The 61709-nt window shown below is 42.2% G+C and overlaps 2 protein-coding genes across 2 annotated transcripts in view; both read right to left on the bottom strand.

Annotated features, from left to right (window-relative positions):
• The window catches only part of LOC148020057 (uncharacterized), an 18359-nt gene extending 6572 nt beyond the window's left edge, over nt 1–11787 (bottom strand). Inside the window, exons 1-2 of the mRNA XM_087700333.1 lie at nt 11440–11787; nt 1825–1883 (exon numbers count right to left, since the gene is read on the bottom strand). Of these exons, the coding sequence (XP_087556459.1) occupies nt 1825–1883; nt 11440–11704 (324 nt within the window). The 5' untranslated portion in view covers nt 11705–11787. The remainder of the gene's footprint in view (nt 1–1824; nt 1884–11439) is intronic.
• A 36271-nt stretch (nt 11788–48058) lies between these two features.
• Nucleotides 48059–52934, bottom strand: LOC148020058 (uncharacterized). The gene is made up of 10 exons (XM_087700891.1): nt 52205–52934; nt 51402–51470; nt 51238–51289; nt 50856–50956; nt 50571–50636; nt 50001–50096; nt 49757–49882; nt 49243–49386; nt 49029–49115; nt 48059–48810 (listed from the first exon to the last, which is right to left on the bottom strand). Exons 1-10 carry the CDS (start codon nt 52400–52402, stop codon nt 48697–48699), a joined length of 1053 nt encoding a protein of 350 aa, XP_087557017.1. The 5' UTR covers nt 52403–52934; the 3' UTR covers nt 48059–48696.
• Between the last annotated feature and the right edge of the window lie 8775 nt (nt 52935–61709).

The raw sequence follows: 61709 nt of genomic DNA on the forward strand, positions 1-61709 counted from the left end.
TCTCACCTATGCAAGCTAGGATCTCTAGCAACAATCTAGCAAAAAGTCTATATTATTGATGATGCATAAGGTTCGATTTGTTACAAAGTTGGAATGACCAAATATCTCAAAAAGCACATTTTGGGCCCTTCCCACCTTAGTGCCTTGTTTTGTGAGTCTCTACTATGTGAATCGTTTCCATACAAGTTTCTGTGATATCGGATGAGTCTAGTTGAATAACACTATCTACCATCCGGATCGTTGCTTCAAAAATCATCGACTTTACTGATTGTTGTGCCATTCGTCCTGTCCAGAGGTCTTTTGGCTTTTCTTTGCTGTTCTCTTTTGCTTCAAGGCGGCATTGAACGAGGAATTTTGGCTAATTTATACCACAGCGATTGATTTTATGCACCTGAGTCTTTGCCGTTGTCCCGCTGTCGTAGCAGGACAATCATTTTGCTAGACATCAATTCATGCTACTGCATGTTGAAGGAACCCGATCTAACACAGCAGGTCTGACCTTCTCTAGCAAGAGATTGGAACTTTTCACAAATGAATTAAAGAGCCTGCTAATTGCTTCGGCTCAAAGCTTGATTATCAGCTGGTAGCTCCTCTTCATTCATTCGTGGTTGAGAAAAATGGGGCAACCCCTGATCATCTTTGCTTGTTGCCCATGAGAGAACATGCACCATTTGCGTCCAAAGAAAAGAGCTTACAGTTAAAAGGAGCTTTTCCTTATATTGTGGCTTTGTGACCCTCTCTGAAGTGATATGTCCAGCTTGTTGTACTGAAACTTAGATTTTGCATTTTATGGGACATCCCACTCTTCCATTGAGGTTTAACTAAAACATGTGCAAATGAGATGCACTTCAAAGAGGCACCGAAAGCAAATTGCTCTAACATGGCAGCCCTAGCTGGTCTACTTCAGCAGGAGTTGTACCTGACAACATGTGAATGCATATGGCAACGTCAGCAGCAACAGCTGGAGGGGAACATGCAGTCTTCAAAGCTCGATGTCAGCAACTTTCGCACACCTGGATTTTTGTTCTCAGACTCAGCATTTGGAATGCCCAGTCCGCAGTACTAGAACCAAACCCAATCTCAGGAGCAGGTGGCCTTTTGCAGGCTCATTTTTCATCACCAAGGCGGCCTCCCCCGACATTAGATGGGAGACATCTGATCAGAGATTTAATAGCGAGCTTGCCATCACTGGAAGTGGAACAACTCTAGGGGATTCAGGGGACTCATGGGCTTGCCTTCACTGGCTGTTGAGCAAGTCTCAAATGCAGACATTCGGCAGATTTTTGAGGGGACTCTTCAGGATGACATAAATAAAGTTTCTAACATGCTACACACATGCAAGGAAGTTACAATCATAGACTTTGGTATCAAAACAAACACAGCCCTTTCCTGGCACACCGTAAGGCCTGAGCCAACACAGCTGTATGACCAAGATGACTGGGGCGTAATGCTGTCTGAAATGGGCATGTTGCACTTACAGTACTTGCTGGCTGTACTAATGCTCTGGACTGGTGGAATGTTACGGCATACTTGCTTGGAGACTGTCAACACAGTTAGCATACTTATGTTCACACTACTTCCATGTGAGAGTTCAGTGCTTTTCAACCTTACAGTGTGCATTGTTAAGCTTACAGACTGCCTATTTATTGAGCTTGCAACTCACTCAAGTTCACATACTTTGATGCCCTGTTAAATAAAGATATCTATTCCAGGTTGATTAGCTTCTTTTGAAATGTGGTGCAGAGACAAAAAAACTAATATTCCATGCACTCTCAATTAAGCCCTAAGTGATAAGGTTGAACTCAACTCAAAACAAATACTTACCATGGTAGTGCTTACATGCACTCCATATATAAGACCAGTTGTCTTAGCCCATTTCGTACCTGGAAAAGAATTAAGGCCACGACATGAGATTATGCATTTGCAACTCAACAAACAGTTAATGTATTTACAGCTTTCCTTACTTCACATTTGTTCAAAAGCAACATTCATTTGTGTAAGTCAGGCCAAAAAAAAACTCTGTTTCTTTCAGAACAACTACATGATAACTTGTCATGTTTATTGAGTGACACTAATTGTGATCCATCCCACACAAACACAAGGCAGTCAAATTTATGAACTTGTACATACTTGCAACAAAGGTAACTGGAATAGACGTGTAAGAAGGGACCAATTTATGGTTGTGATTCAAATCATGCACCAATTTGTGGCTCAGCAATAATCTGTTAGAAAAAATGCATGGTAACGGAGCAGACAGATACACACAGTTGCAGAGGACAGCAACTAAACACTGAAATAGCTGAAGCCAGGATAAAGAGTGCCTTCATATAGGCACAAATTGACCACACTTGAGGAGACCATAAAACTGTCAAGCACATGAATAAAAAACCACTCTCAGACATGGAACTCACACTATGCACCCACATGTCACAATGTAAAGGTGAGAAACTTGCTGTAGTATAAAATGCTGCCGCCCAAAAATAGGGTGGCCAGTCTCATCAATTCTCCCACAAAATAGTAAATAAGCACACAAACATCCACAAACTCACATGTGAGATATCTAATCTGCTCGCACCCTCTCTCAAATCATGGGTGATCTAGTACAATACAAGACAGTGATAATGACTCATCGTAGTACATATGGCAATGACCATTAGATAGGACCATGCATACCCAAGCAATGGGTATGCAAGCCACCACCAAGGTGCCTTCAAGAGAACCTAATGTCCAGTCCATGTCGAAAGTACCAATCCTTAAAAACACATAGTAGTCATAGCAACTCTTGATGCCTATCATGAAACTGCTCTGCATAAAGCACATCATGACCATGGATTCCCCACCTTTGACCAAACTGTGAAGTGTCCCCTCATGTGAGCTCTGCCTAGGAATCCTCTTCATCGTAGCAAAAAAGAGGGATTAGTATACTCCTCGTCTACCAGTTCCTTGACATAATGGAGGGGTGCTAGAATTCAATGCATGTAGGAAGCCTCACTCTAGGTCCACTACACCTGCATATGGATAAGGCTCAATTGCCCCATCTCCACCAACCTCTCACAATTCCTCTCTAGCACTGTAGAGTCATGAGGGATGACAATCACCACTAGGGCTAGAAGGCAGAAGGGGAGGTCGTCACGGCCTTCACCTTCTTCGCAGATGACGAGCCTTCAAAGCTTGGGCCCTTGCCCTAGCTAGAGGTTTTAAATCAAAAACTTGAGTCAAAAAAGGATGACGACTTGTCAAAGAAGTCCTTACCTTCTTTTTCTTCTTCTTCTTCTTCTCTGCTCCGCTCCTTTTGCAATGCCACTAGATTCTTGGATTCCTTTCAAAAATGCCCCTTCTTGCTACAATGATAACATTGTGCCTTCGTCTTCTTCTTCCTATCACCCCTCTCTAAAGCTGCATAAGCCTCTTGTTGGCCACCATATCAAGATGGAAGCTTCAAGCCCCCTTATAAACACAAAGATGTGTCATGTTGCAGCAACAAGGAGGACATATGCTCAAAACTAGTAGATGTTGCCGTGTCTGAGCCCATAAAGTGTTGGCCGTACCATCATACTGCAACAGAAGCTTGTAGAGAATAGTCCCCACACGATGTGCTTCTGGAAGGACACATTGCATATGGCGAAGTTGATCGTATATCTATGTCAACCAAAGAAGAAAGGACTGAATCATATCAAACAGCTCGATGCTATAGCATCTATAACTTCTTCCACACACCTGAAGCTGTCTTGCAGAAGGTAACTGCCAAGAGAACCTCTTCAGAGATGCATCTAAGAAGAACAGAACAGGCATGAGCAACATCAACCTTCGAAGTAAGAACTACCTCCTTGTAGTTGTCTCAATTTGCTTGAATAGGATCTAACATCTGGGGACGCATGATAGCTCCTAAGACCAGCAAGGAAAGGGCATATTGGAAGAAAGATATTATTGTGTGTTGTAGAGGAGAGTAGCAGTGGAGAAGACTAGAGATGAATAGACTGAAGGTTTTATGAAGTACTAGTGGACTAATCTGTGATCTCCTAGGATGTAGTGGACTATTCTAAACAGGGAAAATAGGTTGTCTATTGCTATTCAGGAAGAAAGTTCTCTGATCCACCTTAAATTTGTGGGAGATTTTGGCTCCTTGTTGTCCCGAATACAGGTTTTGTGTTGACTATTTTGGGGTATTCTTATTCTTTTTCTATAGTGGATTAAAATAGAGGTTTTTAACAAAGCCATCTCGTTAGGTTTGGGAGGGGGTAGGGAGTTGAAATTGTGGTAGGATCATTGGGTTTGAGAGGAGGTGGGGAGTTGGATTGGTGGAAGGATAAGGGAACAAATGAGGTGGCATGCAACTTTAATAGAATTGAGGTGCAATGGTGAGACAAAAAGACGAGATTATCTGCTGTCAGTCGTAGCCAATGAGTGGCTGTATTTCAAATAACCCCCCAATCACAATGCTCCAAATGCTGTGAAAAGTGTGACATTTTAGGGGGATTGTCTATCCTTCTTTTAGGGGCCATCATGTTACTCGCCCCCTTACCCTAGTTGGAGATCATCACATCACAATAGCCTTTCCTTGGCATTTGGCTCCAAGGGCTTGTCTTAACAATATGCTCAAGTGAAGTTTTGTGTGGACAAAATGTTCACCAAGCCATTATTTGGATTAAAGATTGAGCCAAAGGGATCTAGATTAAGCCAAAGGGAGATACTGTCTTGAGTATAGCTAGAGTTATGTAGCCCCATTTCTAAAATCGATAGATAAACAATGGTACATAGCAGTGATTGTAGCGATACCCATCTCTATCACATTTACACCATATTTTAGCTTTGTTTACACCCATCTAGAGCATATATGTGCTTTATATAATGTTTCATTTTATTAGAGCACATGGCAAGTGCTACATCATACACAAGGTAAACCATATCAAAGATCAACTATTGAGAAATGATTTGTTTAAGTTTCTTTGCCATCTACAAAGATCCACAATGTGATTCTTGAAGTCTAAGCAAGAGTGCTACTCCTTACATTACTATTCTTGGGAGTATAGTACCAACAATGTCTCATGCTATGTATGGTCTTGTGTTTTATGTTTTTGGGCCTAATTTTTTAACTTAGATTTTGGGCTTCATATCCATTTACTTGGATTATTTTGTTATTGTAGCTAGGTCACTTCTCCAAACTAGAAAATTTTGTAACATTATTATGTAAATGTATTATCTATGTAATCGTGCTATGTAGTGATGATGTACCTTAGAATTTATATTAGTAATGAGATCATACAACTAACGCATCTCACTATCTTAACTATTTAAATATTATTGATATTGTGATTATAATGATCTTGAAGGTTGCAACTATTAACAAGGTCATATCATTTTGTGTGTGTGTGCGTGTATCTGTGTGTGGTTTTTTTGGTTTGGTCGGGGGGGTGAAAAAACACTTTGGAGTGCTTGGATTCGGTGCCAAAAACTTTGTTGAGCTCCTCCCATGTTAACTTTGCATTTAGAATACCATCAATGTGATGTATGCATTCATGGCCTAACACTCCTGCTATGTACCCCAATGCTTTCCTGTTGCTTGCTTCATATTCTTCTCCTAAGCTTCTTGTTGTGTATCTCCCAATGATGATGCCCCATAATCTCTTCCACATAAGAAGATGCATTATTTTGGATTACCCAGTGTGGAATCCGAACCCCATGAATTTACTGATTACATCTTAAGTTGACATTCTACTTGATGGAGAGGTCTTACCAAGTTATTTCCCACGGCAGAGTCTAACTCCATACAACGAAAGGGATATTTTTTGGGATTTTACAAAGACATTTCAATAATAAGAGATCCCATACGTAGTGGCCTTTTACAAGGGTGTAAATCAATTTGGATAAGCAACAATATGAATAACATCCAAAGAACCGGTTTCAACTTCTTCATTGTGAACTAGGCGCTAAGATAACCAATTTGGTTACACCCATGTGAATGAGGGTTGGAATTAGAAATTGCTTGGTCTTGTGCCAAAACTTGGGGCTTTTCGTATTCAAGCTCCAATTTTACCAAATTTCACCCATTAAATTTGGAGCTTTTGCGAAATTTTTCCAAATTCGTCGACATTAAGACCAATCATACCTTCTACATTGACATTCACACACATTGGAGCCCTTTCAACTGCGATTTCTTCATTGATGCCATCAATTTTTCAAAAAATTGGAAGTTTTTGGTATTTCCTTTCCTTTCTTTTCGAGTTGCATCTACAACTGTACTTTGGACAATAACCAAAAATTTCAGCAAGCAATGGCCGGGCAAAACAATTTGCTCAACATGTTTCGGAACTCAAACAAATTAGATGACACTAATCATCCCTATGGGCATACATGATGAAGCATGTACTCATTTTGCCAAGAAGCTTTGGGACTATATATGTGGTTCAAAAGTTAAGCATGCAGGCCTTGCTACACAGAATGTCACAATTTCTTTTGGCTTCCCGAATCGCACGGCCTTAGCGCCGGCGATGCTTCATTCAAATTTCTGCCCTATCAACTTTCGATGGTAGGATAGAGGCCTACCATGGTGGTGACGGGTGACGGAGAATTAGGATTCGATTCCAGAGAGGGAGCTCGAGAAACGGCTACCACATCCAAGGAAGGCAACAGGCGCGCAAATTACCCAATCCCGACACGGGCAGGTAGTGACAATAAATAACAATACTAGGCTTTTACAAGTCTGGTAATTGGAATGAGTACAATCTAAATCCCTTAACGAGGATTCATTGGAGGGCAAGTCTGGTGCCAACAGCCGCAGTATTTCCAGCTCCAATAGCGTATATTTAAGTTGTTGTAGTTAAAAAGCTCGTAGTTGGATCTTGGGGCGGGGCGTGCGGCATCCACAATCACCAATGGATCTTCAGCTCTAGCTCCTCTTGCACCTCCCACAACAAATTAGTAGATGGGACAGGCATGATACCCAAGCTCATGCTTTGATTGCACTTTTGTGCAAGAGACAGTTATCCCATATTTTCAGTCGTGCACAACCACCACAAATGCTTGGGATAAGCTTGCCTCGTTGTATCCGATGCGCAATGTGGCTCATATAGCCTATGCGTGTAAGCAGCTTGAGATGGAGCACATGATAGAGAGTGATTCTATGGATGGCTATGTTACATATGTCAAGGACATTACTGAGCAACTTGCTAACATTGATGAAATCATTCCCAATGCATCTCTTATAACTATGGTCTTGGAAGGTCTACTTGATACTTATCAAAGTTTTGCCACTACACTTCGTTTACTTGCAAAAGGAGATGCTAATGCTTATACATTTAATACATTGGTATCACTATTGTTGCAAGAAGAGCAATCGAGGCTGAATCACTCTGATATAAGTATGGATAATCAATCATTTGCAGCCAACCATTGTAACAAAGGGAAGTCATGGCAACCCTCAAACTCCTAAGGAAAAGGCATAACGGGTTCTTCTATGAACTCCTCAATCACCAAGGATGATGGTGCTAAGAAAAAGAGGTGCAATTATTGCAAAAAGAAGGGACATGTAATTAAAGAATGCAGAAAGAGGATAGCAAGTGAAAAGAAGAAACAATTGGGCATGAGTATTGCTAAAAATTCAGCAAATGCAAAGGATGCAACTGCACATTTGGCAAGCTTAGACATTGGTCAGTCCTATGCCCTTGTTGTGTGTTGTTCATATGATCCTTCTTCACATGAGCATGGTCTTTCAATTGTGCTAAAAAATTGCAGCACTTGGTATTATGATAATGGCGCTTCTAAGCACACAACATCCTTTCGTGACTTATTTGTATCATATGCAAATGTGCAAAAGGGGAGATCAATTGTATGTGCAAACAATGCTTTGTATAGCATTCAAGGTATTGGTTAGATTCCCCTTATTGCAGTGGATGGGAAAACTATCGTGCTTAAAAAGATCTTGTATGTGCCAGGTATAAAGAAAAACTTACTTCTATTTACAGCCATAGATAAGTTGGTTTTGTGGTTAAAAAACACATGGATCGATGCAATGTCTATGACTATAGTGATGGGGACACCCTCATTGTCACTGGTACTTTGTACAATGGGCTTTATCAACTTGATTTATATGAGAGGAGAGCATTAGAGGATGCATTCCATATTGATGCCACCATTGTGGATAACACTAAGTAATGGAATGCTTGGTTTGGTTGTCTTAATTATGGTAGTTTGCTATGTCTAAGAAGCAAAAATACGGTGCTCGATCTCCTCCGTTGAAAGGACCTATTCACAATGTATGTAAAAGTTGTGTACTTGGTAAAATGCATCGTGCTTTGTTTCCCAACGATGGTACTATGCATGCTGATCAAAAATTACAGCTTGTGCATAGTGATGTTTGTGGGCCCATGCATGTCAAATCCATTGAAGGATACTTATACTTTGTTACCTTCATTGATGACATGACTCCTCATTGTTGGGCATATGCTTTGAAGCACTAATTAGAAGTGTTTGCATGCTTTAAAAACTTTCTTGGCCTTGGCTGAAAATGGCAGTGGATGTAAGTTGATTACACTACGTACCAATCAAGGGAGGAAATATATGTCATGGAAGTTCGAGTCCCTTTTGGCTAAAAGGGGCATTATTCATCAATGTACTACGCCTTACACACCTCAACAAAACAGTATGGCTGAAAGAAATAAGTGCACTTTAATGGAATGGCATGTTATATATTGTCACACAATAAGCTGCCCCCAAAGTTTTGGCTTGATGCTAGCATGTATGTAGTGTATGTGCTCAATTGCAGCCCAACTAAAGCCTTGGCTGATTGTATGCCTTATGAGGCTTGGAATGGGCGGAAACCAATGGTGTCACACATCCATGTCTTTGGTTGGTTGGCATATCCTTTAGTGCCACAACCACGAAGACATAAATTGGAAGACGGGCTGTCAAATGCATCTTTATTCATTATAGTGCAGAAAGCAAAGGGTACTGCTTATACCAACCATCCAACAACAAGATTTCTATTAGTAGAGATATGGTATTTGATGAACATGTGGGTCAGCCCTTCATGGACTGACAAAATCCACCCAATGTGGGGCCTATGGACATGTTTGCCTTTATTTTCAGCAAGGTGAACCTGATTTTGGTAAATTTCAACAACTTATTGAGGGTTTACAGCAGCAATATTATCAGCAAACACATGCAAATAGTAGCCTGACTTTCAACCCATTGATCAAGGCATTGCTGATTATGAAGTGGCCGATGAGAGAGCTGCTGTTCCGGAAGATGAAACCATCCCTGGATGGCTATTAGGTAAATTACAGGGCAACAAACAGCCCATTCCTCTTCCCGATAGAACTAGAGCAGCCATTGGCCATGCACATGGTAACTTGGTCGCACAAGCACTTGTAGCTACTGCATGCAACAAAAGAACATGTCTCTTTACATGATGCTTTACAAGACAAACATTGAATGGCAACTATGCAATTAGAGTTAAACTTTATTGATAAAAAAAACACATGGGAGCTATATGACTTGCCTGCTGGCAAGCATACTTTAGGCACTAAGTGGGTTTACAAATTAAAATGCAGATCTGATGGTGGCATTGATCACTGCAAGGCATGCCTTGTTGCCAAAGGGTATGCCTAACACCATGGGATTGATTATAATGAGACATTTGCACCCACTTCACGAATGACCACCATTTACAGTGTCATTGCTTCGGTTGCTCATTATGATTGGCATGTGCATCAACTGGATGTGAAGAATACTGTTTTGAATGGTGATCTTCATGAGGAGGTTTATGTCACTCAACCTCCTGGCTTTGTTCAAAAAGGGTCAAAAAGCAAAGTATGCCATTTGCATAAGGCCCTCTATGGCTTAAAGCAAGCACCTAGTGTTGAGCTAAAACATGCATTACTTGTTGATTAGCCTCTTAAACAGCCCCAAAACACACTAAAAAATGCTCTTTTAGAGTAAAAACCCTAAAACGGGGAGCAGTTCGACAGAGTTCAGTGGAAACCCTAAATCGGGGAGCGGTTCGAGAGAGTTCAATGAAAACCCTAATTTTTGGGGCACCCTTCCACATCTATAAATAGACAAGCTGCCCCCATTCAGCCTCATTCCATCCGTGTAGGTTTCTCACTCCACTTGCAGATTTCAGCCATCTGCCTCCTCCCACATGGCTATCTAGCCCTCGAGACTGTTGCCACTCCATCCGTGTTTGCTCCTGCTACTGGCGTCTTCATCCATGTTGACGTCAGCTGCTGGCGACATCATCATCTACTGCGATCTGATCATCTAGTCATCGCCAGCAGAAAGAAAAAGAAAAAGTAAGCATCCCAGTTACAAGTTGCAGTCTGACATAGAGACCGCAACGGATCTTAAATGGATCCTAGAAGAAAGGATTCTTGGAAGTAGAATTGAATTTACATTAGATGAAATTCTCGGTATTGCAAAACGAGGATTTCATGATGTAATAATTGATGTGATTAAACGAAAAAGATAATATGTTGGTGAGAAAACTGAAGAATATGTACATGCTTTTTTGCAAGTACTTCATGTGTATTTGCAGGATGAAGAGAAGCTGAAAACTCAAGGGATTCGATTGGAGGCAATTCTTTGATTGCAGCCATAGAAGCCAAAGATGAAGACATTTATAAAGCAGAAACTGAAGAAGCCATTATGGTGGGGACTTCTCAATCTAAGAGAAGAGAGAGTAGTTGTTGCTAATCCATGGTCAATCAATTGCATGTTATCGCACGTAAAAGACCTACCCTATTCACACCAATCAGAAAAACGGCGGCCTGTTCTTCCTTGTTATTCTATGCTCCCTCCTACCTCTTAGTATTGAGCATGGTTATCTCGTCCAATGGCATCCGATTAGTACCATCCAATACTAGTCAGATACTAATCAAACTACTACCTCTTAGTATTGAGCATGGTTATCTCGTCCAATGGCATCCGATTAGTACCATCCAATACTAGTCAGGTACTAATCAAACTAATAAATCTTGGACGTGTCTCTAATGTTTCGTCCAATGGAAAAATTTGTACATATAATTTTAACGCCTACACATAATGTTGGGACTTAAAGTAATAAACTTCAAACATTTAGATTCTTTACACTAGGAGTTTACATATGGAGAGGCTGAGGATAGAGAGGATGGAGAGCTTGAGAGCAGAGGTAGGGCAAAGGTAGGCTGTAGGAGAGCTTGAGGGAGTACAGAGAATTTGAGAGCAGAGAGCTTGAAATTGGAATTTGAAATCAGAGAGGGAAAGAGAGAGAGAATGTATTGCCAAAAGGGGGTGGGGAGAGAGAGAGAGAATCAGTTCTTCAGCTCTGGATTGAGCAGCAATTGTTTCACCTAGAGCTAGTTTTACACCAACAAAAAACATCTCCTGTTGTGATTAATTCAGTTCTTCAACTCATGCACGCACAGAGAGAGAGAAACAGGAGGGGGTGGGGGGAAGGGATGTTACCATAGAAAAATCCGTAAGCGTTGAGGAAGACAAGGGGAAGCTGGAAGAAGACCTCTGCATACACAAGCCCCAGAAAGTAATGTGGCTTGTCTCTTACCAGGTAGTCCCCCGAGAAATCCACGTACCACCGATTCAGGTCCTGCAGAGACTGCGGGTACCAGTGAGCAGGGAAGATCACCTGCGAATCAGCGAAAATGGTAATTACGACATGAAGCGCAAAGAAGGCGCTGAAGAAGAGATCCATGGAGCGCCGCACTGACGCCATAGCTTCCCAAAATACAAGAGCCCAAGGACTAGCTACGCTACGCAAAACCTGCTATATATTTATATTAGCCTTTGATAGGAAGGTTTTTGATTGAGACTTGAATCATCCTCGAATATTCACGATGTGGCTGATCGCTATTTGTTCATGGTGGTGTACGTTATTCTCAGGCTGGTTACACACTAAACAGCGATGCTCACCTTTGCTTAGAGTAGGCATGCAATTTTTGAAATTGGGCCTAGATATGGACATAAAGCTTTTACACATCAAAAGGACATATTTTACCAAAAAAATGATATTTTTAATTTTTTGATTGGTTATAAATGTAAAAAGTTCACCCATGTCCATCACTTTACAAACTCGGCACAGAAGATTCCCCGTCCATAAGTGGGTGGGGAGTTCACCTATTTAACAGGTAAACAAGTCATGTTCTCTCTTGTGTGTGAAGGACTGTGGACATCCAACTCCTAAAGAAGTATTTTGATTGGTTAATACTTGCAAAGTGGGGGTCCTCCATCTAGTGTATAACCAACCTTAGGCCTGTTACACACTAGGTGCAAGGCCTTACTTGGCCTCAAATCCTGTTCAACAATTTCTTTTGATAAAGAGCGCCAAGGAAATTGTCAAAAAGGAGCATTTGTCTTGATGATAAGTGGTGGGGATTGTGGACCAACTATTCAAGGGTTCAAGTTTTGACACTTGCGAACCACGTTTTTGAATGAACATGTTTGTCCTATTCCACTTGGGCAGGACTTTCCCCCTTGGACAAAGGACTTCCCTCGCCCAAATATATCCGTGTGTGATTCACAAAACAAATCAAAAGTCGCCACATCAACCAAACACCCCTTCCTTTTGCATGCCAAATCGACCGTCTGGGCCTCTGTGTAATCGGCCTTATTATTAAAGGGCTTCAACAAGTTTTCCTTTTCCCAGTTTCACACTATGGGTTTTGATTTTCCCAAAGGTGAATATGGCTTTCGTATGCTTGCCAAAGAGCCTCTTGTACATCTAAAAGATAGACCAAGATTGAACTCTAACAAGAAGCTTTCTTCATGATCAAGATCAAAGTACATATGCTTCCTAATTGAAAGAGAAGGTAACTAGTTTTATATGGGTTGGATTGAGATTTGAAGAGGTGTCAAGATTTGAAGAGACATGAGCATGATGAGATGGGAAGAATGGACTTTTGAGTGATTATATCCTAGACATTCACTAACAAAATGGAAATACATTCCAAGCTTTAATCCCCAAGACAAGGGTGAAGGAGGAGATCCCAAATCTTGCTGGTGATGAGAATATCCCAAGTGATGCTTGCACAAGCCACATGCATATTGGACATCTCCCTTGCAATCAGCTCCACATGGAACTTCATGTGCAAGTGAAGGAAGCAAGCTTATCCACCAACGTTTTGTGACAAATGATGTTGGTGCAATGTCTACTCTCCAAATGTCTCTAGAGCTCATGTGCACTCTCAAATTCTCTTTCCAAGGCTAGACTCAATGGGTTGTAGTTGAGCAAGAGCTTGGAGGATGCATATGATCCAACTTTAGCTTCTCACTGGTATTTGAAGGATGGTCTAAACATCACTAAAGATAGAGAGAAGCATTCTTCCCTCACTTGATTGATACATAGGTGCCATCTCTTGCAGGCAAAGTTGGTCTTACACCAACCTTAAGCTAACAAACTTAAGTATCAATTTCTTTCCAATAAGTGTAATGCTAGGCAAACACATCCTTCAGTTTCTTAAATAGATTAACTTGTTCTCTTTGAATTATGTTGGTAGGTTTTTGTTGATTTTGATATTTTTAAACTCCTATGATGTGCTTATTTCATCCTCCATGGATATTTTCTCATTTCAACTCCTTTCTTTGTCTCCTCACAACATGCCATTGGTTGGGCTTATTTTCCCCTATAAGAAGTAAGTGTGCGTATTGATCTTCCAGATTCAAGACAACAACTATTAGCTCAGATCTATTATGCCCCTTGAAACTATATTGAGAGAGCTCATTGGTTTTCAAGTTGTGCAAGGCTTTTGCCACCTTCAACTAAGGTCTCCCGAGCAATATATCATATGTCTTGCCTACTCTAACACCAAAAAGGACGCTAAGAATTTTGTTCCTCTTAGTCTAATGGTCATTTCCTCTACCATGCTTGTTGGTTCTAACACTTGATGACCTACCATTCTTAGCTCGCCCTACCCTCAATCTCCCACTAGTCTCATAATTATGCTCTCCCACTCCCATAATGATTAACCAATTTTACACAACCCCCTAGTAGGATCATCAAATGGTGACAATGCAATGGACTAGGAATGCAAAGTGTTGATCATCAACTACCAAGTAGTTTCATGCTATGAGCCCCAATCCAATAGTCACTAAGTTTCGAGTCTAGTTAGATTGGACTTTAGAAAAAAAAAACACAATGCATGCATATATATGGAGAAGCCATATTAACTCTATATATCTATACCAAATGATGCAAATGGGGAGAAAGCTCCACAAGTAAAAATGACTCCAAATGATAATGAAATCTAGTAATCAAAGGTAAGCAAGTACCTTGAGTAGGCCTACAAACCTACGAGTATATACAAGAAGAGAGCTTTTGGAGTGAGCTTTTTTTGGTAACCCCCCAATTTTTGTTCCACATAGTTCACTTGCTCCATCTTTTGTTGCAACCACCCCCTTTATGACCACCTCCACTTGCACCATCACTAACACCACCACCTCCTCTACCATCGCCACAATCTCCCCCTCCTCAATACCACCACCACCTATCCATCTCTTTCTCTCCCCCCCAACTTTCTCATTCACCAATTATCCTTTCTCCTTATTCTCTCTCTCTCTCTCTCTCTCTCTCTCTATATATATATATATATATATATATATATATATATATATATATATATATATATATATATATATATATATATATATATATATATATATATCCACACTCCATTCTATCGCTTTCTTTCCCCGCCTTCTCTCTACAATTCTTGCCACCCTTCATCTCTCTCTCTCTCTCTCTCTCTCTCTCTCTCTCTCTCTCTCTCTCTCTCTCTCTCTCTCTCTCTCTCTCTCTCTCTCTCTCTCTCTCTCTCTCTCTCTCTCTCTCTCTCTCTCTCTCTCTCTCTCTCTCTCTCTCTCTCTCTCTCATATGTCTTGGATTTAAACTCCCATTCTATCTCTTTCTCAAGTATGCCTAGTATCCAAGGTCATATTGATGCTATACATGGCAATACCTAGAGAGCTCACTTGGGGTAGATCACATTATACAAGTAGGTGATTGGTATAGTACATGTGTTTGAGGGTCTCTTACTCCTATTTCACTCCACCATTGGAGTGAACTAGGGATGCCCTCGCTCATGAACACTTTTTGACCATATATTGATGAGATTTATGACTATATTTGTAGAGGAGATACAAGAGCCCCATAGGCCAATTCTTGGATAACGCTCTTATTGTATGCACATGACATCATGCTTATGACTTTCCATGGGGTTGAAGAAACCTTTGGATACCCCATAATCATATGCATAGAACAATGGACTCTTGGTTAACCTTAGAATGACCAACCTTATGGTGTTTAACAAAACATCACGATGGGCTAGGATGTTATACAACGGTGTTTAATACTACACCATAGTGGGCTAAGATGTTATACAAGAACACGTATCCCTATGCATGTGATTCAAAACCCATGCTGTGTGTGTGTATGTGTGTGTGACAAGCACATACCTTACTTGTTGGTGATAGATTGAAATGTAGTGGAAGGTAGGTGGGAGGGGATTCTTTCATAGATAAAGGATATAGGGGTGGGGGGCAAGGAGAGAAAGGGGGGGGGGAGGAAGAGAACAATTGAAGGTTTTCTAAATTTTTTTCTTCAAATTGATGGAGGATTTGGAAAACTTTCTACCTAAGAAAGGGGGATTTTGTCAACCTTTTGTGCAAAAAAAATGTCAAAATCTCCCATTGATTAGTTTCTCTCTTCCTCCTCCTCCTCTCTCTCTCCTCTAAGGGTCATTTTAAAAAAAATTTGAAACCCAAATTGGTTTCTCCATCTCTAGATAGAGGGGGGCTTTGGTTTTTGCTACAAATGACAACCCCCTTGTCAATTTTTTTTTTCAAAACCTTCAATTGACCAATCTCTCTCTCTCTCCCTAGGGAGGGAGGGACTTTGAAAATCTTATTTGCCAAAAAGGGGTTTGGTAGCAACCCCCTTACTAGAGAACACTTTTCAAGACGTTCCATTGATCAATTCTCCTCCTCCTCCTCCTCCTCCTCCTCCTCCTCCTCCTCCTCTCTCTCTCTCTCTCTCTCTCTCTCTCTCTCTCTCTCTCTCTCTCTCTCTCTCTCTCTCTCTCTCTCTCTCTCTCTCTCTCTCTCTCTCTCTCTATGCCCAAAGGGAGGTTGTTTGCAAAAAGGGGGTATGCCAACAATCCCCTTTTTGATGAAGAATAGCTTATACATTAATAAGATGATTTAGCTAGAGTCTAATTAGACTATCGTGCAACTTGAGGTTGTCCATGCATTGCATTTGCACCAAAGACAAAGGCACAAAAATCAAAGTTATTTAGACCTTTTGCTATGGCTTGGAAAATTAGATCTAGCTTTGAATGGTGTGAATTGTTCACAAAGTTGAGAAATGCTTATCCAATTGGTAGTACTTCTTCATTTTTAAACTAAAAGTTACTCAAAAATTGGCACAAAGTTCAAGTTGAGATAACAATTTATTAACATTCATGTAAATGTGAATGTGCTCTATCATGTTCCTCCCTTTCTTTTTGTTATTTGAAAGCATTAATTTATAGAGTTCATGGGGTTAGAGGGAGCTTCCAACTAATGAGAGCACCTCACAACTTTTGGCTTATGTAGTGTAAGTATTACTTGTTTTTGGGGACACCTCAAAAGAATAACATGATGTAAGCTAATGATAGAACATCAAGACAATATCTGGCATACAACATAAGGAATATGGTGAAAACTCCCATCTAATTTCAGATGCTCGGTTTTGTTTATTGAGTTGATTGTTTCACCTAAAGGGCATCCAACAAGTAGAATACAATGGAATGAGGAACATGTTTATGGAACTATGGTGAGTAGTAGTGCCATGCCTTAGTTTTATTTTATAGATTCACAATGAAGAAGCCAAGAGAGCCTCACTAGGATGGAATGAGGACAATTTACTCTAGCATGATTCATGAGTACCAAAAGAATATAGGAGTGTTGAGATGTGTAAATGCAAATGGGCAAGTTTGTGCCCATGGTCTTTTTAGTACATTAGCAATGTGAGTTTTAGTTAATGTGTAGTTAACACATCATGATGAGAAATATAAATAAATGGGAATTAGATATCATTGAGAATTGTATATGTGAATTTAATCACATTTGAGAATTGTAATGAAGAGTCTACGTCTATAGAAAAGATTGTCTAATATATCCTAACCCCCCCACCCAACACACACACATATCACTATAACAATTCTTTTGTTACTTTTTTACCCTTATTTGGTACACATGCACACAGACTACATGACCTATTGTCATAATGTACATTTGTAGGTACACACATGCACGCGCATAGACACACATAGACACACACACATAAAACTAGTGTTGCGCTTAAACTAAAGAGGAGATTCATACCTACCATATTTTTCCCTTTTACTCAAAGTGCCCCACCCCCCCAATTGATGCATTGTTTCTCCTTCTCTCTCTTTTGACTTATCTTTCACTACTCTTGAATATTGATGGATATATGCAACTCCTCTTCTCCCCAAATGATGATATTCATTTTTGTCATATTTGTTTTTAATCTTATATCTTGACTCATATATGCAAATCCTTTCCTCCCAAAGGCAAAACAATACATAGTTTGATTTTTATTGATTATTATAATTTATTACTATATATACACATGTATGTTAAAACAACACTAGTTAAGGATGCCATTATTCTTGCATACAGTATAAGGCATTGAGAATATAGCCATGGATGGAAGTGACACTTTCCTTCAATGTCTCTATATCTATCACTATATGCAATGCTAAAAGCATTAATGTATGCCTTGTTATATAGTGATGTATATATTTATGAATATATGGACTCATATATTGGGGCAGATATTGATGATTTTAGCCAATCAGATAGAAATGCCATTAAGGATGTCTTTAGCAACACATTACGGTAGAGAAAAAAAGCACGAAACAAGAAAACATTTTTTGAGCGTGAAAGAGAGAGAGAGAGAGAGAGAGAGAGAGAGAGAGAGAGAGAGAGAGAGAGAGAGAGAGAGAGAGAGAGAGAGAGAGAGAGAGAATGCAATGTACGAATGGAGTGTAAGTGTGACTAAGTTGTTAAGTACTAGTACACTTGTTTTTTGATTGTATACAAAAGTATTCTAAAATTTTCAATGTTTTTGGGATTTTTTAGATTATGAAAATGTCACATATTGCCATTTGGAAACATGATATCCAAGTCTCATGATGATACAAAAACTTGTTGCAAAAGCTAGGTATGGATTACAATAGCCTACATGCGCATGTCAATGATTATATGCTCTTTCAAGAAGAATATGAGTCCATGGTTACATGTCTAAAGTGTGGTGCTTATAGGTATTGACAAGGGCTGTAGGGTGAAATAGTCCTCCAAAAGGTTCTCAAACACTTTCTACTCATACCACATATCCCTCACATGTTTTGCACATCAAGCATGGCAAGGTCTGACAACATGGCATGCATGAAATAGATCCATAGGTAGTATCCAATATACGCCAATAGACTCAAATCATAGCATCACATTGATTCCACCTTTTCAAGCTTTGCATGAGAAGCAAGGAATCTTTGGTTTGGTCTTGCTATGGATGGCACGAATCCATTCGGACTACGCTCAATCTCTTATAGTGTGTGGCTAGTAATCCTTGTTAACTACAATATTCCACCATGTCTTTCTACTAAGAAAGGACACCTAATCCTTAGCTTGCACATGTTTGGATACTATAAAGTCAAGAATATGGATGTCTATCTCTATCCATTGGTTAAGGAACCTAAGATGTTATGGAAGGAGGGGATTACTGTGGAAGACATGACCAAGCATTCTAGGAGGCAGTCCGCTAATATAAGGGTCATTCTTAGGTGGACCATGCATGACTTTCTAGGTTTTGGGGAGTACTTAGGTAAATGAGTCTCTATTCTCATGGCTTTCTCTAACATTACACTTTTATATTCATGTTGACTAGATACAAATGTTGTGGTAGGGCTACTCACCTCAAGTTACTATGCATGTTTTGTGTGTGGGACTCTCCAAGGTCACTAATGAAGAAGATAGTTTATTAAGGGTACACAACATTCTCATTGGAGAGCCAAGATTTGAGAGAAGGATTCTTTAGATGATCTCTTGCAAGGAGAAATACCTGAAGTTGGTATGGGATCCAATGGTTCTCAATTTTCTATGAGTTTCCATATTAGACTTATTTACATATTAATAATTTTTTGGATCCCATACACATTTTCAAGAATGTTGATAGCTTATTGTGGAACCATATCATAGGAAAGAGAGAGACTATGTGGGTAAGGATAGACTTGAAAGAGATAGGTAAGATGGAGGCATATTGGCCACTACAAATAAGCTTCAATGGTCATATGCAACGATCTTGTGCTCCTTGGGTCTTGTCCACTAAAGAGGATGCACAATAAAGTAAAATATATCTACATGCTGATGGGAGTAGTGCACTCTTTCAAGTCCACGTTTTCTAAAGATGATCAACTAATACAACTCAAATCCCACAATTGGGATAAGAGATACCAGGTTTGTACTGACCAAGATAGTCATTGACTTGATTAAGTGCTCATTATATTTTCTATTTTACATTGATTTGTAGAAAATATTATCGATCACGATTGTGGATTGTCTCACTCTAGAGATATGTTGTCCAATTCATAAGTTGTTAAACTTAGTGCAGTGGATCTTAAGAAGGAGATAAGGACATCCTAAGTTGAATTCAGAAGGCAAGGACAATGAAGGTAGTTTGTCTCTTTGAAAAGTATAACAAAGTGGAGATTGCATGACTGGTACATACCCTATGAATGTTCTTTTTAGAGTGCTTCATGAAAACCTTGAAAGGCTTTATCTAATAGTAGGCTTATCTAGAGGAGGGCAACATGGCTAAAGGTTATTGGCTAGTGTTGGATGCATTGGTACATATTTTTGAGTGGCTTGTGACTATGGATACAAACAATAGAATGCTATGGATGTTGAAGGGTGATGACATACTAACTAGAGGCATGGTAGTTGGAAATGGGATAGAGAAACAGATGGATGGAATCATGGAGGAGAAGGTGAGTCATTTATGTATGCTACATCATGCATTCATGTAGAAGTGGCTTCATAGATACGAGGTCATTAGAGAGCAATGAGAGGTAGCATGATTGGAATTTTGGTCTAGTATACATTAGTAACCTATTCGATACCCTAAGGGCCTAGGGTAGTTGCCATGGTTCATGTCAATGAGGTGGTTGCATGAGGCATTGACAACATCATATGAAGGGAAGGAAGTCACATGAGAGAAGTGGGAGTTCTCCAAGGGATAAGGCAATTGCATGAGGCATTGACAACATCATCATATGAAGGGAAGGAAGTCACACGAGAGAAGTGGGAGTTCTCCAAGGGATATAGTCAAAAGGTAAACATGTGCTTTCATCATCATTGTATCTACCAACTGTAAGCGACAACTCACTTAAAAGTTTTAATCCACAGTACAACATCTATAGTGTGGTGTGGTCGCATGGGTGATATTTTCGAGTAAAACACATTGATAAATTACACACGACAACTAATTGTGATGTCATTGCAAAGTTTGAGCAAGAAATTTGATGGCATGCCATAGATCCAAACATTGTAATGGACAAGATGGAGTACTTTGGCAACTTGTAAGGTGTGATTTTAGTAGATTATCATAGCTTTGCCATGACCATATTTGATGTGTAGTGGTTTAAAGTGGTATTAGAAGGAGTGGAAAATTTTGTTCGATGAGGGTTCTCTAGGTTCTTGGAGGTAAATTTCAAGAAAAAGTGGAATGATTTGTGAGACACATTTGTCTTGCTGAGTCACTACAAGCATATGCATGTCTTTTGTCCTTTTTTTTTCCTTTTAATTTAGCAAAATGAAGTCCATAAATACCTCTTATTTTGTAACAAGTTCTTAATTGATTCCATATAGGCGATCTTCTACTCTAACCCACACCAACCTTGTTGGTTTTATGTTGTGCCTATAACACCTCAGGCGACTCAAGTTTAGGATGAAAGCAATCTCCCTGGTGTGGACAATGAGAGTACGGAGGTAGGGGAGAATGACTTCAAGAAGTGGAGGATGAGAATGGCTTGCAACATGTGGAGGAAACAAACGTGGGTAATCTAGCAGAGGAGACATGCATACAAGAATTTTTCAAGAGTGAAATAGACTCTTTCTTGTTGTGGAGACCTTTACATAGACCTTCTAGCATATGTTGAGCTATGCCAATGTGAAGTTATGGAGCCATAGAAGTGTGCTAACCCCAATACGAAGAAAGCAAAAGGAAATAAAAAAGATGCAGGGCAAGGTGGAAAAAAGATAGCCCGACTGAAGAAAGAATAGGAGAAAAGGCCAAAAGCGCAAGGGCAACCTTAAAAGTCCAAGGCAAATCCAAAAGGGGAAAGGCGCATTTTAAAGTAAAAAGGCGCACCTTGAAATCTTGTAAAAGAGCGCGTGCAATTTGTAAATGTAGATGGGCGGTGGAAAGGAAGCTAGGAAGATAGAAGGACAATGGAAAAAAGGGCCTAGGCTACAGCCGGCCATGTAAAAAAGGGAAAAGGGGATGACCGCCCAAAAGGGATTTAGGGTTTTGTATATAAAGTTGAAAAGTGAATGAGAAGCTCATTCTTGTGTGTGGCCAAAAGTAGCTCTCCTCTTCTTCTTGCTTCCTTGAGCTTGTGCTTGAGAGAGGGAGTGTGAGAGTGTGAGGGAGTGAGTGTGTGAGGGTGAGGGACCGTGGGGTGGAGAAGCTCTCCATCTTCTCCTCTCTTCTTCTCTTCTCTTCTCTTCTCTTGTCTTGCTTGCGACAATGGAGCTTGGAGCTTGGAGTGGGAGGATCGAGCTTGCTTGAAGCTTGCACTTGGATCGTGGAGCTACCAGAGTGCACGGGAGAGGAGGTAACTCGAATGGCACGGAGGTAAGCTCACTACACCCGTAAATATGGATGGCGCGTCGGTTATGTGAGAGGTAGCCATTAGTGCTCGGCTTGGAACGCTTGAAACAATAAGCGGTCCGTGGGTCTTGGCGGTTGAGCGAAAGCTCCCACATTTTGGTCCCGTTTTGCCGGGACTAACGGATTCAAGCCTTGAGCGCTTGCGCGCTTCGAATCAAGCATTGGAGTAGGGTTTCCCCCGAACCGGTGCTTGAGATAGGTAGGAAGCAAGGGGGTGAAGATGGTATTCGATCTCCTTGGCAAGTAGGTTTGTTGTTTTTCTTGAGATTTATGTTGTGAGATGGAGTAGTGTAGGTATTTACTTTGTGATTTGGATGCATTAGAGTAGGAGAAAACAAAGAAAAACAAAGAAAATAAGCATTAGGGTTACTGTTGCAAAATAGGGCAGAAACACGGCAAGAATCGCGCAAAAGAGGCAAAAAACTTACTTGTGATGCCTAAGGTCGGTAAGTGAGTTATTGGGGGTGCCAATACCATACCCGGAAGAGGGTATAAGGGCCAGAAGTGGCAAGAAAGGCCACATTGTGCATTGCAGGGTTTCAGGAGAGCAGGAGAGAAGAGGAAAGCTTGGCGAGGAAATCCGCTTCGATCTTGGCATCAAGGAGATCATCGGCTAGCCCAGGTAATTCTATACCTTCCTCTATAGTAGTAGGACCAATCTGGACTTGCACAACAAGGGGGAAAACCCCCAGCGCCCTGCACGTCGAATTTTGCGAGCTGCGGCGAAAACACGAGCGGCGTTCGGCGCGTCCGAGTCACGTTGACTCTGGTCCAAGGCCCAGACTCGGCCCTCAGACCACTTGGCCCACTCGACCAAACCCTAGTCGGCCTCGGACCGTCCGAGTCTACCCATCCGAGACTCAAATTTGGCCCTCGGCCACGTCCCACATTCGGCCCTCGGCCCAGGTGCCTCGGCCCGTCCAAGTGACCGTGTCCGAATTTGTTCGAATCGTCCGAACCTTACACTCGGCCCATGCGCCTCGGCCCGTCCGAGTGACCCACTCAGACCTTGCAATTCGGACCTATTAGGCTGAATTTAGATTTTCTCAAATTTTAACCTAAAGACAGTGAAATTAACCGAGAAACCATACAGAGTCGAAACCATATCATAGATCGATCACTGGGCTGAAACTTAGAGCAAGTAGTTCAAAATTTGGCTATAAACGGTCCTCCAAATTACGCATGGTGTTTACCATAACGGCCCTACAGGCCGGGGGGACTGCCCCCCCGGACCCCCACAGAGGGGGCTCTGCCCCCTCTGCCCCCTCCGCACCTCCCTCGAGTAGGTTGGAGAGAAAATGCGCACCATGACAGGTCTTCCAAATTGGACCCTAGTGAAGTAATGGCTCTACACCAGCATGGAGTCTCACTTGCAATAGAGCAACCAAAAGCCCATACCCGAACAGAGAGAAACAAAGACCCTAGAACATCAATGGGCCAATCTAGCCATCAAGGGCAAAAAGGCCACACCACGAGAACACAAAGACATTGTGTTCAAACCGTGTCTAGTCAGAGCAAAATGCAACTTCAGCAAGCTACAAATGCGAAGATGACTAGACATGACACTCTTGACAAGAGATGTACCTTGAATAGCACTGCACTGACGATCCAAGACAGCAGTGGAGATTCCACATCTAGTTGTGCAGTCGAGAACTCAAGGGCATATGTCAGAAGGCTTAAATTTACAAGCCAAGACCCGGAAGATGAAGACATAGTACCACCTGCTTATCTTAGGGTCAAACTCATCGCGAAAAGAGAGCATACTATTGATGCTCTAATTGATGAAGGAGCAGATTTTAATATCTTGACCTATGAATCATGGAGCCTACTAGGCCAACCAGAGCTCACACCGACTGATGCAACTCTTAATCCTTACAGGGAACACCCACAAGCACTTCTAGGGAAGTGCAGAATCCTTGTAACAATTGAAACAGAAAGCTTGCCACTCCTGTTCTATGTTCCTCCCAATAGCGAGAATGGTGGAAAGGAAATCCTCCTAGGAAGGCCCTTCAAAAAGGCTACCAAGTGATTACGTAGCTCAGAGGATACACTTGACACTACCGGGTGTGAGGATAGTCACAACCTTTAGCAAGGGTGACCTCAGCAAACCTCGAGGGGAAGGCATGGAAGGTGCTGACGTAACAGTCAAGCCCATTAACGAGAGCAAGGACTTGTTGGAAGAGTTAGTACAAGCACAGGTCGAGCACAGGTCGAACGACGAGAGCCAGTGAGTGAGGCCATGCCTGAACCAAGAAGGTCAAGAGACAATGCCAAGGACAGGCTTTGGACTTACAAATATCGTAGAAGACCCCAAAAGAAGCCCAAGCCTTATAGACGCAAGCATTGATGGAGAGCTAGCACAACGCCATGATGGATATCCAAGGCGTTGCTTCGGGCTCAAGGGTATTATGCAGGCAACCGATGGATTTGGGTGCCAAAACCCCTTGCTAAACCTCCGTGGTCGACAGAAGGCCAGATCGTATCAAAAGCAAAGAAGCGTAGAAGGAGATCTAAACGAAAAACCAAGTCTCGAGTCAACAACAGTGGAGTGACCGAGCCCCTCATGGTCGAAATCAAGAAACCAAACAGGACCAATCGGAGGGTAGATCCTCGGCCTAGCATGCTTGATAAGCAAATGCCAAATGTAATCGTTGAGGATATGCAGAAGCCGCTAGTGCCCAAGGAGCTTTTGATTCCCTAAGAGGATAGCAAGCATCATAGGCACAACATTGCTCAGGGAAAGGTTAAATGCTCAACAAAGCAAATAGCACAATCATCTATCAGCCATGGGCAAATCTCCCAGCCAGTGTCAAAGCCACTTAGGAGTTCCAAGCCTCCTACACCCTCTTCCCCTAAACGGACACACGAAGCACAACACTCGTCAAGTGAGGCTACCCAATCCCAATCTCTACCTACATCAGAGCTTCCAAATGTCCAAGAGGCAGGACATGACACCAACCTTAGCTCTCAACCTAAGGATGTGCCTGTGCAATCCACCGTGGCTAGCTCAACCGCTACTCAATCTGCACAAGTGAATACGCAAAGGGCAACAAAAGGCATGACCACTTTTGATCTGCCTAAGGACTTGACACCGCAAGCTACCAATGGTAGCCAGTCCACTGAACTAGCCACCACTACTTCCTATCAGAAATCACAGCAGTCACAGCCCTTGGCCATGACAACGCCCCTTGTGGAACATGTCCTTAGTAGTTTACCTATGGAGGAGGTGTCGCAACCAACTTCCTCGACAACTCCAGCACTTTCAAAGTGCCTAAAGCCTAGGACGGAGGAGTTAAACGCAAGGGAGTTGGTTGAAAAGCTAGACTCTCCGAAAAGAGCGGCAGTTGTGCCCTCACAACCGGGCAAGGCTATTCAGCAAACCACGGCTATGTCCCATAAGGACACACTAGAGAAGGGAAATGCTGAGGCCCGACCAAGCACATCAACAGTCGATATAGCCTAGGGTCCTGAGATGTTAGATGCACCTGCGTTGACCAAGAAAAAGAGGAGAAAGCAGCGAAAACAACAACAGTTGCAGGTGGTTGTGGACCCCAAGAACATTGAGACGAAGGGCACTGGAGAGATGATGAATAAAGCATCGAGTCCATCCACCAATGAACACATTAATGCCTCTCCTAATAGAGGTGAACCCTCAGACACATCCGTGTGCTGTGAAAAACCAAAGCAACAGTTGCCATCAACAGTTGCTTGCAACACTCTATCCACTGACAATAGAACTCACATTGATCAATCAAGAGTGGATACAACGCTATCACAGCAGGGTGACAAGGTCCTACCAGTCACACCTGAGAAGAACCATGATGAAATAACAGCAAAACCTCAGGAGAAACATGAGAACCCCAAGAGCATGAGAAATCCTAGCGTTGACCAATCTTGCTCATCTAGGCCTGAGCCCCCAGCCATGCTAAAGCCTAAGGAAACTCTTAGAACTTTGCATGAGATAGCAACCGAGCAAGCCCTCGTTGAACATAGAAGTGTCATAGAATGCTTAACTGAGTTGGATGCTAAGCTCAAAGTGGTCGCACGAGTCTACGTCCTTGTGGACATGGGCACAATCCCCAAGGAGCAGCTTGGAGATTACTTGACCTTTCCTCTATCATGGGAGGAACAAGAACATCTTAACGGGCACTACGACAGGCTCCTGCATGAACACATGCGACTCATCCCTGACGAGGAGGCTGACGAACTGCGCTTAACTGTCACGTTCAATGAAATGCTCTGCCGACTGAATCTCGTAGACATAGAGCAACTAAAGCGACTGTTAGCAGGCCAGAGTCAATTTTAGCAGCGTTGGTGCGAAAGCCGTGTTGTAATGGCCGAACTAGGGGCTCAGATCATGACGGTCTCAGAAGAGCGATTGGCCAAATGGCGGTCTCAAAGAGACCCAACCTATGTGGCACCAACTTTCCTTCGAGTGCTGACTGACATTCGAGGTACGGACTTAGTTGGGACTAGGCTACATGGCCCTTTGATTGATAAGGTTCTCACTGAGGAGGAGTTACATATTGCCAGTAGACTCGATCAAGGTTCCATACTACTCGACGTGGCAAAATATCTATCAGTATTAAGTCAGCTGCCACGAATACTAGATGCGTGTGCCACACTCCGGTATAACCCCGAGTTCTACACTTGGTTCTTATCCTCGTGAAGTGACATGGATTCATAAATATGTATATAAATAAACACTACTTTTTGTGCCACCATGTATAAACAATGTCAACACACACAAGCAATGATAGTCAAGCACAGGGAAAAGAGTGGGGTCAGATAAACTAAGCTCCTCAAGTCCTCCTCTCATCACACATTCAAAAACCGTGTGACCAGCCCCACCTCCAAGTGAAGGGCATGCAACCCACATTGCCGCCATAGGAAGCCTTGACCAACACTCTGATGGTGTAGACAGGGTGTAGTCCCTTTCTATACACCTTTCCCCCTTTCTGGTCTATCCTTCTGAGGAGAAGCCCTACCTAAATCCATGACTGCCAGCCGATGTAACTCGGCGTGAACCAAGATCTGCTAATGGCAGAAGGCTAAATATACATCATGGGGGCCATCCCTCTACAACAACACTGCATGCCCCACCCCTCCCCTTCTCATCCTATGCGCTTGATAACCTGCACTATAATCCCTTACATATGAATGGTCTTATCATGTGACAAATCTTAATCCTTGATTCGCATCTTACAGGCCCCCCACGAGGAAAACATGGAGAACCAAGGGCAACTAGCTTGCAAGGATGCTCTTCGTAGCCGACGGGAATATGCAGCACACGCCCCTCCGCCAGTGCGCTACGTGCCCACTCTTAAAAGGTACACCAAGAAACGCGGCCCCAAGCGACACTGCCCCGGACGAAGGCCGAAGAATCCGCGAGCTAGGGGAGTGGACGCTCAGGGAGGCACACAAAATGTGGCAACGCCAGTTGCACAGACCCCCAACGCACGCACGGGCACCAGGTGCTCACGACGTGACAAGGCAGCCAGGGATAGGGCAGAATTTAATGAATTGTTTAAAGACATTCTGGAAACGGTAGCGGCCCGGGACTACACCATTCATGTCCCAGCCGACATGTTCCCTGCCCAAACCCACAGGAGCCACGCACCAGCAGAGCCTCAGTTGCTCAACCACCCAGACTCGCCCCGTCTCGTACAAATAGAGTAGCCCCATGTTGTATAAAAGGCTTATCAGATGCTACCTGGCCATGACTTTTTGTCTTTAAATGGTTAAGTGTTGACATGTTTCCCAATTGTACAAACTTTTCATATCTGCGTTTAATATATTTCACGTCTTTAGCAAAAGAGAAAGCTAATCGAGCGCAAGTGATAAGTATCTAAGTCAACACCATGGAATTCAGATAAGTGATGTCTCCTTGCGTTGCACTGGTTTATTATAGTTGTGGCATATACCATGCATGTACTCTCATGAAGTGAGAAGTGGATGCAGGATGATATAGGTCTTTGTGCGAAAGTGTTCAATGCCCGATCACCGCAAGACCATCGACCCCACAAAGAGTCGCGACAAAGCCACGCTGCCGAAAGCAAAAATCACCCCTGCCGACCGCCCACATCGCATGGCCCAAAGCATATTTATGGGCTATGCTCTCTTTTTGGGTAAAGCTCTATAGTTGGCTCACGGCAGTCGTTACCTCACTTGTACCAACATCGCGTGTGTCGCAAGGAGGTTTGCAAAATCTCAAGTGTATCTCTTCATCTCAACAACAGTTCCTCTAGCATCAAGGCTGGTGACACAATCATCTCTGTAATATCCATTCTTCATAGCCTTTGGATCCCAACATTTCTCAATCCAAATGAAAGGCTAACAGCCTCAATGTATGGCATTGATTGTATTCAGTTTTTCCACAAAAAAAAAAAACAAAGGGGAGGAAGGAAGAAAGAAAGAAAGAAAGAAAGAAAGAGAGAGAGAGAGAGAGAAAGAAAGCAAGAAAGAAAGAAAGAAAAATGCACACACGATCACAGCACCGCACCTAGGGGTCCTCAAATTAGGTATGTCCAGTGAACTTGGTCAGTTGGCTCCGTCCCTAATCCCCTAGCCCTTTTGTACATCCCCCACAATTGTTCAGGGCACATCAAGGGTAGGACATACCTAGGGAGCTCGCCTCGCCTATGGTTAGACCTGTCACCCTGAATCACTTGCACAATTCTTTTGCACTCCATCTCAATGCCATTACAATCAACAATGGTAAGCAAGGCATGAAAGACAATGGAAAAGTACACCATACTTTTCAAGCACTACAAGTAGCCACTAGCTACCAAAAGCTAAGACATCCAGGAGCTCAATTATGCTACATTGCCTTGACAAGATCATAATGACGTCTCAAGCAATCTTCAAGTGTACTCCCCATCTTCATCGACAAATTTTTCCCATCAACTTAGCCCCTTGCTTCACTGACCCATTGCTATACAAGGAACCAGGCTGATAGTCTTCTAACTAAGTAATACCTAAATATGCATGTGTACTTACTTAATATTCACACTATAACCTATACACGATTTGGGTCCTCAAGTGCAGAACAATACTCCAGGCTTGCTTAGAGTTCGACCTGTCTCCCAAACTAATCAAAATATGTATTATGCACGATAAGAAGACTAGCACTACCCCTTAAGGAGAGACCACATGAGAGGTTTTCAAATTACAGGTGTTGAAGGCTCCAACGAAAGTGTCGTTCGCTCTTCATCAACACCCAACTCTGAATGCTTATCCCTTACCATCTGACAAGCCCGCAAAGAATCATCATGTGCAGAATCCCCAACAAACCAACACTTGTGCTGGCCATCAATGCAATCCCCAACACAGAATAGCCCTACCGCCAACTCCAACAACCTTCCACCAGCCACCTTGGCCACCAACACGCCCCCAGGACCTTCTTCCACACCACCACCACCACTCCTCCACGGAAACCATAGGCGTCCTTGTCACCCACGTCTTCGGTGCATGCTACAGCCTGCTACCTATGACGGTGAATGCCATGGGACTGGCACTCATCTAGGAGGGGGTAATGTTAACCCCAATACGAAGAAAGCAAAATGAAATAAAAAAGACGTAGGGCAAGGCGGAAAAAAGATAGCCCAATTGAAGAAAGAATAGGAGAAAAGGCCAAAAGCGCAAGGGCAACCTTAAAAGTCCAAGGCAAATGCAAAAGGGGAAAGGCGCATTTTAAAATAAAAAGGCGCACCCTGAAATCTTGTAAAAGAGCGCCGGGCTCTCACCCGTGCAATTTGTAAATGTAGACGGGCGGTGGAAAGGAAGCTAGGAAGATAGAAGGACAATGGGAAAAAGGGCCTAGGCTACAGCCGACCATGTAAAAAAGGGAAAAGGGGATGACCGCCCAAAAGGGATTTAGGGTTTTGTATATAAAGTTGAAAAGTGAATGAGAAGCTCATTCTTGTGTGTGGCCAAAAGTAGCTCTCCTCTTCTTCTTCTTATTCTTCTTCTTGCTTGCTTGAGCTTGTGCTTGAGAGAGGGAGTGTGAGAGTATGAGGGAGTGAGAGTGGGAGGGTGAGGGACTGTGGGGTGGAGAAGCTCTCCATCTTCTCCTCTCTTCTTCTCTTGTTTTGCTCGCGGCAATGGAGCTTGGAGCTTGGAGTGGGAGGATCGAGCTTGCTTGAAGCTTGCACTTGGATCGTGGAGCTACCGAAGTGTGCGGGAGAGGAGGTAACTCGAACGGCACGGAGGTAAGCTCACTACACCTGTAGATATGGATGGCGCGTCGGTTATGTGAGAGGTAGCCATTAGTGCTCGGCTTGGAACGCTTGAAACAATAAGCGGTCCGTGGGTCTTGGCGATTGAGCGAAAGCTCCCACAAAGTGATTGTATTTACATTGGCTTGTTGTAAGAGTCATTGACCATTCACTTATGCTAATATTTTATTACATGTTTTTTAATTGAAAGTCCACAAATATATATTGTTATTGTGCTTCACTTTTACATTTGTATTGAATATCTTGATATCTATTTTTGGTTGTGCAAGTCGCCACCCACCACAGATGGTCCAAAGAGTAGTATGAGGAGTTGATTAGTTCAGAGAAGAGGAGATGGAGGAGATTTTCACATGTATGTCTCTAGATTATATGGTGCACTTCAAGGATATAGCAAATATGGAGTTGTCTTGATCAATATCTGTGCCTTTTGCCTCGATATGCTTTGATGTGTTGATCTCCAACAAGTGAAGTTCACAGTCTAGGTTGGTTGCAAAAGAAGGTAGCTCAGGAATGCTTTGCTTGATTAGTGGAGGTGGTGGCTGTGGTGGATACTTTAGAGAGTCACAGACTTCCTCTCTTCACCGTATGGGGATTGGTTTTGGGGGGTGTTGTAGAGATACAAATGTTACAACCCCACAGTCGATTGATACTTCTCACTATCGTTCACAATTCTAGAGAGGGTGGCTCTAGTGCTTGATACAAAGAGACTAATGCAATGTTCCCCTCCCATTGATCAAGTGGACGCCCATCATATGCCAACACAACTATACCTATAGGCACTTTTACTTTTGCGAAACCATGGTTTGCTCAGCCATATGAGGGTGCCACTCCTATGTGTGCCACACTCCTATAGGTGCCACTTCGATAGGTGCACTAGATATACAAGGGTCTCCTAGTTATGCTTAGGAGTGTAGTTATAGATGGAAGAGGATGTATACTAGACATATCCCACCAACTTATGATGGGTACTTGGTGGAGTAGACCATTGGTGCCATATACATGAATGATGAGGGAAAGAGACAGATTGTGCGTATGCACGAGTTGTGCAAGTAGGTTTTTAGGCACAATGTATTAGATCATTAGAAAAATGTACTAGAGGTTAGCAAAGACTATGTAATAGCATCCTTGCATGAGAAGTCTCTAGTACTTTCTGTGATCAATCCTTTCTTCACAGGATAGATGATACAGTAGATGTGCACCTAGATGTCCCATAAATAGTGCATGGAAGGTAATAAAGAGTGGCATAGGGAAGCCTAAGTGGCTAGGTAAGGAGGACTCAAAGAGCATAATGTGGTGTCACATGGAATGAAACACCTAAATCAAGAATCCAAGTGTACATGTCATCATCAGAATTTGCAATTAGTGAATATGCACTAAAAGAAGAAGCGAAGAGTACATCATTGCCACTATCAGTCTCATGACGACTGACTACATTGACTTTCTCTATTTTCACATTGCTCTTCTTTGCATGTTGGTGGTCGTTTTTCTCATCTTTGCTATCATTAGTGCTTTTGCCCTTGCCCTTTTCTTTTCTCCACTTAAAGCAATCCTACTTGAAGTGTTCTTTGCGTGCTTTGTTTTCAAACTTGCCCTTTTGTTGGGATCTGCCTCTAGTATGCGATGCATTGGAAGACTTGCCGTTGAATAATTTTTCCTATTTAGCTCTTCCATGAGTAAAGAGCTCTCCACATCAAAATTTAATAGCATGGCATTGAAGCTACTCATTACTGTCCTAAAAGTGTTCCAACTTTCAAGCCAAGTGTATAGTAAAAATGTTGCATTTTTTACAATCCTGCAACAATATTTTGGGACTGCATTGATTTAAGTCACTGTACATTAACATGACCAATGCGTTTATGCCAGATATCAATATTTGCAACTACACCGGTTCCATATGCAAACATTGCTACACTCAATTCAGGCATGTCTGCATTCAATGTAAACATTCTGCCCTTCTTCTTTCCTTTTGCTATCAAGCGACCTTTATTTTTCATATCCTCAACAAAGCATCCATGGGAATTAAATCTGACTTGCAAGCCCTGCTCAACCATTTGACCAATAGAAACCAAGTTCTTGGTGATATTCGGGACATGAAATACATCCGACATGTATTTCTTTTTCCCATCCTGCATAGACAAAGAAATATTTCCAATCTGCACAATAGGATGTGCTTCATCAATGTTGAACCTTAAAGCAACCAACTGGAGGCCACTTCCTTTCCATAACAATGGTGATAGCAAAGCGGGAGCTAGCAAGGGCACGTTGGAGTCGAGGGGAGTGGCGGGCATAGGATCTAAGTAGAGGATTTTGTAAGTTCTCTATTGGTTATGTTGACTTTCTTATTTATCTGTCTTTTGTAATAATAAGCTAATTCTAACAATACTAATTTGTCATTTTTATTGTAACACTCCATTACAAATCGCAATCCTATAGGCTTGGAGATGCGATATATAGAAAAACATGGTCTAGTTGCACTTATTTGACAAGCTATATACGCACATAGATCTGGTATGTCATGTCCCTTTTAGTTAGTAAATTTTTAGTATTTATAATACATTGTGTGCTCTAAATTGATCTTTTCGATTGATTGTATATACCTTTCTTTATAACTCATTTTTCCTTCATTGTTTATGGCTCGCATTGAGTGACTTTTATAGACAGTTTTTCCTATTACTATACTACTCTATCACATGATATAGTACTATGGTTCTAATGTTATCATTGTACTTGTTTGTACATATTAGCCATTGTGGGAGCTCTTGCTCAACCGCCAAGACCCATGGACCGCTTATTGTTTCAAGAGTTCCAAGCCGAGCACTAATAATGGCTACCTCTCACATAGCCAACGCGCCATCCATCTCTATGGGTGTAGTGAGCTTACCTCCATGCCGATCGAGTTACCTCCTCTCTTGCGCACTCCGGTAGCTCCATGATCCAAGTGCAAGCTTCAAGCAAGCTCCATCCTCAAGCTCCATGCTCCAAGCTCCATACTCCAAGCTCCATTGCCGCAAGCAATAGAGGAGAAGAGAAGAAGAGAGAAGAAGATGGAGAGCTTCTCCTCACTGATCCCTCACCTCACAAACTCACTCCCTTATACTCTCACACTCCCTCTCTCAAGCACAAGCTCAAGTAAGCAAGCAAGAAGAAGAAGAAGAAGAAGAAGAAGAAGAAGAAGAAGAAGAGAGCCACTTTTGGCCACACACAAGAATGAGCTTCTTATTCACTTTTCAACTTTACATACAAAACCCTAGATCCCTTTTGGGCAGTCATCCCCTTATCCCCTTTTTTACATGGCCGGCCGTGCCTAGGCTCTTTTTCCCATTGTCCTCCTATCTTCCTAGCTTCCTCCCTATTGCTCATCAACCTTTACAATTTGCACGGGTGCGAGCCCAACACTCTTAAAATAAATCATGGTGCGTCTTGCGCTTTTTTACAACAATATAGACTCGCACTTTTTCTCATGTGCCTTTTTCCTTGATTTGGGACTTTCTGCACTTCTTGTGTTTCCAGATTCTTCTTGGTGCGCCTTCATCTTCTGTTTCACTTTTGCCTTGGCCGTGTCTTCTGCTTTAGATTTTCCAGCTTTTCCACCTTGTTCGTTTGAGGGTTAACACTACCCCCCTCCTAGATGAGTGCCAGTCCCATGGCACTCATCGTCGTGGGTAGCAGGCTTGGCATGCACTGAAGGCGTGGGCAGAAGGGACAACTATGGTTTGCCGTGGAGGATTTGTGGTGGTGGTGCGGATGAAGATCATTGGGGGCATGTGGTTGGTGATAGGGTTGGGAGTTGCACTCATGGGTTAGTACGAGTATTGGTTTTTGGGGATTCTACACATGACGATTCTTGGCGGGCTTGGAGGATGATAAAGGATGAGAAATCAGAGTTGAGTGTCGATGAAGAGCAAATGACACTTTCATTGGAGTCTTCAATACTTGAAACCCTCTCATATGTGGTCTCCCCCTCGGGATAGTGCTAGTCTTCTTTATCGTGCACAAGACGTAGTTCAATTAGTTTGGGAGATGGGTCAAACTCTAAGCAAGTTGAGAGTATTGTCTTGCACTTGAGGACCGAAATTGTGTATATATTTCGGTGTAGATATAATGTGAGTGTTCGTGCATACTTAGATATTACGTAGTTAGAAGACCGCGGCCTGGTTTCTTGAAACAACGTGTGGATGAAGCAAAGTTGTCCATGTTGAGAAGAAGTACACGTGAAGATGTATGAGACATCCCTTGCGTTGTGACAACACGATGTAGCATAATCGAACACATTGATACCGAAATTTTGGTAGCTGGTAGCTACTGGGTTTGCTTGACGAGTACGATTGCTCCTACTTAAAACCCTTTGCTACTAATTTGGCCTTGTATACCAGCTTGGGGTGTTGAGGGGTACTTTCCAACTTGTACACCCACTTGCAAGGCAAAGCTCACTTACCATTAGACAAGGAAACCAAATCCCACATACGATTCTTATGCAACAAGTCAATCTCAAACTGCATAGCCCTCTCCTAGGAGTGATTGTCACCCTTGCGCATAGCCTCATCATAGGTGAGAGGCTCTTCTACATTTGTAACTAAGGCATAAGTTATGGAGGGCTTATAACGGTCAGGAGGTCATCTATCTCTAGTAGAATGCCTCAATGTAGACTATGCTGCCTGTCCAACATCCTGTCTAACATCTTGTCTAACATCTTGGCCATGAGGATCATCTATTGGTGGTGCAGGCTATCTAGCTGGCTGTGAGGGAGCAGGGGACTCCTCTTGAAAGATAACCCTACATATCTCAACAACTGTCTCAGATTGCATATGCATTTTGTCCTCATGGAACACAACATCATGGCTGCAAATCACTTTTTTCACATATGGATCCCAAAGACGGTATCCCATCTCACTTACATCTCCATAGCCAAGGAAAATGCATTTTACACTTTTAGGATCCAACTTATTGGGTTTGTCCTTGGACACATGGCAAAAGGCCTCACATCCAAAGACATGCAAATGAACATATGAGGGAGAGGCTTTCCTATCCATAGCTTTTTTGCAACCTAGAAGTCAATACCACTGCAAGGTGACCTGTTAATGAGATGCACGACAGTAGAGACTACCTTAGCCCAAAAATGTTGCGGTAAGTCTGCTTGGCTAAGTATACTGCGAACCCTCTTTTGGATAGTCCTATTCAGACGCTTAGCCATACCATTTTGGGGAGGGATGTAAGGGGCGGTCAACTAACACTTAATACCCCACTCATCACAAAACTACTCAAAGGCATGGGAGACGTACACACCCCCATTATCAGTCCTTAGGCATTTTAGCTTATGCCTAGACTGGTTCTTTGCTAAGGCAAGCCAACATTGAAAGACTGCCAATACATCATATTTTTGCTTTATGAGATAAGTCCAAACCTTACGTGAATAATCATCAATAAATGTGACAAAGTACTTCACACCCCCTAATGACTGATAGGGCATGGGTCCACATACATTTGAATGCACAAGAGCCAAAGGCTCGCCCATGTGTGGAATACTAGACTTTTTATGCGAATTCCTAGTTTACCTGCCATATAAACAATGATCACATGACTCAAAATGCGAGTAGTCAAAAGATAGAAGATACTACAAAGCACTAAGAATTTTCATTCCCCTAAGTGACATATGCCCCAATACAAGCCAACCAGAGAGATATATGTGGGATAGAACCCATTAACAAAACATGGTCAATAATACAAATACAACCAAGGGGTAGAGGTTGCCAGACTTGGCACCTCTTGCAAGAACTAGCCTGCCATGAGTTATCTTCCATACAGAATCACCAAAGCATATATGATAACTTGCATCATCAAGCCCCAACAGACATAAGGCTTTTAGTCAAGTGGGTACATGAGGTACATTATGTAGAACAAAAGTGCTACTAAAGGGAAACTATAGAATGACATCACCAATGCCAACAATAGCAAGAGACCGATTATCACCTAAGCACAGAGTACTAGATACACTGCGATATGTATGAAATCACTCATGTAGGGGGTCACATAAAAAGACACACCAGAATCTAAGAGCCAATACTATGCATGCATAGACTAAGCCTCAGTTAGCTAAGAGGCATCACATGAAGAGGTTGCTAAGATGTAGTCACCATCGGACTCCTCAGGCTATATGACATTTATCTCCTCAATCTTTACACTAGAATTTGCAAGTATAATGCTGTGATCATTGGATTTCTCCTACACTTTTTCTTTCCCCTTTTCTTTGCGCTTGTTATGGCGCATCTTATGGCACTGTAGCCGTATGCATCCTGCTTTTCCACAATAATGGCATGTAAGATTAGATTTACATCCATGGGACTTGCTACATCCATGTGACTTAGATGGGGACTTCTGAGAGTCCTTTCCATGATGATCATTATCTTTCTTGCCACTTCTACCACCTCTAACAGATAAAGCATGTGAATTGTGGGAAGCATCATTGTTTTTTCCATTAATTTCTTTAGTTAAAAGAGCACTCTCTACATCTTTCAATTTCAGCCCATCGTATTTGTTGCTACAAATCGTAGTGCAAAATACATCCCAAGACTCAGGTAAAGTACCAAGCAGAAACAAAGGATGTAGATTATCTTGAAATTCAATACCCTGTTGAAGCATATTCTTCATGATAGAATGAAACTGGCTAAAGTGAGCAGACAATGGGGTCCCCTCCTTTATGCGGAGATCCATCGATTGTTTGAGCCAATACATCTGCGAAGCAAGGCTCTGCTTTGTGTAGACTTCCTGAATCTTTTTCCATAGATTTCATGCACTCTGATCTTGATCTTCAATAAAATCATTGTGGACCTCTTCAAAGAGTGATGAAATTATAGTGGACTTGCATAGTGCATCCAAATCAACCTAGTCATCATCATCCATGTTCTTAGGTTTAATACATTTGTTTCTTAGTGGCTCAATCTGCAATTTTTGCACCAAATCCTGCCATATTTGAGACTTTCAGTAGCCATAGTTGGTACCATCCAACTTGGCAATGTTAAACAAAGCTGTATCTTTGAGATAACTAGCCATAATGAGTCAAACATGAAAGGAAAGTGGAACCCAGGAGGAAAAAGCTTGGCGGTGAGAGCTTTGGCAGATGGAGAGTAAGAGCCAAGTGAGAGAGAGACTCAAAAGTGGGAACTCCAACAACCACAATGTGTGGTCGGGCCTTCCTTTATTCAAACTGTCACTAAAAGAATAAAGAAAAAGTGACTGTGATGAGCGCTCGCCACCTGCAGTGTGTAGTGGCGGGTATTGTCAGTGTAGTAATACATGGGCGGCTAGGCGGAGGCGCTTTTAACCCCAACAACCTCCCACTTAAAGGGGAATCTGCCCCAGTGAGAGAGAAAAAAGAAAAGATAGTACAACATGTACACATGTACAACAGGACGATGAAAAAGACATCATCTCATCCAATGCCCATCAATCTCCCGAGGAATGTAAAACGCTCGATAGTGAGGCATCCAATGCCCATCAATCTCCTGAGGAAGGTAAAACGCTCGGTAGTGAGGCTTTTCTGAGCAAGTTTGTAGGATTCTGCTCAGTCAGAATCTTGACAAGGTCAACAGACCTGTCCTGAACAGCCTTGTGAATGAAGTGATACCTCACCTCAATATGTTTCATCTTCGCATGGAAGACCGGATTCTTGGCCAACTGAATGGCACTCATAGAATCCGAATGCAGTGTAGGCATAGCATTTGTGATACCAAGGTCTGTAATCAAACGACCTAACCAGATAGCCTCCTTGCAAGTCTCTGTAGCTGCAATATACTCGGCCTCTGTAGTAGAAAGAGCCGTACACTTCTGTGCCCTGGACATCCAAGAGATAGCCCCTCTAGCATAAGTGAACACATAGCCAGAAGTGGACTTCCTACTATCTGCGTGTCCTGCATAATCAGAATCAGTGTATCCCATGACTCCTGTATCTTGGCTGCCATAGCAAAGACACATATCTGCTGCACCCTTGAGGTACCTTGAGATATCTTTCATGGCATCCCAATATTTCTTGCCAGGTATAGCCATATAACGTGCCACAACTCCAACTGCAAAGGCAATAACTGGACGGGTGGCTATCATGGCATATATAAGACTGCCCACGGCTGATGCATAGGGAATCTTGGCCATCTCGGCCCTTTGCTCATCTGTCTGTGGACAATTGGCCTGTGAAACCTTCACATGAGAAGGTAATGGAAAACCAATAGGCTTAACATCCTACATGTGGAAGTGCTCAAGGACTTTATGAATGTACTCCCTCGGTGACAGATAGAGTAGTCCCTGAGATCGATCGTGCGTAATGCACATACCAAGTATATGAGAGGCCTGTCCCAGATATTTCATCTCAAAGCCCTTCATGAGCTGAGCCTTAGGAGCATCTAGCTCCTCATGAGTTGTCCCTGCTAAAAGCATATCATCCACATAAAGTACCAAAATCAGTAAAGAACCATCATGAGCTTTCTTCGTGTACAAGCACGGATCCATAGCATTGTAGCTGTAGCCTTGTGACTGCATGAATGTATCAAACTTATGGTACCATTCCCTAGGTGCCTACTTCAAGCCATATAGACTCTTCTTTAGCTTGCACACTAGGTGTTCCCTGCCAGGGTCTGCAAAGCCTTTAGGCTGCTCCATGTAAATCTCATCATGCAAGTCCCCATGTAGAAAAGCCGTCTTGACATCCATCTAGTACAAGTCCAAGTCAAGCTATGCAACCAAGGCCAAGACTAAGCGTAGGGTGGTCATCTTGACCACATGAGAAAAGACTTCATCAAAGTCAACACCATGCTCCTGCTTAAAACCCTTAGCAACCAATCGATCCTTGTATGCCGGCTTGGGGTCTCCAAGGGTACTTTTGAGCTTATACACCCACTTGCATGGCAAAGCCTTCTTACCCTGAGGCAAGGAAACCAAATCCCAAGTCTGATTCTTATGCAATGAGTCAAGCTCAGACTACATAGCCCTCTCCCAAGAGTGAAAATCACCCTTGCGCATAGCCTCATCATAAGTGAGAGGCTCTCCTGCATCTATACCAGTACATAATCCATAGAGGGCGCAAAATGGTCAGGAGGTCCTCTATCTCTAGTAGAATGCCTCAATCCAGGCTATGCTGCCTGACCGACATCCTGTCTAACATCAGCATTTCTAACATTTGGGCCATGAGCTCAGGTGATGCTGCACGCTGTCTAGCTGGCCATGGAGCGAGCTGAACGGGAGCAGGTGGCTCCTCCTGAAAGATAACTCTACGTATCTCAACCAATTTCTCAGGCTGCATATGCATTTTGTCCTCATGAAAGATGACATTATGGCTGCGGATCACTTTCCGCATCAACAGATCCCATAGATGGTAACCCATCTCTCCTACATCTCCATAGCCAATGAAAATGCATTTGACACTTTTAGGATCCAACTTATTGCATTTTTCCTTGGGCACATGGCACAATGCCTCACATCCAAAGATACGCAAATGATCATAAGAGGGGGGCTTGCTTGCCCATACCTCCTTTGCAACCTGAAAGTCAATGCCATTGCTAGGCGACTTGTTAATGAGATGTACTGCAGTAGTAACTTCCTCAGTCCAAAAGTGCTGCAGTAAGCCAGCCTGGCTAAGCATGCTACGGACCCTTTCCTGAATGGTCCTATTCATGCGTTCAGCCATACCATTTTGGGGTGGGGTGTAAGGGGCGGTCAACTGACACTTAATACCCCGCTCATCACAAAACTGCTCAAAAGCACATGATACATACTCACCCCCATTATATGACCTTAGGCATTTGAGCCTTTTCCCAGACCGGTTCTCTGCCAATGCAAGCCAACGCTGAAATGTGTCTAAGACATCGGATTTTCTTTTTATGGGATAGACTCAAACCTTATGTGAGTAATCATCTATGAAAGTAACAAAGTACTTTGCTCCACTAAGTGATTGATAGGGCATGGGTCCACATACATCTGAGTGCACAAGAGCCAAGGGCTCACCCATGCATTTCTTACCAAACTTTTTATGTGTATTTCTAATCTACCTACCATACAAACAATGATCACAAGAATCAAAATGCGAAGAGTCAAAAGGTGGAAGATACTGCAAAGCATAGAGCATTTTCATTCCTTTAAGAGACATGTGTCCCAAACGAGCATGCCAAAGGGATACATGAGGAATAGAACCCACAGACAAAACATGATCCAATGTAGCTCTTGATACAAGTAAGGGATAGAGGCTGCCAAACTTGGCACCTCTTGCAAGTACAAGCCTGCCACGAGTAATCTTCCATGTAGAGTCTCCAAAAGACATAAAATACCCTACATCATCAAGCTGTCCAGCTGACATAAGGCTGCGAGTCAACCAAGCACATGGCATACATCATGCAAAACAAAAGAGCTGCCAGAAGAAAACTGCAGCCTAACATCTCCAATGCCCACAATGTCAAGAGAACTGTCATCACCAAGATGCATAGAACCAGACATGGTACGATAGGTATGAAACCAATCTCTACAGGGTGTCACATGAAAGGATGCACCCAAATCCAAGAGCCAGCATTGTGCATACATGGAATGTATCTCAGAAGTCTGTAAGGCATTGCATGAAGAAGTTGCAAGTGTGTAATCATGATCTGAATCAGTGGCCTGCATGACATTAACCTCTTCTACCTTCACACTGGACTTTGCAGGTACAATACTACGCTCATAAGACTTTTCCTGCACTTTTTCTTTTCCCTTTTCCTTGCGCTTATCATCGAGTATTTTATGGCACTGTGGCCTAATATGTCCTGCTTTCCCACAATAATGACATGTAAGATCAGACTTCTGTCCACGGGACTTACTATGACCACGTGATTTGGATATGGACTTTTGAGAGTCCCTGCCCTTATGATCATTATCGTGCTTGCCATTTCTGCCACCTCTAACGGTCAATGCATGTGAAGAGCGGGAAGCATCATTGTTTCTCTTGTTGATTTCCTTAGTCAATAAAGCACTCTCAACATCTTTGGTTTTCTGTCCATTAAGCTTGTTCGTGCGTATGACAGTACAGAATACATCCCATGATTCAAGCAAGGTGCCAAAGAGAAACAATGGATGCAAGTTGTCTTTGAACTCAATACCCTGTGACAACAGACTCTTCATGATAGCATGAAATTGACTGAAATGAGATGAAAGGGAGGTCCCCTCCATGCGAAGGTCCATTAATTGCTTCAACCAATACATCTGTGACGCAGGACTCTGTTGTGCATAGAGCTCCTGAATCTTCTCCCATAAATCCCATGCACTCTGATTCTCATCTTCAACAACATTATGATGGACCTCTTTTGAGAGTGACAAAATAATGGTAGACTTGTATAGCTCATCAACTTCCATCCAAACTCATCATCCATATCCTTAGGTTTAACACCCTTGAAACGCAAGGGTTTAATCTGCAATTTATGCACCAAAACCTACCATATTTGGGACTTCCAATACCCATAGTTGGTACCATCCAACTTGGCAATGTTAAAGAGAGATGTGTCTTTCAGATGACTAGCTATATTGTCCCAAATCAATGCAAAAAAGTAAAATTGCAGGTTGTTGTAATTTGCAGAAAATGCATTAAAACCACTGCTAAAACTGGCTAAAAGAGTGGATTTCACCAAGAGAAGCACCTGTCCACAAAATATGACCAAGATAACATCAAATAGAAAGCATTACCCTCATAGAAGTGCTCAAAATCTGCAAATTTCAACTTGCTATAATAAATGACAACAGTATGTAAAACTGTCCCAAAATGAAGCAATCACTAATACATATGTCACTGCAATTGCTAGGTAGCAAGATACATCCAACATTGAGTTTCCAGGGGAAAGAATGTACCAAGAACTGTCAAACCAATAACCTGTCAGGTAAGAGACATCTCGTAGGTCTAGAAGTCATGTATGTAATGGCTCTCAGGGTAAGAGAAGACCAGTCCAAAGCATGCCAAGTGAAGCCAAATGCTAGTGAAGAACGACCAAGTCGGAGCTTAATCTAAGCTCAAAAGCATTCCGGAACCAAGAAGAAGCATTTGAAAACCTTGAGATACATCGGTGTGATCATTCAAACCTCCAGGGAGCACCCTGTATGCATGAACCAATGCATACACCAAGCAAATAAGCTTCAGCCCATTGTATGCTACAAATTAGTCCCAAAGCATAGACATAACATCCCAAAACATCCGGGCATCACCGAGCATCAATAGACATCAAATAGGCAATGCCAAGAAGTGTTAAACAGTAAATGTCAAGTGCTACCCTGTTTTGACAGTCCTGGGACCGTGTATACATCAAAGAGCTGAAGGGATATGCACTCGAATCGAGCACCGAGAGCCAAGATCCAATGCCAAGGAGTCCAAAGATGATCGGGAAGGTTACAAACAATGCCGAGAAGCTGGGGAAGGAGTTGGAAATGCCAGGAGGGGATCAACCTAGGCCCCTAAAAATGCACCGCATTTTGCGCTGGTTGCTCTTGGGGGCTGGGAGATCTTCTACAGCCCTCGGGGGCACTTGGCAATGTCGAGGGGGCTCCGATGTAGCCCGGGAAGAAGCCATTGAAGCTCCGAAAGCTCAGGGAGGAGGCGCGAGATCAAAACATACCTGCAAATGAAGGTGCCATGGCTGCCATTGAAGCTCGGGTTGAAGCTCTTCAAATCCGAGCTGAAGAGAATGCCGGGCAAGCTCCAATGCCTTTGCTCCGATACTAGTTGAAAGGGAAGTGGAACCAAGGAGGAAGAAGCTTGGCGGTGAGAGCTATGGCGGATAGAGAGCAAGAGCCAAGAGAGAGAGAGACTCAGAAGTGGGAACTCCAACAACCACAATGTGTGGCGGGGCCTTCCTTTATTCAAACTATTACTAAAAGAATAAAGAATAAGTGACTGTGATGAGCGCTCGCCATCTGTAGTGTGCAGTGACGGGTACTGTCAGTGTAGTAATACATGGGCGGCTAGGCAGAGGTGCCTTTACCCCCAACAAAATAGAGGCAGACTATGCATAAAATAGCCTATTATAATTAATAGTAAACAGGCCAAAACCACTACCAAAACAAGTTGAAATTAATAAGAGAAACTAGTAAGATGACCAACTGTCCACAAAATAGTACCAAAAGTGTATCAAAATGACATGATTAGGCTCAGTAAATATATCATAGTCCACATAAAACAACTTGCTATAATAAATTACAGTAGTGAGAAAAAGAGAGTAAACAATGAGCTAATAGTGATCTAAAGTCAAGTATGACTGCCAAGTTAGGTCCTGCATGAAGCGGGCATATAATAAACATTGTAGCAGCCAAGAACCATGAGCCAAACACCCAAATGTGTCAGAGCAATTGATGTCAATAGAAGGATACAAGTCCTGGATTAAATAACTGAGAGAGTAAGCCAATCTAGGTGTATGCCTAATTGATACGACTTGACAAAGGTCAGTGTATGCTCAAAGAGAAGATGGATCAAATCAGCCCAAAAGCATCCAATGCAAACAAGTATCTATCAAGAGCATAGACATGTAAGAGATCCCAGTCCTATCTACTCAAGAAGCTCAATTGCACAAACCACAAGCTCTGCAATATCCAAAGATAGCATGAAGCTCCTACTAGCAGAAAGATCGATGTCAATCAAGCAACCAAGCTCAAAGATAGCATGTGAATACATAAGGCATCATGGAGCTAAGACTATATATCAATGGAGTATCCAGAGCAAGGGATCGGTCAAGCATCACCTATAACAACTAGTACATCATGTAACTGTTAATGTCAAATCTCTCACAACTCAAATAAGTATGTAAGAGCTCCAAAGTATGCAAATGAAAGCCCAATTGAAGCTCCAAGTGGCAATCAAACACATACAATAGAAGAAGCATGTATTTATGACATATGTATCAAAGCAAGCATCGAAGGGTCAAGCATAGACCATAGGCATAATGACTTTCACAAAGCATGCCACTATAGACCAATGTCAATCAAATGCTAACCAAGACGGAGCTCGATCGAAGCTCAAAAGGCATTTTGAAGCAATATAAGACACATGCCAACTTCTGTATACATCCATATAGTCATATGAATCACTCGAGAAGCACTTGTGACCAATAGGTAAAGCATACACTGACCAAATAGGCTTCAGCACTGGTTATTACAACAATAAATTCAATGTCAAAACTTAGTAAATCAGTCCTCAAATAAAGCTCAAAGCCAACTCAAATCATGGGCATATGATATACCAATGTACTAGCATCAATGGTACACGTTAGTAGTGCATATAGAACACTCGAATCATGGCCAGGAGCAATAGGCATATAAAATCCCTGTTAAAAGAGGTTCAGCCCTGTTGTATACAACAATGAATACACTATCAAACCAAGCTATTTCACTACCAAAATCAGCTCCAAATTCAATCCATAACATGTACATAGCATTCCCATACATGTAGACATCACCCTAGCATAATTGGGCATCATAAGACCAACAAAGCTGACCATAGAAGCATCAAATAGAGTGATGCCCTGTATTTCTAGCTAGTAAACCTTAGCCAAAATAGAGTAAATAAAATGGTTAAATCAGTCCAAAATCAACTCCAAGCAATGACATAGCATCCCTGAATATATAAGCATCAACCAAGTATAGTCGGGCATCATCCAACAAATGGCAATGAGTGTATGCATCAAAGATAAACACTGTCGTGTTTTATGACAGCTTGTGGACTATTATAATAGTCCCAAACTAAAGCTTAGCACTCAAATCGAATGCTAAGAGTGGAAGGATTAATGCCAAGTATAAAAAACAAGTGTATAAGTACTTGTATAGTTGCCCAATGAAGAAGATATGCTATAGGAGATGAAAAACATGAGTTGCTGCTAAAAAAAGGACCTGTTTCACACAATGTGATGCTGCACCAGTAGGATGAGGGCTATGGGGGGCTGCTCCAACTTGCTCGAGAAGGCTCAAAGAGTGTCCAAGAATAATGCAACTGATAGGAAGCTCGAACTGTGTGGCTATGGTTGCCAATAAAGAAATGATTGTTACAGGTATTCGAATGGAAGCTAAGAGTGTGCCATACCAAGCTGCTCGAGCTCACAAAGAAGAAGGCTTTGATACAAGTTGAAGGGAGGTGAGTCCCCCCCGGAATTGGAAGCACAAGAGCGGGAGCAAGAGCTATGGTGGAAGAAGCAAGAGCAAGAGAGAGACACACACAATGTGGGGACTCCACACAATGTGGGGAGCAAGAGCTATGGTGGAAGGAGCAAGAGCAAGAGAGAGACACACACAATGTGGGGACTCCAACAGTGACAAATGTGTGACTGGCCTTCCCTGTATTCAAATATCACTAAAAGAATAAAGAATGAAATAACAGTGATGGGTATTGTCGGTGTAGTAATACACAGGCGGCTAGGCAGAGGCGCCTTTACCCCCAAGAGGCTTGTGATGGTAGCCTCATGATTTTGGTACTTTATGTGGATGGTATGTTGATTGCTAGGAGTGCTCATGATGAGTTGGATATCTTGAAAAGTTAACTCAATAAGAGATTTGAGATGAAGGATATGGGATAAGCCTCACATATTCTTGGAATGCACATCATGTGTGATTGCTCTAAGAGACTTTTGTACTTATCGTAGAAGGAGTACATTAAGAAGGTCCTTGAGCAGTATCATAGATAGGATATTAAGTCTATTGATTGTCTTTTATCTTCTCATGTGAAGGTCAGTCATGTTGATTATCCGTAGTCTAATGAGTAGAAGGTTGAGATAGACAAGATCCCTTACACAACAATAGTGGGTAGTTTGATGTATGCCATGATAGCCACTCATCCAAACATAGCATTTACAATGGGAGTTGTTGCATGCTATATGGCTACACCTAATAGATGGAATTGGGATGCCGTGAAGGGTATTATGAGGTACCTTAAGGGCATTGTAGATATGTGCAATGTTATGGTGGCTAAGATACAAGAATCATGGGGTACACTAACTCTAATTATGAAATATATGCAGGTAATAGGAAGTCCATCTTTGGCTATGTCTTCACCTTTGCTGGAGGTGTTGTTTCTTCGGTGTCCAAGGCGTAGGAACGCACAGACCTATCCACTACAAAGGTAGAGTATATTGTAGCCACCGAGGCTCACAAGGAGGCTCTCTGGTTAGGCCGTGTGGTTGTAGACCTTGGTATGGCTGATGTTGTCTCTATATTGCAATTGGATTCTATGAGTGCTATTTAGTTATAGGAGATGAAAATGACCTTTTAGGTAATGATACAGGATTATATAAGATTGTATGAGGTAAGGGTCAAAATGAGAAGGAAAAGAACATGTAATCTATGTGAATGCCTTGGTGAGTAAGGAAATCTGGTTTTGTGAAATAAGTGGATAATGGTTGGGATAATAATTGGATGATGAGAAGTATGGATAGGTTGCTAGGGTTTTGCACATGGGGAGATAAATACTTCCAAGGGATATGCCATTTGACGACTGTGGACAAAAAGGTGGCTGGTGAGAAACACGACTTGATATAACCTTCTCGCTGGAAGTCGCATGTCGTCTTCAGTACTGAGGGAGCTGAAAGTCTCGCGATTATCAGCAACTGCCACAGAAGAGAAGGTCGGAGATGTTAAGGGAGTCGACGGCAGCAAGAGTTCGAGCAGTAAGGTGGCTACTGACTGATATGATCACAGACTGCTCAATATGACGTCCGAGGGAATGACTATCAATGGAGAAGGGAACGTGCGGTGAGGCTGAAGCACTGTCTGTCTGTAGCAGTAGGTAAAGTGAGAATCAGTGTACTCAGAGGATTGCTCCCTACTTGGAATTGCGGGCTTGTTGCCAGTTGGGGAGAATGATAGAATGAAGGTGGCTCGGAACAACGTCTTTGGAGTGCTGAAGCTGGAGTACTGGCCGTTCGAGTCAGCAGACTTGGTGTGGCCGAAGAAGATGTTGTTGGTGGACGCAACTTACATGTACTGTGAGGAGGAGCATATGGCAACCTGTTAATACCATAGCGCGCCGACTTGGTTCGTTAGCTTGTAATCACATGTATACTCTAAATTGTTATGCCTCTCCAAAGAAGGAAAATGTTTCCATCTATCTTTTCATTTGGCACATGCACTTTCCAAACTCCATGTGGGTGCAGAGCTACCTATGAGCAGCTCTAAGGTATCTTGGCTTCACGTCTAGTCGTCTTGCACTTGGATTCAACTCAACAATGCCAGAGCGCTTGGGTTCTTTAAGGGAACTTTGAGGCTTCCTTGTTGGTAATGCCTTCAGCACACAACATATCAATTGACACTGTCTAAGCAATTCAGGCCCAACTCCAATAAATAACAATTATCCCATGCTATTTAGGACCAATAAAAGGGTGAACAAAAAGGCTGACAAAGCATGGTATAATTTACATAAATCAGCATAATAGTGGAAGGCAACAACCTTTCGTGGTTTGTTTGCACTTCCTAGAACCCTTCAGACTAAGTTTCTGTATGGAGAACTATGGTAGATTGCTTTCTGATTGAGGATGCACTCCAACCAACAGAGAATAGTAGATGGGGCATGCTTCTTTTGCACTACATGTCAAGAGTCTGTTCGATATAAAGTTTATTGGATGTCCGGTAGCAGATCATATTTGGTCCTTTGTTTCTGCTATCTGGGGGTAACACGGCTAGTGACAACATTACCCCATGGATTTGGATCTTTGGATGGGCCTATGCTGCTCGACATCCATCACGTTTCATGCTGGGGAATGCAGCACAGTTGAACTTCACAAATTTTAAGGGTAGCTATGCCGTGAAGGGTCACAATATAACACTTGCAATGTACGCTACTGTAGCGAGTGCTTCGTATGTAAGTACCATTAATTTACCCAACTTGGAGCATGTGCATCCTTGGATCGGGATTTGGGGCCCTTTCTTCACTTCCTAAATTTCGGTTTAGAGTCCTTGGTCTTTATGATTAGGGGCACGCTTCATCGTAACATGTCCATTTAAATTGATGATATTGGGTCAAGTGATGTTTGAGAGAGAGAGAGAGAGAGAGAGAGCCAACTTGCTTAAATATTGTTCTTTTCTTTTAAATAATTAGAAAAGTTCACTTGAATAGAAGAAATTTGATTATCTCAATTTCTTTGACCCATACTATCTCCAAATAAGAATAGGTTGAGTTGGGAATGTTGATGTGAGGCTGATTCTCTCCTACATCATGATGATTAGAGTTGATATGAAAATTGTTGTGGCTTAGTTCTTGACTTGGGGTAGAACTTTTTGTAATGGTTTCTCAAGAAGTTGCTATGGGCAAAGACCACACACACACACACACACACACATCATTACTAGAGAGAGAGAGAGAGAGAGAGAGAGAGAGAGCTTGGTGCAAACTGGACACACGTTTTCTTCATTTTGCTTCTGAAAAAGGGAATCCCTTTCTCCTAGATGCTATCAATCTACAAAAGAAGCATTGAAGGGCCATAGCAGAATGATCATCAGCACGTGTGTGCACAGCATGATTCAAATCAAGGTGGTAAACATTTCCAGGCTTCAATGTCAGCACTCATATTCACCCGGCCCGGGAATATCATCATGGTATTCTTTGAAGCGAGGTGCAGTTCCAAATTTTGGAACTCCGAATGATGTTTTCCTTGAGTCAATCTGTTGGCCCTGCCATGTCAGACCAAATTGAGCAGACGAGTAGCAATTGGGCATTGATTATTCCAAGAAACACTAGAAAGTATTGAAGTAGGTAAGCTAGTTATTACAGTTATGATCAAGTGAAAGGAAACTGTATAGGTTAGCAAAGGGATAACTTAGTGCTTGATGAATTAAATACCAAAAGAAAAATTGCATGTGGATTTTTGTGAAACCAAAAGGACATGTACCAAAGATGTAAATGCCTTTGAAGTGGATCCTGGTCCTGGTGACTCCTCCCCATAGTGGGCTTTGTCATGCTCTGTTGATATGAAGATCTGCCAAGATCATTAACAGCAAAGTTATACCGCATGCCTCCTTATTAATACATAAGGCACAGCCTCAAGATTTGCTATTTTTTTATCTGGATAAACTCATCCACAGGGGCAAGGAGCAGAAGCAGGCCTTTGCTCTGTCCTCGCGATCAGAGTGTGAAAATGTGAAGGATGGGCAATTGTTTTTCTTTGATTCAGGCTGTTTTCCAACAGAGCCAATAGTTTTGTACTGTCCTGCTCCAGGGGACATGTTTCTTTGGCTCATAACACCATACTGTATAATACAAAGAAAGAAGCTTAGTAAGCATTTTTTCTGTCAATCCGAATAATCAAATAAGTGTGAAAGCATGTAGTGCCATTTTTCGATTTCTAAATACCATGCTCTTGATGTTCCCACTTCAGTATACAATCATCTTGGAAGAAGGAAAAGAGATCAAGTAAACCAAAAAAGTTGCAAGATTATCTGAATCCAGTGATACTCAGTACTTCACAAGTTGCTGTAGATCTACAAAAATGTAATGCATACTACCAGCCAAGCTTACACCACATCAATTGAGCTATAGAATACATGCTGAAGAAACAGTACTGAGATATCCACATTCTTCAAAATTACTGTGATACACATAGAGGATGTGGACTCATACCCTGAATCTTTTCTCACCACCAAAACTGATACTAGGTGCTGACTTGTTTGGTGCAGCCAATTGAACTCCTAATGAAGATCTACTGTCACACACACACGGTCCTGGTGACTGTGTTCCATACTTGTTCTGTTAATTATTAGAACAATGACAAAAGTAAGTCTTGGGGTTTATAAAACCTCTCTTGTCAAAAACTATTTTCTGAAAAAGAAAACATGCAGGTTGGCAGTATATGGTGCTAAGTTACTTTGTCAAACTCTGAACTCAAATATATCCTGTTCTGTTGATCCCTTGTTGATCTACTAAAATCTGCAAACCATGGTGATTGTTGGTATGATAGAACCTGGCATATCAAGACCAGGTTAGAACATGAGCACAGTACAGGCTATGTTTCTGTGTTATCTGATAGTTTGAACTAAAAAAGCAAGAAATGAGATTTCAAAAGTCCCTGGGACTTTGACATCACATACAGTGATGATTACTGATAGGCCTCGATTTTTTAGATTTGAAAGTAGTTTGAAGAAAATACAAGATTAGGATTGGTGTCAGCAGGCTCTTGTCTGAGAAGTATGGAGTTGTCACAAGTAAATGTACCCAAAAAATCATGAGTTCACATGTCTTGATGTAATCCACCCCAATACCACACACAAAAATGAGACCATACGTACACCTTGTAAAAACATTGTGCTACTTAATTTTGTTTGATGACTATCACAATGTTGATATCACTAGTCAGGGATTACTAGTAATTAGGGTCACAATATCACAAAACAAATAGATCATGAAGTGATCAAGGTACAAACAGGAACAACTTGACCTGTGGACCAAAGCTGGATGGAAAATTATATGTTCCAGGACCTGGAGTGCCTTCTCCATACCTATGCTGAAACACATTACATACAATGACTCAACATGACCTGCGTTTTATCAAGATAATCTTATGTACACTGGGGATATTATTTGAATAAATTGTCAGTTACAAAGTATTTGACATATATCGTCATTAGGTCTCCCCTGACAAAGCAAAGCTTAAGACATGTTTTTTGATTGTGCTGGACTTGTAGTGTTTGAAACAAATTCAAGGGCATGCTTACCAACGTACCCTTGCAAATCTATTGGCCAGCCCAAAGCTGATTGCTGGAGCTGACTCATTTTTGGAAATGAATTGCTTTCCCAAGGTTGACTTCTGGTCATAGACAGGGCCTATGCAATATGAGAAAATCAAGGTCAAGATCATACACACATAGTAAAAACATTAAAAAGTCCTTTACGATGGATAAATTCAAGACACATCAGCTCATCTTTACAGAATCTTTGAACCACTCATGAGTTGCACGCATTCTTAAAATGGGAAGTTGGAAAGAAATCCGAAGAGACCCTTTGATGCATCAACGTATTTTTGTGCTCTGTATAACATTCCCAGTTTTCACAAATACTGCCTGGTTCAACCAAAAGAATTTCCAAATCTCCAGGTATTTACTCACCAGGTCCATCTATTCCCAGTCGACACTTCGAGAGCTCAGCATTAAAATACAACTGCAGAAACACAATCTTAGATGACACAGTTTGTGAATGGACAGCATATATGATCAACTGGCTGGTAGATTCAAACACCACACATATAATTTTGGACGCAAATCTTATTTACTTTGCCCAGTTTTACTCGATCAGAGCTGCCGAATTGCACTGCTGGCTCAGTAGCTCGGTGAGATAAAGGCTGAGGAAAGCAAAAGATTGTATATTAAGATCTCTCTCTCTCTCTCTCTCTCTCTCTCTCTCAACTTGACGTCTACTTGATGTACAACAATCTAAAATTGTTATATCCTTTCTTCAAATTGTGATTCACACTTTGAAAGAGAGAGGAGAAAATTCTCTCACAATAGTGTCCAGTCACCGCAACACCACTTTGACCCCAAAAGGTCAGGACCCTTTGTGCTATAATACAGAGAGAAGAGCTCTTCGCATTGCTTAATGCAAGAGTTAACCTATACCTGTCTATTCAAATTAATTGTCCCACTGAAAGTGGTACTTCATGTATTCTTATGATGGTCCCTTGCTGGTTGTAGTGCAAATACTTGCAAAATACACGTGTGACGCCCATGCAAGGTCTTTGCATCCCAACCAAATCAATAAAGGTGATCTGAAGTTATGGTGTAATAATAGCTACTTTCCCTTTTCCCACGACTCTAGAAGTTCTTAGACCTATACATGTCTGTTATTCAGGTGAGGAGCAAGTGCTACCATCTAGCGTGCAGGTGCTTCTCAGGCTACATTGGAAGAAGACACTGAAGAATTCTTTCAGCTGGCTGGCCTACCCAAATGTGACTCATTCTTCACACCATTGTGAGGAGCAGATGCAGCAGGGCTATTATGATGGAAGGTACATGATCACAAGCTTAGGCCAGAAAATGATTACCATGGAAAGCAAAATGAGAAGAGACTGATTAATACCTGGGGGCCAAACATGGACTTGACTTGCTTGGTTTTCGGTGACCGTGGGATGCGAAGGCATAGCGAGGGACGCCTTCTCTCAGATGATGCAATGCTCGGGGTCTGTCTTGTGGCCACACTCGAGTAGTAATCGAACCCGTCTGAATAGCCATCATAGCTTGTCTCTGGTGATGCAATCCGGGTCTCCTTGAAGCCCATCTTTGTGTTTTTGTTTCTGTATCACATCAAAGACATGTCATCTGCCAAACTTCTACACTGCTCAGAGGAAGTACATGTGATCTGCCCACTTCCAATTATTGATTCTTTGTTGAGGTGTGATAAATCCAATCAATCCGACCCCAATCTTGATCTGAAATTTGTACAAGTCGTTACAGATATTCAAGGTTCCATGAATCCAATCAGTCCGAGCGCAATCTTAATCTGAAATTTGTACAAATCTTCACTTATTTTTGAAGTTCCGATTGTTGGGAGCAGTGTACAGGCTGTCCGAAACAGAATTATGCACAATCCTGAAACAGAGAATGTTTCATGCATTCAATTCTGGTTGTGGAGTGCTTGAGATTTTTAAGGAAGTGCTTCTGCAGGAAGGCTGTTTTCAATCCATTGTTCCTGCATTAGCAGAAGTAGTCTGTTGTCAAGCACTGACGACTCGATGGGAGTCCTCTGTCATAATAGAGATGGGGAGGCGAGGTGGTTTTCTGGTTTTTGGTGCGTGCATGGGCCACTCAGAACAAAGCCCTTCGCATCTCTCAGCGACTAAGAATTTCGCCTTAAAAATCTATCTCGCTTATTAAAAAAAAAAACCCAAGAATTTCACAAATCTTAAAATTTCCTTTTAGTCGCACATTTCATATATTTTTGAAAGTGTCCTCTTTCATGATTTTTCTTTCTCGACCCTATTTGTAGGGCTGCCCAAGGGTTGTTTCACCATGGACAAGCCACACTTGTGCATAGAGCATAGGAGAGTCGGATATGGACACTTGTCTCTTCGCATATGCCCGAATAATTAAAAATGAACCAAATGAATCAAAGATTATTTGTTAAGCACCATTTGGTCTTCGATCATCTGTTGAGAACATGATAGTCAAATTGGAAAATTGATGGCAAAGCTTCCTCCAATCTGCATGTTCCTAACCTAGCTTGATTCTGATTCCTTCTTTAGCTCATTTCCCTGCCTCTAATATATGGTTATCTGCTTTGTCTTCTTTAGTTGGTAGGCCACATCCTTTTCACCCTCCAACTCTGCCATGGCAGCCTTCCTATCTTTCTTCATCTTTTCAAGTTGGCCTAGGAGCTCCTGCACATACTCGTCATAGTTGGTCATTGCCAGTATATGGCCAATGGCATGGACATTGTGAATGCTTCGTCGACCTTGGACTCCTTTGGGTTCTTTTTAGATTATGCATCTACGCAGCAAGTCTCTTTGTCCCTATTATTGGGGCTTTGCCATTGGGCACTAGACCAAGCTGCTTCACTGAGTTTAGCAAGTACTGCACCCACGCCACCACGTTGCTTTGGTCCACTTCCCCTTCTAAGGTCTCCTAGGTGGTGGTTGGCTGGCATTGCAATTAGGGCATGTGGTCGTGAGGTCATGGGACCTTTCCCTTTCCTGGCACAATGGGCCCTTGAGCTCTTTCTTCTTTGTAGTGCCGTTGGAGCTTGGTTGATCACCTAGGCTTCTCCTTATGAGCTCTTTGGGCAAGAGGCTTGCTCTATCAACAACCACAAGGCTAGGGCCATTTTCTTGTCCTTTTCTCTTTTTAGCATTTCCTCGTTTTCTATTTGCTTCCTACTTCATTCCTCTTCCGCCCCTTCTTAACTCCTCTTCTACCTTTCTTAATCTCTCATCTTTCTCTTCTTGCTTCTTTCTCCCTTCATCTTTTAATTCTCTTAATTCCTTTTGTGCAGCTTCTACTTCCTTGTTTCCTTCTGCCATGGTTTCGTCTTTTTCCCTTGGATGTTCAACTTGATTTTTCTTGTTTTGCCTTGGCTCGATGGGATTGAGACCTCCTTCCCTTCCCCATTGATGGTTCTCTCGCTCGAAGACTCTTGTTGTTGCTAGACTTGGAGTAGAGCTTTATCTTTTTGGGTGACTGCATACATGGTCTGTGGCTTGGTGAGCAATTGGGGGTTTCTTCCACCATTTCTTGTCTTTCCAAGTCCCCAACGGCCTCCTAGATGATAGTGATGAGCACATCTCCAAAACCTATGTTGGAGGCCTTAGTTGTTGCTGGCTTTTTCCTTGCCATCTCCACTGTGGAAGCTGAAGACTCCCCACCTGTTGATCTGACTCTTGTGGGGCTGGTGCTTTCGCCGATGATTCCATAGTCTTATACATGTATCCATACCAATTGATCTCATCTAAAGACTTGGCCGTGAGGCTCTTGAGTAGGCAATGGCACTCCAATCCTGCTCATCAAGGCATTGTACCTGACTAGAGAATAGAGCATGGATTGTCTTTGCCTATAGCTTGATGTTAGGGTTGAGGATGTCAGCTAAGGTAACTAACGATAGGTACGTTTAAAGCCCCAATTTTGTCAGCAAGTGTCTTAGCATCTTCTTGTGGGTTGCTCTTGTCCTCCCATCCTACTACCTGTACATGTAAAACCCTAGTCCGTCTCCTAGCCTCTTCTTCCAAGGTAGCATTCATTACTTCAGTCTTGTTCATTAATGTTCCCTTATTCTTTTTTATTGCCTCAATCCATGGGCTGGCTTCTTCTATTTGCTTCTGTGTTCTATTTATCACTTCTGCCCATGAGTGAACCTCCCTTTCATATATGTGGGACAAGTCATGACCACCCTCCCTTATACCTTGCACTTGGTTCATCTATTAATGGCACAACAAGCTACGATGAGTCGTGCTACCCTTGCTGAAAGCCATCACTATCCGAACATTGCCGATGGCGAGGTGAATGTGCTACAAAAATCATAGTTGACATTGTAGTGTGCTCATTTTTTGAATGCATGTCTGAGCAGTGATTCCTTACCAGCAGCCTTAGTGATATGCATCACATAGAAGATCATATGTAGGCTTTTAGTCTCGATAGAGACTGCTATTTTGCATTTTTCTAGTAGCAGATAGGACTACTCTCCAAATGGGTTGAGTTTAGTGTTAGTAGGTTGCAATTATGAGGCTGACCAATGAGGGTCCAATGATCGTGTGTAAGAATATTAAAGTCAGATCCCTCGTCAATAATTGCATTAAAGGCATGTGTCTTTTGGGTAGTCACTAATATATGTAGGTAGGTAGGTTCTACTATTTCCTTATTCTCGTCCTCTATCTCAGTGTGATTGTGGCCCCACTGTTACGTTCACAAAGAGTTCTAGCATTGGAGGCTTGTGCAAATTCATTATTAATTCATTAGTGAACAATAAAAGAAAATTATTTCTAATTGATTAATCCCTTATTGTGGATTACTATGAATGCATTGGAGGATAGTACTTCTTGTGGTGACTACCACACTGAAGAAGCCAATGCCCACTCCCTCTAGGGTCTTAAGCTCTACATTGCCAGTTTGAGCTCTAGGGTCTTGAGCTCTACATTGCCAGTTTGACTAATGTTGTAGACCTTGAAAGGCCCCAACCCTCTGAACTTCATCTTCTACTTATGGCCCTTTACAGAGTATCGTAGTACTAGGTCGCCTTGCTCAAAGTTGTGTTGTTTGACATGTTTGTCAAACTAGCTCTTGTGTCTTGCCTTTTCATAGATTAGCACATGGATAGTTAGGATTTGGGTCACCTTGTGTGTCCCAAGAAGCACTAAAATCCCTTATAGTTTGTGGTGGTAGTAAATCAACAATGATTTTAACTTTGGAGAAGCCAGTAGCAATGCTATTCTTAGACACCACATGCCCTAGGATACATTCGTGTTTCACCTAGAGTTGACACTTCAAGGGGTTCAAGGAGAGATTATACATCCTACACCACCAAAGACTACGTGAAGTTTATCTAGGTATTCTCTCCAACTGGACTAGACACACAGATCGTCAACAAACATATACAATTCTCACCTAAGCATGTCTTTGAAGATGGTACACATGAGGCGTTGAAAGGTAGTTGGTGCATTTGTTAGCCCAAATGGCATGAAACACACCCCATTCCATTGCAAATATTGTTTTATGCCTATTGTTAGGGTGCACTTGCACACTTGATTATAACCTAAGAAGCTATCCAAGAAATTGTAGGCCTCTCTTCCCGCTACTCTCTCAAGCATGTGCTTAGTGTAGGATAGTGGACACTTATCTCTCTTTGTCACAACATTGACTTTTTTATAGTTTACACACACTCAAATTTTTCTATTCTTTTTCAGGATGATCACTATGGGTGATGCCCAGTCTGTGTGCTTGATTTTGTAGATGAATCTGGCCTTAACAACTTATCTATCTCCTCCTTGATGGCATGTGCATGCTTTGGATTCATCGGGTATAATGATTGTTTAACGAGTGTTGCATAAGGAGTCATTGGGAAATTATGGGTCACGAGCCTCGAATCGACTCCCTTGAGTTCATCTAAGGACCAAGCAAATGCATCTATGTACTGTGCAGGAGGAGAGCAACGAGGTCAGCCTCCTCTTGCTCAATCAAGTTGTCAATTATTAACACAAGTCGAGGATTTTCCCCTCCCCCTGCTAAGTTGGCTTCCTTGACCTTAGCAGGCCCTTCTATTGGTTCATTTTCCTATTCTTGCCTCTTGGCTCTTAACAAGATCACTACCCTATCACCCTTTTTAAACTTTGTGAAGTGCTTAGGTAGGCCTTGGGGCTTTTGTTGTTCTTTGGCTTCCAACCCCCTTGGCTGCTTCCTCTTGTCCTCTTGCAACTACATGTGTCATAGGTGGACTAGAAGGTCCCCTTTGGTGTGTTTGGCCTTAGTTGGTTGAGGTGTTTTTAGCTCACTTTCAGAGCTCACTTCCAACTCAAAGTTAAACTCACAACCTTCGCTAGAAGGAGTTTGCCATGGTGGTTGTTTGTAGCTTTGAGGTCAATTCTAGTCTAAGGAGTGGTGCGGTACTTGGTTGAACTAATCCACCTTGCTCGTAGTCTATTATCCCTAGGTGGTCCAAACCAAGTACGATCCCACTCTATTCTAAAGACTCCTCTTTCAATCCTAAAGACATTGGCTTTTTGTGGCTTGGAGTCTACTCGTATTTGTTCAATCACTTGGCCATGTGTGTCATACTCTATTGTCTCGCCCTCTTCCTCACTTTTCTCATTTGTAGAGTAGCAGTCTTCATACTCGTCATCCGAATTGTTATCTTTTGATTGCTCATCATCTCTTAGCCTTCTATTCTCAACCCTCTTCTTGTCCATGAGATTAGTGCCCAATTGTATATTAGGTTCAAGTTCCACTTTAGCTCATCCATGAGATCCTTGAGGGGTTTGAGATTGGCAGCTAGGTTGCCTGCTAGCCCTCTTGTCAAGTATTCAAGGATCCCATGGAGCTCAAGTTTATCAGATGGAATGTGGAAAAGGATAGGTGTTGGTTGTCCATTAGAACTACTAGTCATCATGTAAAGTGGTACTGATGGCAAGGTCTTACCCTTTGGGGCAGTTGAAATGTTGTGGCTTTATGGGACACTGGTTGTCCTTAATGCCTACTTGTAATCCTCTTCCTCATCTGAGAATGGCAAGCCGATGATGGCTAGCACATGCATCCAATCTTGCTCATCTCGGGGCAAGGGATATACTTCATTAGTGGCCCAAAAGAGCTCATAACCTATGAGTCTCCTTTCAATATAGCGAAGATGGCATCTAGGTCGACTGTGTGATCTTCGAAGTATCCATCTTGACTCTCAACCCCCAATCTGTTGCCCAAGAACATGAGACTATTGCCCCAATCTTCTATCACTCATGCATTTCGCATCCAAGGTTGGCCTAGCAGGATATCATAGTCCACTCCCTTCATGACTATGAATTTCACTAAGAACTAGACTCCCGCTATCTTTAGGGGCTAGTCTTCTAGCACCCCGAATGGCCTAACTTTCATTCTGTTGGCCAGCATGATGTTAAACCTTGTGTTTTCCACAGGTGGGTTATTTCAAGCCTATAAGGACTACATGGCTGAGTACACTGACTCTTGCTCTTGTGTCTACAATCCCCTTTCGTGTAGCATCCCCTAATGCTATGACTGGTAGGATTGCATGCATTTTCATGTTTTCCCAGAAAGCATTCATATGTAAGGACTTAGGCACTGAGTTTAGGGTCAAGCTAGGTATCTACGTGGCTGCATCATGGTTAGGTAGGTTGATCGATCCAAACTCATTTGGTCTTTCCACCCACTACTTCAGCACTTCCACAAGGTTGGATTCTGCCTAAGTAGTTCTCCCAAAGTTAGAGTCATAAGGGGCAACATCAACGTCATGAGCAAGTTTCCCACTACCTGCTTTTCATTGGGCTTTACGCTCTTTTTCCAATGATCTTGGCCAATCTGCCTACCTATGGTATCTAGGCTCAATCTATGCGGTGGTACGTGGGGTGCAAATGTGTCTCTTGATTTGAGCTGTGAGTAGGTGAGACCGGTATGCTCACACTAGAGAGCTCAGCGATCTCATCTTTGATAATGGATTCCGTATCCTTTAGGTGCGCTTGGGCTTATTTCACCCACTCCTTGACCTTATCAACCACTTCTAATTGGTGCCTCAGATCAGGATATTCTCCAATCTTAGCACTTTCCTTTTCTGTTGTCTTAGGAGTAGATGTCTCTGCTTCTGCATCTATGACTTGCTTCCCCTTTGGTAACATGGTGGCACTATCCATCTTAAGTGTAATCTTCGTCTCAGGCCTCTTTTTCCTCCTTCTATGGCTTTTCTTCCCTATTGAAGCTGCTAGGTTTGGGTAATGAAATACGGGCATGCTTTGCCTATGCTCGGGTCATGACATTTAGTGGAATTTGCATGGTTTCGCCATCAAGCATTTCAACTCCGAATAACCCCAATGGTATAGATTGTGGAAAATCAGAGTTTGCAGCAAGAAGAATATGCACAAGAGGGAGATGAGAGTTCAAAGTACAAGAACAAAATCTTGCTTACTAAGTTGCTTAAAGTACAACTTGCGTACACTCTATCTCACACTTGATAGTGACCCATAGGCTATTTATATAGCCTCTGCCAATCTAGGGCTAGGGTTTCCCCTACCCCTTAAGGCCATTCACATCCATTTTCCCTCATATACCCTTGCTTAGGGTGAATTCCCATGCTTATATTGTAGCACCCCCCCTCAATGCCAGGGTGGCATTGCATCACAAGACATGTTAAAGTTCCCCCCTCAATCAAATGGGATGCCTTTATAAATCAGGCTATAAGGATATTCATAGGTAGAGGATGTTACAAGACTCAAAAGAGTTGATCATTTGTGGATTGGGAGGCAAAGTTGGCATCCAATTCCTTAGATATTGATGGAACACTCGAACACTTACTAGTGATATGCCCGATCTTTTTGCATTTTTTGCACTTCATTTTGTCAGGGTATTTCTTCCAGCAATTGCTTACAATATGCCCTTTTTTGTGACAAAAGGAGCACTTATAGAAGCGGTATGGACTAACATTACTCATGGGAAGTGACTGCTGATGTTCCTTTAGTATGGTTTCTCTTCTCTTCATCTAGGCAAGATTGGATGGTACTTGCCAAGGTTGGGTTCGGGATATTAGTTAGGGTATTCACAAGGGTTGGAAAAACCTTCTTCACAGACTTTAGCAAGATGGAAATGGCATCTTCATCGTGGACGGGTGCTTGAATAGAGGCAAGATGTGCCATAAGCCCCTTCATATGAGAAATAAACTTGCTTAGATCTCTCCCTATTTGTATTCCAAGCTAAAAAACTCAATCTTGAGAAATATTTTGGAGTTCTTCCCTATAGTACCATAGAGCCTTTCAAGCTCATCCCACTTTTCCTTGGCAGTGGAGAGTTGGTCAATATGATGAATTAAAGATTCGTCTAAATGAAGCATGATGATGGCCTGAGACCTTTCATCATCTTCTACATCAAGGGGATTGGATGGGTCAATAACTTTGGTCCCTTTTATGAAGGGCCAGTAGCCTCTTTCCATCATTTTGTATTTTACCAAGACTTGCCAAGGATGGAAATCTTTTCCATTAAATTTGTAAATTTGAGGCCTTACATTTGCATAGGCCATGTCCATTATAGGAAGGTCTTACCAATCGCCTTAAGCAATGGCAGTGTCTAGTCCTTTACAGGTGGCCAAGTACAACCGAATAGTAGAACTGATAACCAAGTTTTAAAGTTGTAGAGTTAAAAACGATTGGAAATCATACATATGCAATATCTCAAGATAGGATTTAGGAGGTCCTGTTCTTCGACTAACCCTTGATTTAGGCTTTACTATTTTCTTAGGTTTCAACGAGGTGAGCTTTGACTGGACTTCAGGCTCTTCCCGATAATGTGGCCTATTAGAGGATTTCTTGGTGGAGCACAGCTTATCGATCAACTCTATGCTCTTGGAAGAATCAGAGGAGAGTATAATAACACTCATATCTCTAATGTACCAGCAGACTAATATTGGGATATGGTCTATGTATTTATAGTTGTACACATAGCCCTACAACCAAGCAAGAAGAGACAAATGTTATAAAGCACTTGATGGATTTAATTTTTTGATAAAAACCAAATTGAGTCAATATCCAACTAGCAACATGATTGTAAAATGCAACATTAGTGCTTACAGGCACTCATCTCAAGGTTTATGCTACTTGAGATGTAAGATGTGGATTGTCCGATGAACTAAAGAGCTCCACCAAGGGTAAGAACTTTGAAATAGAGATTTCAAACCTTCAACTAACTTTGGAGAATATCAATCAATGATTAGAATCACTGTTAGTGCTCAGAAATTGAAAATTTGAAGAATGGAAAAGCTTGAAGCTTCTTGGATATGGCTGCTAGAAAACAAGCTGTTAGGGTTTGACTAATTGCAACCACCAGAGGAAGAATTTTACCAATCCCTCTTAGGGATTTAGCCCACTGGGGGGCTTTGAAAGCCCTATGGTGGCCATGAAGATTGTGCCACCTACAGATCACACCATGCCTTGGAACTTCATGCTGCCCAAAACTGTGATGTTTTTTGGAACTGAGCAATGATGCCCTCCATGTCAACTAATCCATGCATTTAACGTGCCATGATGAAGCGACTTGTGTTGGAGAAGAAGTCCTCAGTTGAAGTCAGGAGCTGAAATGATCTCTTTGGCTTCCCCAGGTCCTCCAAGGTCAAGGGGTCAAGCTGGCTATGGAGGTTGAAGGTCCAAGATGAGAGAATGAAGCTTTTCTTGTGCACTTAGTGAAGCCGAGGTTAGAGGAAGATGAAAGGATTGGAGGAGGCTCTGATATCATGTGGAAAATCAGAGTTTGCAGTAAGAAGAATGTGCAGAAGAGGGAGATGAGAGCTCAAAGTACAAGAACAAAATATTGCTTACTAAGTTATTCAAAGTACAACTTGGGTACACTCTATCTCACACTTGATAGTGACCCATAGGCCGTTTATACAGCTTCTGCCAAGT

The sequence above is a fragment of the Lygodium microphyllum genome, chromosome 19 (assembly GCF_053477565.2).
Source record: "Lygodium microphyllum isolate KBCC chromosome 19, Lygodium_microphyllum_v1.1.10, whole genome shotgun sequence".
Classification (NCBI taxonomy): Eukaryota; Viridiplantae; Streptophyta; class Polypodiopsida; order Schizaeales; family Lygodiaceae; genus Lygodium; species Lygodium microphyllum.

What these genes read in the sequence shown, in the direction of transcription:
- LOC148020058 (XM_087700891.1), bottom strand. Translation starts at nt 52,402, where the DNA reads ATGGGCTTCAAGGAGACCCGGATTGCATCACCAGAGACAAGCTATGAT. An exon ending in ACTGGGAATAGATGGACCTG is followed by an intron (nt 50,957 to 51,237) that starts GTGAGTAAATAC and finishes CATATTGCATAG; the next exon opens with GCCCTGTCTATGACCAGAAG. An exon ending in ATCGCGAGGACAGAGCAAAG is followed by an intron (nt 49,116 to 49,242) that starts GCCTGCTTCTGC and finishes TGATCTTGGCAG; the next exon opens with ATCTTCATATCAACAGAGCA.